Source organism: Balaenoptera ricei, chromosome 1, assembly GCF_028023285.1.
Source record: "Balaenoptera ricei isolate mBalRic1 chromosome 1, mBalRic1.hap2, whole genome shotgun sequence".
Classification (NCBI taxonomy): Eukaryota; Metazoa; Chordata; class Mammalia; order Artiodactyla; family Balaenopteridae; genus Balaenoptera; species Balaenoptera ricei.
The window spans coordinates 92,580,432-92,652,520 of record NC_082639.1 but is presented as its reverse complement, the minus strand read 5'-3'; positions in this window follow the sequence as shown (position 1 = coordinate 92,652,520).

Genomic DNA, 72,089 nt, shown 5'->3' with positions numbered 1-72,089 from the left:
CACCGCAATGGAGAGTGGCCCCCACTTGCCGCAACTAGAGAAAGCCCACACACAGAAATGAAGACCCAACACAGCCATAAATAAATAAATAAATAAATAAATAAATAAATAAATAAATAAATAAAATTGATATTTGTGAAATCTCCTACTAGGTAAAATTTATGTGTAACCCCAAAATCAATACTCACAGTCATGTAAAGAGCTGTGAAAAATTTTAATCTCGCAACATGCATGTTCCTTGGTGAAGACAAACAAAACAATACTCCGCTTACTTGTTTCATTTCTCATACTGTAAACAGTGTGGTGTCCATTACACAATCTATTTAGTGCTATGATTTTTTTCGTTTTTATGCTGTTTGATGATTTTGCTGTTTAAAATTCCACCAGCTGTAGTGCTGAAGTGCTGTCCTGTGTTACTAATTGCAAGAAGGCTGTGATATACCTTACAGAGAAAACACTTGTTGGGTAAGCTTCATTCATGCATGAATTCAAGTGCTGTTGGCTGCGAATTAAATGTGAGTGAAGGAACAATATATATTGTGTAGGCATCTTTAAACAGAAACACACATAAAACAAGGTTATTTATTAACTCAGTTTATGAAACTGTTGTGATTAAAGGCTCTCAGGAAACTAACTCTGTATTTCCAGTAGAAGCAATCATTCAATATTTTCTATTTCAACATTTCTGGAGATTTTACAGACCATAACTATCACAGTAGTGAAAATAAACTCTGTATTATGTGTGTGGGTATTCTTAGTGAGATGTCTATTCAAATATTTTGTTCAAATTTAAACGAGATAGTGTTTTTTCATATTTTAAAATTCTATATGTATTTTAAGTACTAAACCACTGTCAGATATACATATTGTGGATATTTTTACCTAGTATATGACTTTCCTTTTATTTTCATAACAATGATTATTGAAAAGCAAAATATTCCAATTTTGATGGTGCTCAGCTCATTTTTTTGGTCTCTTATAATTTTTGATTTTTGTGTTCTGATATGAAAATTTGTACCTATCATCGGTTTGTTTTTTAATTTAACAGGTAAAAGTGCTAATATGCATTAGAAAATGTTTTTAATTGACTTATGATGGTACGTTTATTGTGATATAGCTGAATCAGTTCTTAGAGGAACTATCATAGACCTATATATTAGACAAAAAAAAAAAATCTGAAATATCAATGCTTTAACCTTTCATCTTAATAGATTAAGGGAAAGAGCAGGAAATTACCTGAAGAAAAAAGAGGATGAAAATAATAAGCATAAAAACAGAGACCCATGAAATAGTAAATAAGCATACAATAGAAAAAGTGTCAGGCATAAAATTATATCTTTCAAAAGGTAAATTAAATGGATAATCCTCTACCATGTTTGATTAAGGAAAAAAGAAAAGTATAACTCAACAGTATCAAGAAGGAAATAGGGACATAACTAGAGTTTATATAAATATTAAAAACAATAATAGAACAATATAAAAATTTTATGCCAATGAAATTAAAAATATCGATGAATTTCAAAAAAGTTTAAAACACAAAATTTTCTAAATTAGATAAAAATAAATTAAATAAATTGAAAATAATGCAAGTTCTTTCTTTGCAAAATGTAATGTTCTAAGGATATTTATTGTATTTTTAAAATAGCCTATATCCTCAATGATATTTGTCTGTTTATGCTGTAAGCTATTGAGACAATTGTGTTAAACTTACTGGTTTTTTTTTAGTCATATTAATTAGCCTTTCCAATGTACCTACTAGGTCCTTTGCTCTTTCTTTGCACTTCTGCTAAAAGTACTATTCTTTTTTTTTTTCTGATTAGGGTGTAGTTGCTTTACAACGTTGTGTTAGTTTCTACTGTATAGCAAAGTGAATCAGCTATATGTATATATATATATATCCCCTCTTTTTTGGATTTCCTTCCCATTTAGGTCACCACAGAGTATTAAGTAGAGTGCCCTGTGCTATACAGCTGGTTCTCATTAGTTATCTATTTTATACTTAGTAGTGTATATATTTCAATCCCAACCTCCCAATTCACCCCACCCCCCCTTTCCCTCCTTGGTGTCCATATGTTTGTTCTCTACGTCTGTGTCTCTATTTCTGCTCTGCAAATAGGTTCATCTGTACCATTTTTCTAGATTCCACATATATGCGTTAATACACGATATTTGTTTTTCTCTTTCTGACTTACTTCACTCTGTATGACAGTCTCTAGGTCCATCCACGTCTCTACAAATGACCCAATTTCGTTCATTTTTATGGCTGAGTAATATTCCATTGTATACATGTACTACATCGTCTTTATCCATTCCTCTGTCAATGGACATTTAGGTTGCTTACATGTCCTGGCTCTTGTAAATAGTGCTGCAATGAACATTAGCATGCATGTGTCTTTTTGAATTACGGTTTTCTCAGGGTGTATGCCAAGTAGTGGGATGGCTAGGTCATATGGTAGTTCTATTTTTAGTTTTTTACGGAATCTCCATACTGTTCTCCTTGGTTTCTGTATCTAAAACTGTTTTTGATATTTCTTTTAGGGTAGATTTTGTAGCAACACATTCTCTGTTTTTGTCTGAAATCATTATTTCATACTGTTTTTGAGTTTGTTTCCTCTGAGAACAGAACTCTAGTTTACTAGTTTTCTTTCAACTCTTTAAAGACACTTCCATTTTTTTGTACTATCCATATTTTCTAGTTAGGTATCAATTATCAACTTTGTTTCTTTAAAGGTAACATGCCAACTTCTGCTTTCTAGGTCTGCATATAAGGAGCTTGGAAGTCATCACTCTACCCTAACAACAAGTAAAAAGCTGAGCAGAGTAAAAAAAATCAAAAACTGTTCTAGAATCCTTAAGAGAGGTGAGGAAACATGGCAAATCTCTACTTTCAATACTGGAGAGACAGACAGGTTAATACAGGGAATCATGGCTTACCAGAACAGAAACTTACAAGCTGAAATTGCCACAGGAAACAGTGATGGGATAGGAGAATCTGAACTGTAATTGACAAATTTCCAGTGGCTCAGTGTGGACAAGTCTGAGTGTTAAAAACTCAGGGAGACTAGTCATGGGGGATGAGGCAGAGTTTTCTGAGTTTTACCAGGTTCTCACAGTATATGTTGGAGAAAAATCCCTTCATGGTTCTGGCGGAGAAAAGGGAAAAGGAACCGTTTTTAAATATACCAGAACTCACTGTTCTTCTGAACAATGTTTGCCCTCAGGGAAGTTAATTTAAAAAGACCCTAAATTGCTGAGGTATTATCAGAGCCTAATTGACCTGGTGGAAGGGAAATACACAACTCCAGCCCACTCTAGCCACCCTTTCCCACCTATAGGGAAAGAAATAAACTGAGAAATTCTTGTGAAATTTACAGTCCAGAGGCACAGGCGCACTAAAGACTCAGACTTAATCATAAGACTATTGAATACTTCCCCTTCTCCCAAACCTCACCACCACATTACTAAAGTCTTATTTATAGTAATTCCTTCTATTCTTTATATCACATCCAGCTATCAAGAAAAAATTACAAGACATAACAAAATATAAAACACACACTCACACACACACACATTTTAAAAGCACAGAGTATGCAACAGAACCAGACATTACAGGGATGTTGGAATTATCAGACCAAGAATTTAAAACAATTATGATTATATATGAAGGGTTCTAATAGGTAAAGTAGACAGTATTAAAGAACAGATGAGCTATATAAACAGAACAGTAGAAATATTGATATTGAGAAAGAACCAAAAAGAAATGTTAGAGAATAAAAAAAAACAAAAACAAAACACTGTGACAGAAATGAAGAATGCCTTTGATGGGCTTACTAGTAGACTGGACACAGCTGAGGAAAGAAATTCTGTGCTACAGAATATAACAATAGACTCCTCAAAAACCAAAAAGCAAAAAGAACAAAGGAATGAAAAAGCAGAACAGAATATCCAAGGATTGTGGGACAACTACAAAGAGTGTAACAAACACATAATGAAAATACCAGAAGGAGAAAGAAACGAAAGAAATATTTGAAACAATAATGACAGAGAATTTCCCGAAATTAATGTCAGACACCAAACCATGGGTCCAAGAAGCTCAGAGAACACCAAGAAGGGTAAATATTTTAAAAAACCCTATACCTAGGCATATAATTTTCAAATGCTAATGAATTATTTTTTTAAATCCTGAAAGAAACTAGTGGGAAAAAAATCTTACCTATAGAAGAGCAAAGATAAAAATCTGACTTCTTTTTAGAAACAATGCAATGAAGAAAGGTGTAGAGTGAATTATTTTGTGTTGAGAGAAGAAAACCACCAACCTAGAATTCTGTGCCCTGAGAAATTTTCTTTCAAAAGTGAAGGCAAAATAAAGACTTTCTCAGACAAATGAAAATTGAGAGAATTTGTTGCCAGTAGACTTGCCTTGCAAGAAATGTTAAAAGAAATTCTTTAGAGAGAAGGAAAATAATTTAGGTCAGAAACTCAGATCTACATAAAAAAAAGAAGAACATCAAAGAAGGAATAAGTGCAGGAAAAATTAAAACTTTCATTTTTCTTATTCTTAACTGATCTAACAATATGTTTGTTCAAAATAATAATAGCCACAATGTATCCAATTTCATATGCTTATATATATACCTATGTTTATGTACATTTATATACAAGTGAAATGAATGACAATGACAATACAGGGGATGAGAGGGAGAAATTAGGCTTATTTTGTTATAAGGTACTCACACTACTCGTGAAATAGTATAGTGTTATTTGAAAATGGACTTGGATTAGTTATAAATGTATATTGCAAACTCCAGGGCAACTCCTAAAAAAAGGTAAGAAAAGAAGTATAATTGATGCGCTAAGAAAGTAGAGAAAATGGAATCATAAAAATATGATCAATTAAAGCCACGAAAGGCAGAAAAAGACTGGAGGACAAAAATAGGAATAGAGAACAAGGGCAATAAATAGAAAACAGTAATGGATATGGTAGATATTAGCCCAAATATATCAATAATCACTTTGGTAATACCAGTGGTCTAAATGAACCAACTGAAAGAAATTTTCAGAGTAGATAAGAAATAAACCCCAAATATGTGTCTACGAGAAACCTACTTTAAATATAAAGACATTATAAATATGTATATATATAAAGTAAATGGATAGAGAAAAATATACCATTCTAATTGAAAGAAAGAAGGAATAACTATATTAATTTCACACAGAGCCACCTTCAAAGCAAGTGAAGTCATCAAAGTAAAAAAGGGTATTACACAGGGACAAAGTGGTCACTTCTAGAAGATATAATGATCCTAAATGTGTGTGCACTGACAATATCAAACAATGTGACAAAAGCTAATAGAACTGCAGGGAGAAATAAATGAAGCCATGCTCACAGTTGGAGATTTCAACACCCTTTTCTCAGAAATGGACAGATCCAACAGGCAGATAATCAGTAAGGATAAGGCTGAAGTCAACAATAGCATCAATCAACTGGATATAATTAACATCTATAGGCTATTTAACAGCAGAATGCACATTCTTCTCAAGCTCAAATAGAGTGTTCACCAAGATAGACAATATTCTGGGCCATAAACACTCAACAAATTTAAAAGACTGAAAATCATATATTGTCTGCTCTTATACCACAATGAAATAAACTAGAAATCAATAACAGGAAGAAAAGTGGAAAATCCCAAAATATGTGGCAATTAATTTCTTAACACATGGATCAAAGAAGAAATCTCAAGGGAAATTAAAAAGTATTTTGAACTAAATGAAAAGGAAAACACAATTTATCAAAATTTGTGGGAATCAGTAAAAGCAGAGGTTAGAGGGAAATTTATAGCATTGAATACACATATTAGAAAAGAAGAAAGATCTAAAATAAGTAATCTAAGTTTCCACACTAGGAAACTAGAAAAAAAGAGAGCAAATTAAATCCAAAATAAGCAGAAGAGAAGAAACAATAAGAATGTGAACAGAAATCAATGAAATTGAAAACAGGAAATCAGTAGAGAAAATCAGTGAAATTAAAGGTAGTGTGCCTTTGTTCCTTTGGATTTTAAGATTTTCTTTTTGTCGTTAGTTTTCAGTAGTTAACTATAAGCTGCATAGGTATAATTTCCTTGTATTTATCTTCCTTTTTGTTTAGAATATCTTGAATATGTTGTTGATATTTTTCATCAGTTTTCAGACACTTGTAAACTTTATCTCTTCAAATATTACTTCACCTCCATTCTCTTTCTCTTTTCTTCTGGAATACCAAGTACATTTATGGTAAAAATTTTCAGTATATAAATGTCTATTATTCTATTTTCTCTATTTTTCATTATTATTTGTTCACTCCTTTCTTTACTCTGTATAACTCTCATGTGTCTTCCAATTTCTTTTTTTATTTCTTTATTTTTATTTTTTTAACATCTTTATTGGAGTATAATTGCTTTACAGTGTTGTGTTAGATTCTGCTGTATAACAATGTAAATCAGCTATATGAATATATATATCCCCATATGCCCTCCCTCTTGTGTCTCCCTCCCACCCTCCTTATCCCACCCCTCTAGGTGGTCGCAAAACACTGAGTTGATCTCCCTGTGCCATGCAGCTGCTTCCCACTAGCTATCTATTTTACACTTCATAGTGTATATATATCAGTGCTACTCTCTCACTTTGCCCCAGCTTACCCTTCCCCCTCCCCATGTCCTCAAGTGCATTCTCTAAGTCTGTGTCTTTACTCCTGTCCTGTCCCAGATACATCAGAACCAATTTTTTTTCTAGAATCCATATATATGTGTTAGCATATGGTATTTGCTTTTCTCTTTCTGACTTACTTCACTCTGTATGACAGACTCTAGGTCCATCCACCTCACTACAAATAACTCAATTTTGTTTATTTTTATGGCTGAGTAATATTCCATTGTATATATGTGCCACATCTTCTTTATCCATTCATCTGTCGATGGACACTTAGGTTGCTTCAATGTTATTGTAAATTGTGCTGCAATGAATGTTGCGGTACATGACTCTTTTTGAATTATGGTTTTCTCAGGGTACATGCCCAGTAGTGGGATTGCTGGGTCATATGGTAGTTCTATTTTTAGTTTTTTTAGGAATCTCCAAACTGTTCTCCATAGTGGCTGTATCAATTTACATTCCCACCAACAGTGCAAGAGGGTTCCCTTTTCTCCACACGCTCTCCAGCACTTACTGTTTGTAGATTTTTTGATGATGGCCATTCTGACTGGTGTGAGGTGATACCTTATTGTAGTTTTGGTTTGCATTTCTCTAATGATTAGTGATGTTAAGCATCTTTTCATGTGTTTGTTGGCAATCTGTATATCTTCTTTGGAGAAATGTCTATTGAGGTCTTCTGCCCATTTTTGGATTGGGTTGTTGTTTTTTTGATATTGAGCTTCATGATCTGCTTGTAAATTTTGAAAATTAATCCTTTGTCAGTTGTATCGTTTGCAACTATTTTCTCCCATTCTGAGGGTTGTCTTTTTGTCTTGTTTATGGTTTCCTTTGCTGTGCAAAAGCTTTTAAGTTTCATTAAGTCCCATTTGTTTATTTTTGTTTTTATTTCCATTTCTCTAGGAGGTGGGTCAAAAGGGATCTTGCTGTGATTTATGTCATAGAGTGTGCGGCCTATGTTTTCCTCTAAGATTTTTATACTGTCTGGCCTTACATTTAGGTTTGAAATCCATTTTGAGTTTATTTTTGTGTATGGTGTTAGGAAATGTTCTAATTTCATTCTTTAACATGTAGCTGCCCAGTTTCCCAGCACCACTTATTGAAGAGGCTGTCTTTTCTCTGTTGTATATTCTTGCCTCCTTTATCAAAGATAAGGTGACCATAGGTGTGTGGTTTATCTCTGGGCTTTCTATCCTGTTCCATTGATCTATATTTCTGTTTTTGTGCCAATACCATACTGTCTTGATTACTGTAGCTTTGTAGTATAGTCTGAAATCTGGGCGTCTGATTCCTCCAGCTCCGTTCTTCTTTCTCAAGATTGTTTTGGCTATTTGGGGTCTTTTGTGTTTCCACACAAATTGTGCAATTTTTTGTTCTACTTCTGTAAAAACTGCCATTGGTAGTGTGATAGGGATTGCATTGAACCTGTAGATTGCTTTGGGTAGTACAGTCATTTTCACAATGTTGATTCTTCCAGTCCAAGAACATAGTATATCTCTCCATCTGTTTGTATCATCTTTAATTTCTTTCATCAGTGTCTTATAGTTTTCTGCATACAGGTCTTTTGTCTCCTTAGGTAGGTTTATTCCTAGGTATTTTATTCTTTTTGTTGCAATGGTAAATGGGAGTGTTTCCTTAATTTCTATTTCAGATTTTTCATCATTAATGTATAGGAATGCAAGATATTTTTGTGCATTAATTTTGCATCCTGTTACTCTACCAAATTCATTGATTAGCTCTAGTAGTTTTCTGGTAACATCTTAGGATTCTCTATGTATGGTATCATGTCATCTGCAAACAGTGACAGTTTTACTTCTTCTTTTTTGATTTGGTTTTGTTTTATTTCTTTTTCTTCTCTGATTGTTGTGGCTAAACCTTCCAAAACTATGTTGAATGATAGTGGTGAGAGTGGGCAACCTTGTCTTGTTCCTGATCTTAGTGGAAATGGTTTCAGTTTTTCACTGTTGAGAACGATGTTGGCTGTGCCTTTGTCATATATTGCCTTTATTATGTTGAGGTAGGTTCCCTCTATGCCTACTTTCTGGAGAGGTTTTATCATAAATGGGTGTTGAATTTTGTCATAAGCTTTTTCTGCATCTATTGAGATTATCATATGGTTTTTATCCTTCAATTTGTTAATATGGTGTTTCACACTGATTGATTTGCATATATTGATATCTTCCAATTTCTTTTTCTAATCCTCTTTGCTACTCCTCTAATCCATTATGTCCATTCTGGTCTTAAACCTATTTGTTTTTTTAAATTTCAATTTATGATTTTATTGTTTCTAAAATTTCTATTTGATTATATTTCTAAATGTTTATTTCTATAGGAATATAGTACATCCTCAAAATCGTCATCATTTACATTACTTATAAGCATATTTTCTGTACCACATTTGTATAATGAAGACAAAAATAAATTGACAATATGCAAACACACATGTACACACACACACACACACACACACACACACAATTGTTTTCTTCTCCTCCTGAATAAATATATAATGTTTTATATATATATATACATACATATGTAAATATGTATATGAAAGGAAATGTAAGGTACACCCATAACATAAGCAGCAAGAAGTTAACATTTTGTTACTTATGGGTGTAGCTACATTTCCATTCCAGTTATATGTTTCTCAGAAATTAATCTATTGTAGTTTATAACATAAAATAACCTTTTTAGTAGTCCTCCCACCACTGATGATTTCAAATCATAGACAAATTAATTGAGTAACAATAAGTGATTTATACGATAGTTTGTCCATAAGTAATTTAAAAATAGAAACATCAAAGTTATAGGTGAATCAATATTAGCGTATTTAATAAGCATTGATTTTCTAAATCCACGATTCGATACAAAACAACAAATGAAAGAATTAAAACAAGTTTTGGTTAATCAAATGAAACCTATAATGAAAAATTTTATATTAAGAAAATTATAATTTTATGATGGCAGTTTTAGCAATAGGATTTCAGATAACCATTGCTTATATTTTATATTACCATATCACTTGCTATTTAGAAAAAAGAGACATTAAAGAAACACACCTCTAATCAGGTACTTTGAAATTATACTTATAAAATTATGAAACTTCAATTAAACATAATTAAAATATCAGCTTGGCCTTATAAGTTATAATTGTAAAGGACTTTGAGAAGTCATTTATACCAATCAAAAGACCAAAATGTAGTATAAAAATATTTGAAGACTCGGAAGAAACATAATTGCATATTACTTCCCTGTTTCCTGTTCCCAAAGCATCTCCAACTGTGCCTTAGAATCCCTCTATTTAAGACAAAATTATAGCTACTTACAATGTACTTTTTACCTTGGTACCTGAAAGATCAATCTGCCAAAGTTTAGCTGGTGGTGCAGAATCACTCTTGCTTCTATCCTCTGGCTTTAGTGCTAGAGTAACAAGAAAAAATTGCTTTGATAATTTTACTACTAGAAGTTATTTCTCTGTATCAGTTGTACAGATTCTTTATTTTCAGAAGTGATAGTTTCAAATTAGTGGCAAATATGTTAAAATATAGTATCCAATGTTATCAAATATCTTTGAGTTCTTATTTTGTATTCACAGGTATTCTTGGCACCATTATTACTTGTTATCATTTCTAAATGTATGAATTTCTTATAAACAAAAATATTTGTATTATCCCTATTTAATTAAGCATCTTTTATTTGTCCAGTTCTAGAAACTAATTTTAATGCATGTTTAATCAAACTGCATCTTACAAAAATTTTTAAACACTTTAAACAAGTACTAACCATGAAAATTATACCCTGAATGCATGTGTTTGTTTGGAATGATAGAATTTTTATATTAATATAGATCTTTTATATAATCTAACATAGAAAAATTATGCATATTAAAAATTGTGTGATTTTTCAAATTTCCTAGGCTATCAGAATTTTTCCCTTTCAACTTAATCAATCTGAATGTTTTCTGTTTCCATGTTAGTTAAAATGAAATTAATATTTCTATTTTTACAAAGAATTGGCATGTGGAACAATTTGACAATTTATCATTAGTAGATTTGGAGTTAAAGCGTATGTTTAGTAAATCAATGGAATTACAAGTTCTGTGCATGTTGGTGAACCATTTGTGTAGTTTTCTTTTTTGGCACAATGGTTATTCCCATCTGTGATTTCAAATAGCTTCAAGAAGAAAGCACTTTTAGGGCTTCAATTAATATTTCCTTTACAAACATACAGCAACTAAAAGGAAACTATGTGGGAAAGTGCCATGTAAAGATAGCAGATAGACAGATTAGATGGATAGATACATAGATGATAGATACATAGATAAGATGGATAGATAAATAAACAAATGTCATATATAATGTATATGAAATGTTACATGTATATATGAAGGTATTTAACCTATGTAATTAAATTTCATTCCAGTACTTTATTTTTAATCATTAAAATAGTGTACATGAAAAAAATGATGTAGAATGCAAGTGGCTTCCTAACCCATTCTAATTTACTGTCCCATAGTCCCTTAAACTTAACTTAGTCAATAAGGCCTTGGGTGATTCAACAGAAATTTTAATTTTTGATGTATATATATTTATAATTATTAAACACTGCATGTGAAATAGTAATAAAAAATTACTACAGTAACAATGAAAAGAGTTCCAGTGAAAAGACAGGTAATTAAAACTTAATTTAATTAAATTTTAAGGTATTTATTTGTATTAGTGTCTAACTGGAGTTTTATTTAAAAGAGTTTCTACTACCCCAGTTCTTTGCTTGGAATAATATTTAAAAGCATAAACGCTATTCTTTCTTGCTTGTGTTGAAATCCCCATTTGTCACTTAGTGATCAAGATAGAGTCTGCAACTGTCCACAAAATCTATTTCTTCTCATCTGACACAGCAAAATTACATTTCCCAGCCTCTGGTGTAGTTAAGTGTGGCCCTGTACCAATATCTGTATAATAAAATGTGAGTGAAAGTAATGTGTTTCTCTTCCATGGCAGGGTCTTTAAGAAAGTGCTTTCTTTGTCCCTTTTATTTTCCCACGGTAGACTGAAATTACAATGACCAGACTGACTTTAGAAGCCAGATGTTAGAGATAATTCATCCATCAGCCTGGATTTTAGAAATATTACATGAAATAGAATTGCCTGTGACCCCAAAACCATAACTTGAACAATTATGTGACAAGAAACTAAACCTTGATGGGTTTTGCCACGAAATTTTGAGGGTCTATAACCATTTATCCCACCCTACCTAATAAGCTAGCTTTGTAATGTCAGACAAATTATTTTACCTATGTGCCTCAGTTACCTCACCTAAAAATGCAGGTTGTTTTGATTGAAAGTGAAATATCGATTTCTGTAGATTCCAACTTTGTAACTTCCTTTGAATAACTTGCTTTTCCACCATTAGCAAATATAGTTCTATGTGTTCTCACCAATTTTTGTAACATTCTAAAATTTAATTACTAGGTATCTTTGCTTTTAGGTTATCCTTTGGTCATTACACTCAAGTATATTTTTTGCCCTCTGTGTCTGGCTTTTTTCACTTAGCATAATGTTCTTCAGGTTCATCCATGTTGCTGCAAATACTACATGATTCCACTTATATGAGAAATCTAAAATAGTGAACCTCACAGAGGCAGAGGGTAGAACGGTGGTTACCAGAGGCTGAAGAGAGGGGCAAATGAGGACGTATTAGTCAGAGGGTACAAGATTTAGTTATACAAAATGAATTTGTCCTAGGGATCTACTGTACAGCATAGAGTCTATAGCTAACAATCCTGTACAGTATACTTAAAAATTTGTCAGCAGGGTATATCTTATGTTAAGAGTTCCCATCACAATAATAATAATAAATAAAGAGGGCAGGAAGAGACTTTTGGAGGTGATAGGTATGTTTATAGCATAGACTGTGGTGATGGTTTCACAGGTATATACTTATCTCCAAACTCACCAAGTTGTAAACATTAAATATGTACAGCTTTTTATGTCAATCATATCTCTGTAAAGTAGATTAAGGGGAAAAAAAGAATATCTTTTACCATACTGTAACAAGATAAACTTCCATAGAGAAGCATTATAATGATGTCACTATTTTTTAAAATTGCAGTGGCATCCTTTTACTTAAAAATAAAATTTTAAATCCTTAGCTTTGCATTCATTGTCCTTTTAAAATCCAAATAAAAACTCCCTTTTCAGTCTTATTTTGTCACCAACCTATAAATATATTACACTCCATCCAAAATGTACTACTGTCTTTTCGCTAACTATCCCATACAATTTTTTGAATCGTTGTTTTCAACCACATTGTTTTCTATTTAAATATTCTTTTCCTTTACTGTATTTTTAAATTGCATTCATTTTACACTCATCTTGAAGACTTCCAATGATATTCCTAGATAGAAATTATCATTCTGTTTGAAGAATATACATGTTATTTTTTCTCTTGTTAATTTTATTAATTCTGCCTTAGCCATTTGTGAAAATCCAAAAGAGTACCTTACAGGGTATAAATACAAATGCAGAAAGTGCTCAGTAATACCTTATATTTTGATACTCCCTCATGATTCTGCCTGAAGAGCAGGCATACAGTGAGCAGGTAATACTTCATAGGTAACATTGTTGATATTTTTATTGATCAATATGATGTTGTCTTACATTCATCTAGAGCTCCTGTCATTTCTTAATTATAGAATTGGTAATATTAAAATTTTTTTCAACTTCCAAAAACTCTGCTTTTCTTTTAGATAAAAGCAGCGAAAAATAAAATTATTTAGCTCAATCATATAGCTAATTATGTGACTTGCATGAATATGTGCTGGATACTAAAATGATAAAATGGAAATAAATATAAAAATACAAAGGCAGATATTCATGTTAGATGGTGCAGGTTTTAATTAAGATACAGTTGTTAATATTATTCAATATATTTTGAGCAGCCTTGATAAATACAATAAGTTCTTCTAAATTCTGTATTATTTATTATTATCAATTCCTTCCTGCTAATATAAATTATCTAAATAGAGTATAGATCCACTGAAACCAGGACATGCAATTTATAGTTCTCTTCTTATTTCTCCTTATAAAGTATTAATTTACTTCCACATGTTTATCCCTTAGATTAAATGACAGGTAGCATTCTCTGATGAGATAGAAAAATTATTCAATAATAAACCTGAAATTCTTAGAAAATCACCCACAGACACTGAGATTTTTATCTTGATAATAAACGTTTGTAGAATATAATAGCCAGGAAAATCTTCTGTGACCTATGATAATTATTGGTCTTTCAAAGACAATCCCATTCACTTTTGTTAAATGAGAGTGGACATAAACATAGTAAAGTTTATCTTGACAAAAACCTCAATATAGTAAGATGTACTTTTAACTGAAAATGGGCAGTGGCATCTCAGGAGGAGTGAAAGGACAGCTGGCATGACAACACATGACATCCTGTGTGTAATTGGTTTTGAATGCTTGATAGATTTTTATAATGGTACAGAAGCACTCAGACTGGCAGGTAACTGTTGGGAATATATTGAGTGGTGGTTAGGCCACTTTCATTTAACTCTCCCATGAGAATCCTTTAGATGAACTTCACATCAAAGATATATTCTAAGTTCAAGAGCCTCCCTACTAGTATACCCCATTTCATCAAATTCAAGAAGGATCAAACAACTTAGCCTTCAATAATTATTTAATTGTTTCTTTTTTCCTTTCCTTCCACATTCATGGTGGAAGTCAGGTGTAGACTGGAAGGGAAATTGTATTATTGAGAAACGGGGAAGAAACACTTTTATGAGTCTAAATTCTATTTATTGACCAAATGTCAATAAATGGGTAGCTTAGTTTAAACCAGTGCCAGAAACATTTTATTCATCAAAATATTAAACCTTAAATAAGGAAGGTGGACTTATTGTTAGTGGAAATTTATAATGTAATCATCTTGAAAATACACAAGAAAATGATACTTAAATTATAACATAAACTGCGGTGTAGAAGAAAGAAACTTGTATATAGGGTCATAAACCCAAGATTTAAGCTTGAAGTTCACTATTTTCAGCATGACAAATTCAAATGTCTATTCTTTCATCTATAAAGTGGTAATGATGATAATACTTCCCAAGGTTGTATGAAAATTACATCGAGTATATATATAATCACTATATAAATATTTCTATTATTAAGCAAGCTATTCTCATCTTAAATATTCATTAAATTTTTTCACCAATTATTGCACAGCTTCCTATGTTTTGCTACTATTTTGTTTTGGTTTTTGAGGGAAAGTGAGATTTATAGTGATAAAATGATCAATATCTTAAAATTATCAATGGCTCACTAGTTTTTCCAGCCTGGAAACCTCAGTAATTTGTGGCCTCTCCCTCCACAATTAAAATGTCATTATGAACAGGTTAAATTTATTAACAGGTGGCTAAACTTCAAAAGAAAAAAACACTAAGTTTAAAAAGTTACTAATGTCAGTAAGATATAATTCTAGCATTACAGGGCTCACAATAAACATTTTATAAAAATAATAAAAATAATGACTATAGTATAAGGCAGACAATTTAGTGCTCTAAAAAGTATAAAAATAGTATTCCAGGCATTAAAAGGAATGAATATTTATCACTGACTATATAAAAATTGATAATTGTTCCATAGAAAATGAGATATTTTAGGTGAGACCTAAATGGACAGAATATAGTCAGAAATGAGAAAAGAATGCAGCAAAAGAAGCCTACTCACAGGAAAGCAAGGACTGCTTAGGAAAAATAAAATATCACTAAGGCATACAAAGATGAGTGATTAGCCAGTATGTTCTATCCGAAGTGTTTTTAACATCCATTCCCACTTACTTTCTATTTTCTCTGACACCACTGTAGCCTGAGCCCTCATTATCTCCTACTTTGATTATTAGTGAAGGCTCCTAATTGGTTTCCATTGCTCTTAGACACTGTTCACTTAAATGTCTTCAAAAGCAATTTTCAGATATATCTTCCAAAATGATAATATTAATATGTTTGTACCCGTTTAAACATAACATTTGCTCCTTATTTACTCAAAGTTTACCAAAGTTGAGTCAAATTATCTTCTCAGAGTTATTGGACAGTTATCTATTGTCCATTATTCCTCACCATTCCCAGAATAGTCCATTATGTCATGCTCTACCAGTCCCCAATCCCCCCAGCCATCCCATACATATACCTAGATCGCCTCCTGTATCCTTTCCTTAAAATCTAGATCAGTTTTCATCACCAGAATTAAACCATTCCTTATTACCTTAGCTGTCATTCATTCATTTAATCAGATTTAATGATATTTACTATTACATGAAAGGATTTGTGATATGCATAAAGGATTGAAATTTTTCCCAGCCCTCTTTATGCTTCTATTCACATTGGTAAGGACAAATTAAACAATGAACATATTTATGCCCTGTTCCTCTAAGTTTATAGTCTTTACTGTCTAGTCCATGCATTTGTACTTTTCTTACACATGAATTCTTTGGAATCTGGTATGCAACCAATATATAAACATTCTGTAATGCCTCCCAACTTTTAAAGAGAAAACTATCGCTAAAATTCACATCACCCTGCCACTACTGTTCATCTTCATGTTACTTTTAGAACTCTGCCACCGTAATCGAGACTAGTCTGCTGAAGAATAGGAAATGAGATTTCAATTAACCTCATCATCCAAACTGACAGTCATTCTAATTATACAAGACATGTGAGTGAGGCCATCTTAGGGTAGGAATTCCCCAGCTCACCTACCAGCAGAGCACAGATGTATAACCAAGTCCAACAAGGATCAACAGAGGGGAACTAAGGTTGGGCAAGGCCAGCAGAATACCCATATGACCCATAGATATGTGAATGATAAAAAAAAGTTGTTGTTTTAAGCAATTAATTTTGAATTTGGTTTGTTGCTCATCAAAAAAGGATATAAAAGAAGAATCACATTATCCTAAGTTTATGACATTTCTTCCTGGAACAACTTACAATTATATTCTGTGTTTAATAACAATAAATTATTTGAATCTATTAATATATGTATCACTCAGTGGTTATCTTAATGATAGTAAAAAATTTAATTTGATTAAAATTTGATAGATAGCTAGCCAACCATTTTACTATGTGAAGATTAATTCTGCAATTACTAGACATTTTATGGCCTGTAAATTCCAGTTGACCATATGATAGATATACATAAAATAAACAAATTAAAAAATAGCATAAAAATCCAATATGAGCTGAATAAAATATTATTCACATGTGTCACTAGCAAGCTTAAAAAACAGTGTTAGAGACATTTCTATGTCCTCAGTCTGATAAAGGTCACCTGCAAAATTCCCACAGCTAACATCCTTAATGGTGGAAGACTGAAAGTATCCCCTCCAAAATAAGGAAAAAGACAAGAATATTCACTCTAACTATTTCTCAACAACATACTGAAGTTCTAGAGAAGACAGCTAGGCAAGAAAAGACATCCATATTGGAACAGAAGATGTTAACTCTTTCCAGTTGAAAATGACATAATCTCATATGTTGAAATTAATAAAGAATGAAAAAAAAAAAAAACTAGATCTAACAAACATGCTCAGCAAGTTTACAGGATACAAGATTAATATATAAAAATCAACTATATTTCTATACACTAGCAATGACCAATCTAAAAATTAAATTAAAAAATAATTTCATCTACAATAACATCAAAAATAATTTAATAATTAGGAATAAATTTAGCAAAAGATGTATGAGATGTTTACACTGAAAACTACACATTAACAGTGAATAAATTGAAGATGTGGATAAATGGAAATGCATTGCATGTTCTTGAAAGGAAAGATATAATATTGTCTTAGCCCATTTGGGCTGTTATAACAAAATACCAGAGGCTGCATGGCTTATAAATGACAAAATATTATTTCTTATGATTCTGGAACCTGAGAAGTTCAAACTCAGGGTGCTGGCAGATTTTACTTTTGATGAGACCCTGCTTCCTAGAAGGCTGGCAGGCATTTCACTGTAACATCATGTGGTAAATTGGGCAAGAGAACTTTCTCCGGACTCTTTTATAAAGGCACTAATGCCATTCATGAGGGCTCCGCCCTCATGATCTAATTAACTCCCCAAAGCCCCACCTCCTAATACTGGTTTTAACATATGAATTTTGGAGGAACACAAACATTCAGACTATAGCAATTGTTAACAAGAAATTGCTATGTTAATTTTATTAAGAAGGTAATATTCCCCCAATTTATATAGAGATTCAATGCATTCTCCATCAAAATCTCATCTGCTTTTTTTTTTTTTTTTTTTTTTTGCAGAAGTTGACAAGCTGATCCTAAAATTCATATGGAAATACAAGGGTCCCATCATAACAAAAACAATCTTGAAAAAGAAGAACAAAGTTGGTGGACTCGAACTTTTCAATTTCAAAGTTTAATACAAAGCTACAATAATCAAAACACTCTGGTGCTGGCAAAAGGATAGGCATATAAATTAATAAAACATAACTGAGAATCCAGAAATAAACCCTTACATATATTGTCAATTGATTTTCAAGAAGCTATTCCAACAGGGAAAGAATAGTGTCTAATGTTGTTAATGGGATGACTGGACATTCTATCTCACACCATATACAAAATAAATGAAGTTAGACCTCTATCTCATACTATACAAAAAGTAACTCAAAATGGATCAAAGACTTAAATGCAAGAGCTAAAACTATAAAGATCTTAGAGAAGACATAAGGCAAAAATCTTTATGACCTTGTATTAAGCACTGGATTCTTAGATATGATACCAAAATCATAAGTAGCAAAAGAAATACATTTAACTTCATCAAAATTTAAAACTTTAGGCTTCAAAATTCACCAACAAAAAAGTGAAAGAAAAAAAACACAAATGGGAGAAAATCTTTGCAAATAACATAGATAAGGAACTAGTATCCAGAATATACAAAGACTTACATCTCAATAATAAAAAGACAGTAGCCCAAATAAAAAAAGGGCAAAGGATTTGGATAGACATTTCTCCAAAGAAGATAATCAAATGGCCAATAAGCATATGAAAAGCAGTTCAACCTCATTTGTTATTAGGAAAACACAAGCAATGATAAAAATAGCAATGAGATACCACTTCACACCCTCTAAGATGACAAAGATGGATAATAACAAGTGCTGGCAAGCATGTGCAGAAATAGAAACAATCATATATTGCTGATGGGAATGTAAAATGGTACACATGTTTCAGAAAACAGTGTGGAAGTTCCTCAAAAAGGCAAATAGAGAGGTATAACTATATAACCCAGAAACTCCACAGTTAGAAATATACTCCACAGAATTAAAACAAAAAAGTGGTACATGAATGTTTACAACAGCATTATTTATAATAGTCATAAATTAGAACACCCCAAATGCCCATCAACAGATGAATGTTTTAACAAAATGTGATATATCCATATAATGGAACATTATCCAGCTATTAAAAAAATGAAGAATTGATACAACCAAGGAAGCTTTTTAAAACATTAAGCTAAGTGAAAGAAACCAGACACAAAATGCCACATATTACAGGATTCCATTTATATGAAATTTTAGACTAGTCAAAACCATAGATATATAAAGTAGATTAGTGATTGCCAGGACCTGGAGGGAAGGGAGAATGGAGAGTGACTGCTAATGGGCATCGAATTTCTTTTGGAGGTAATGGAACTATTCTGGAATTGAGGCAGGAGATAGATGGGCTACAGGCTAAACAGCTGGAGTTCCATCCCCTGTGGACAGATACTCCAAAATAGCAGGAAGGAGGAGAAGTTAAGTCCTGCCCAGAAAAGAGATAAAAGACCACATATTCCTCATTCTCAAAGTCAAGGAGACATTCTGACTACACGTGCACAGAAAAGCTCCTTGAAGGTCAAAAAGGGAGGGGGCACCACCCCACAGTAGGTGATGTCAACCTACCCATAGGCCTTTTCACTAGAATCACTTGGCTAAGAGATGTGCGTGCACACATGGGAAGACCCCGAGTTATACCAAATATGGACTCAGAACCAAGCAAAGCAAGATGATTGCCCAAGGAAACCCAGAAGAAATGCCCCATAAAAGTGATTCAAACTACCACGAGGGCACGACTTCTCTCTCTGAGCCTGCCCCTGTGTCTATCCACACGTACTCTTTTTCCTCCTAATAAACACTTTACTTTGTTTCACTACTTTCTGTCTCTATGTCAAATTCATTTCTACACAGCTGATGGGCCAGTGCCTGTTACTGGCCACTGGTCCCTGGTGGTCTAGTGGCTAGGATTCAGCGCTCTCACTGCCGCGGCCTGACTTCAATCTCTGGCCGAGTACCAAAATTCTGTTTCAAGCTGCTGCAGGCCAAGGCCACCTGAGATCAGAATCAGTGGTAATGATCTCATACATTTTCAACATATTAGGGACACTGACTCTTACAGGGTGAAGTTTATGGTATGCAAATTATATCTCAATAAAAAATTTCTATGGCTGTATACAATGATGCTAAATATCACAGTTCGGTGGATAATTTAATCAAGTAAGTAACAATTCCATACTTAAAAAGTCTTTTATATGGAATAGACATTTGTTTGTATTAAATAGTCAATCAAATGACATGTTTTTGTGCAGATGGTAAGATTATCTTAGAACATTTTTAGCAAATTGTTGAACGTTGTTTGTAAATTATATAATCCACAGGAAAAGTAAGAATTTTGATAAGAAATCTAGATCAGATTTTACCAGTAATTGCCTTGAAGATTCATGTAATACATGAGAAGTTTGGCTGATGCAATTTTAATATCTATTCCATTTGCTAATAACTACGATATGCAATTGACTCGGGGGAAATACTGGCAGGTATTTTAAGCTTCATCCTGTAGATGGCTGTAATGCTGTAATTTCAAATACAAAGAATAGCTATATATGTTCATAGAAAAAATGTAGAGTGTTAATTCTGGTCTAAGAATAAAGCTTAAAATTTATCCTGAATCTGTATATAAATATATCTACATTCATATATTTATGAAAACAGAAAATAGGAACATAAACTTTAGCTAAAAAATACAATTAAGGAAAATAAAAATAGTAAAAATAAAACCAGACTTTTTTTCGGTTTTTAAGAGAAATTAAATACTAGCTGACCATTGTAATAATAACTTTCCATTTTTCTGTTTTTAAAATGTAAATATTAAACAAACAAAAATAGAGATAATTAAACAGGTTACATGATAAGCTGAATACCATTGTTCAGATTTATCAAATGTTAAACTTTTAAAATATTTGCCTAAGACTTTTTCTTAAACAAACTATTACGACTACAGCTGAGACACAATACACCATAGAAACCCTCATGACTTCTATTCCTTTCTCTCCTGACCAGAGGCAATCACTATTTAGAAGTTGGTGTAAAGCCTTCTCAACTACTCTTTTAAATATTTGTATTACATATATTAATAATCCTAAAATATTAATATACTTTTGTTAACAACATTAACTAAATGCATCATGTACAAATATATCTGTCTATTTTAACAGTATTTAAATTGTTTCTCCAATCCATGTATATAAGAGCTCATATCTTAAGAGTTTCTCTATTCTAGATAGAGAATATACCTACAACTGAAATTGCTGAGTCATGGCTACACAGAGGGGCTACTGTGTTCTGCTAAGGAGATTGTCTAATACACAATTCTGTATCACTGTTGTCTATGTGAAGGACTCCACTTTGTGATGTGAACAAAGCTGACAAACCTGTTTAGTCTACTTAGCTGGCCTACTCAGTTTCTAGACATTGCAAAATTGCTTTTCAAAATGTTTGCAGGTAAATATACCTCCACTAGCTGTATGAGCTCCCATGCTCCACATCCTCTGCTATTCCTAATGTTAACAGATGTAGAAAATGTTTTGCCAATCTAAAGGTTATAAAACAATATATGATTTCTTCAGTTTTTGCTTAATTCATAACAAATTAACTAAATGTATATTTCCTGTTTATTTGCATGCAGAGTTTCTCTGTTGAAGGTACCTAGTCCTATCCTTTTCACTATTTCAGTGGAGTTATATGTTCTTTCAAAATGTATTTTGGGAATCTTTGAATGTGTTGGATCCAAATCCTCTGCCTAATATATAAATTGTAAATATTCATTAATGTAATTATTTAATAAAATAAATACAATGATGTTAGAGTGGCAAACTAATTAATATTTAGCATTTATGTAGTTTTATCAAACATCACAGAATTTATTGATAATTTGATGATTTTCTCACATTGCATTAATTAGATTTTGGTTTGGATAAACTTTACATGTTTCTGACAAATATTTTACATTTTTTATATTTTCATATGTTTGAATACAAAAACATCCACTAGCTCATGTTTAAACATTATTGTTTGCCCTCTATAAAGGACTTCCAAATTCTTTATAGACCTGAGATTTTGAAAGAAGAAATAAACAATTCTGAAAGAAAGGCAGATGAGGTTGAGAACAAGTGACCTGCATCATTGCCTCTGGGTACTATAAACTGAAGCCCGATTATAAACAAAAGGTGTAGTATTTTGTGGTATATTGTAAATGAGAGTTCAAAAGAAAATGGCTGAATAAGAAGACTGTGTACTGAGCAAAAAGTTGGTATAGTTCCTAGCTAGCAGATTTTGCTCAAGAGCACTGCAACCTTGCTTGAAAAACATTTCTTTCATGTTTTTAAATGGATACTTTAAAATTTGGCTTCCATTCAGAGAGCATTTAAAATGGTTCAGTGTTATTCAGAGTGAAAACGAAATGAGCTATCAAGCCAAGAGAAGACACGAGGAACCTGAAATGTATATCTCTATGTGAAAGAAGCCAATTTAAAAAGGCTACAACACTATATGACATTCTGGAAAAAGGCAAAACTATGGAGACAGTAAAAAGATCAGTAGTTGCCAGGGTTTGGGGAGGGGAAGGGATTAATGATGGAGTACAGACGATTTTTTAGGGAAGTGAAAATACTCTGTACTATATAATACCATAATGATAGATACATGTCGTTATACATTTGTCCAAATCCACCCTGTATACCACACCGAGTGAACTGTAATATAAACTATGAAATTTGGTTGAGTTTGATGTGTCAATGTAGACTCATCAATTGTAACAAATATAACACTTTGGTGGGGAATGTTCATAATGAGGGAAGCTGTGTATGTGTGAGGACAGGGAGTATATGGGAAATAACTGCTCTACAAAAATAGAGTCTTTATTTTAAAAGAAGTTTCAAAGCTTACCAAAGGAGTTAAAATAATTATTTTTAATTGGATTTCTCTAGGCAAAATTTAGATTTATTCATGACCAATATTATCCATAGATAACACTCTATTTTTTTGATCCAAAATAAACAATAATTAATAATTAAGTCAATAAATAGCTCAGGTATATTTTGAGTCTGTGAATGCTTCATATATTAAGAACTAATACTAATAGCTAAGACTTTAATGCTTAAATACACACTAGGCAGTTTCTAAGTGCTTTATATTTTAACTAATTTGATGCTTGAAAGAACTCTTTGAGACAAGAATGATTATTCCACTATTATTATGACTATACACATTTTTCAGATATGGTTTGTGAGAAACAAAGAGATAAGTAACTTGAAAAAATAAACAGCAGTAGGTTGTAGAGCTGTGATTCAAACCCCCGCAGTTTTCCTCCAGAGTTAATTTCTTTTCTTTTTTTTACCTCTACAGACATGCTACTCAGTGTATTCAGTGAACTTGTATGATCCAAGAACTGTTTGGATCCATTTTGATAGTAAATAAGTACAGAGATTAAGGTTAAGCATTTATAAACATAATAGCTATTGACATTGATGTGTCATTTAAATGCATGATTGGTTTCTAGTAATACATTTTTATTACATGTGAGAAATTATTGGTCTGCATGAGTTGGAAACTAAACAAACAACCACATCTTTCACTCTAAATTAAGGATAGGCAAACTTTTCCTGTAAATGGTCAAATAGTAAATATCTCAGAATTTTGGGGTCATATTGTCTCCTTTGCAACTACACAACTCTGGTGTTATAGCATGAAAGCAGCTATATACAATAGTAAATAAGTGAATGTGATTCTGTTCCAATAAAATTTAATTTACAAAAGTAGATGCACTATTATATTTATTATATTATATTAATTATATTAATTATTATATTATATTATACTATAATTGTGGCAAAGAGTGAAACTGTGTTCTAGTGGAAAGCACTTTAAACTGGGAATTGATAATCCAGAGTTGTATCCCTTCCCTTGCCACTAAGTAGTTATGCAACCTTGGCATGCCAACCCACGTTTTCAAATTGTATCCTTCACCTTGAAAAATCAGGAAAGGAAACAGAGTAATGGGATGTTTTTGAACTCTAAAGTTACATGTAAATTTATTCTTTTGATTTTTATCAACTTATCAATGAACATGCATTTTCTGTTTTCCTGAAATGTATGATACAGTTGCATCATTCTTATATAAACTTAGATCCTCCCCATTCTCACCTAAGTAGTTTAACTTAAAACATAATGTATACAATAAGATTGTGATTAACTAGCCTTGCTTACTGATTTTCTACAGTATCTCTTGTAAGCTTATTGTACAACATCTGCTCTTAGACAGCTAACCTTTTATTGTGTTAAGGGGTTATCAAAAAATACTTAACACTGTTGCCTCTTTTAATGAGTTCGTGTACCAGCCACTGGTTCCATGGTCCATGCCATGAAGCAACAAAGTTGTCAGATGCTTGAATCGATGGGAAAATTGTTCATTATATGTTAGTTGAAATATGTGTGAGAAATAAAACTTAAATACAATATATAGATGGCAGTCTGAATACTCTAATTATTGGGACAGTAGTTTATATTAAAGTATAAGTCTATAATTATTTCTATTGTGCCAAATTCACAATATAATTTTTATCTTTCCCATCCATCATGGCAGCTATATGATGTCCTTGAACAAATGAAACAAAGTCTGCTGAAGAAATATTAGCATCTATCTCAAAAGAAATAAGTACTTTCAGAATATCCCCCCAAAGCATTTAAATCATGCAGCTAAAACAGGTGATTTATAGATCAAAAGAATATAAAATGGAATATAAAGAACTAAAAATCTTGATATAAACTCAAATTATATTTAAGACAAAGAAGAAATATAGAGAATTAAGATCTGAAGAATTGTCAGAAGAAATATTTTGAAAGAAGAATATAGATATACAAATACAGAAAAGAAGAGAAAGGACATAAGTAGGAAATATTTTAACCTTTAATGTAAGTACAAGTGGCATCCAAGAATGAAAGAAGACGGCAAAGATTAGAATGATACTTTTCTGAAACGATGAGAAGCACCATTCTAGGGATTCAAGAAGCCCTATGTGCACTAAAAGGGAAGCATTACATAAACATACACACACAACACCACCCACACACAACACATGCACACACAATCTATCAAAAGCTGCAGCTTTTACTCAATCCTCTATGTTACACTTCAGGCTTTATTTTTTTCCATAGCACTCACTCATTACATCTTTCTATATATTTTCTTATATATCTTGATTTCTGCCTTTTCCCATTCATGGAGTATAAGCTCCATGAAGAGCAGTTATTTATGTAATTATTTTATTTATTATCATATCTACAATAAATATTCATTGAATAGATGAATGGATGAGTGTTTTAGACGTTGCATTTCTCAATAGCCTCCCTGGGAATGTCATACCCATAAGTTATGTGTAACATATGGCTCGCTACATTTTGAATTGTGAATTCTTGTAATTTATAGCAAAATTTTATTATAGAATGTCCTACTTAAAGCAGGAGTTGTTAGTGCCACTAAGATAATTTAAATTTGTATTTTGAAATTTGTTCAGAATTGCTTAACTTTGGATCTTATCATCTGCAAATTCAGTAACTGCTTTACACATACAAAAATTGTTGCGTTTGACTTACCAAAATAAATTATTAAATTGTTATAAGATTGTAAATAGTTATATATTAAATCTCCATAGATCCACAAGGACTCTGGAAATGATCTGAGTGGATAACATATTCTTAAATTATAGTTTCTGCTTATAGACAGTGCTACCTCTAAGTGATTGATGTTCTCTCCTACTACATACATTGACAAGATAACAACTTCTAATAAGCAATTATCATTATTTTCTTAGGACTACAAGTTCATTTAGAAATGGTAGACATAAGAGACATGTGACAAAGAATGAAAGGGAACTACCATTGAAATTTGTTGGTAGTTTGCAAATTATTTCTATTATTATAATAAATACTTCATATACTGTAACTATTTTTTAAAAGTGTACTCATCATATCCTTTTGAATTGCTCTTCAATTTTTTTCCCATTAATTTTTACATATAGTCTGATTCGGAATGGTCTATATTTATACATGCATTTTAGTGTAATAATTTAAAACTAGCTAGAATATCTAGTTGAAAGGATTGTTTGTTTTGCAGTTAGAGTAGTATAAGTCATCCAAGTCCTTAACATTTGAACATAGTTTTTGGAGAAACACATGACTGAAGACATACAGGGTTCACTGGAGGCCACAGGGGTGGGAGATACATACCAACTGTGTAGTCCTCAGATAAGATATCACTGGAGGAAGATTTTGTAGTTGTATTAAACTTGTATAAACAAAGCAATTAAAAAACAATTAGTGAAGGGCTCTGGTCAGCCCAGGCTGGGAAAAATTCCCTGACCTTAGACTGATCACTGCAAACAACGACTGAAAATGTTGAAATAGTCCACTCTTGGGTCAGGAAGATAGGTTCTCTTGGGTCAATAGAAGTGGGAGAATTTGTAGCCTCAAAACATGAGAGAGTGGCAGTCTAGGATATTTATATCTTCTCCCATTACAGATTATGAGGCCCAGGTGAATTATATATATCTTTTCAAATGACTTTAATTATGAAATCACCACTTAATATCTGAAAACAAAAAGATGAATGTATTTCTTCCTTAAATAAAAGATTGCTATGCTGGTCAGGCATGACATCCTTGAGCAAAGCATACTGCTCTCTTATAAAGTATTTGGAAAGCCTTTGCTTTGAGGTTGTGTTGGTGTGAGTTGGCATCAGTCTTGAGAATGTGGCATGTAATAGCTCTTATTTTGGGTAGAGATACATGAGTTTGATGACACCACCTTTAGAATAATGTTCACTGAAGTGAATCCACTGAATAGGTGACTTTCAGAAAATGAGGTAGACAGTGATTGGCTAGCTTTCAGAGGTGGGTTCACTAAAGTGAGTGTCACTGTTTCTTTGAATAGATGGGTTTAAAAGCATGCTGTCATGGACAGAGAATTATAATGGCCATAGAGCTGATATAGATTGATTAAAAAGAGTTCTTTGGTTAATGACTTCATACCTACAAGACAATAGTCTTGTCCTAAATAAGTAGGGCCTTATTTAAAAATGTCTGAAAAATAATTCTGGATTTATAGAAAAGTTGCAAAGATATTACAGAGTTCACACATCCTTATCATTCAATTTTCTCTAATGTTAATATCTTAATAACCATGGTACATGTATCAAAACAAAATACATAAATTAAAAAAAATATTATTTGATCATTCTTGAACTGAAAAAAAGTTTAACTTAGGACAATTATTAATATTACATAATCTCAACAATAGAATAAATTTTGAAAATCTAGTCATTTCAATAATAAGCAATGACTTGGATTATAAGAATTAATACTGCTAAACTGGCTGTATTATCCAAAGCAATCTACAGATTTAATTCAACCCCTATCAAGTTATCTACATCATTTTTCACAGAACTAGAACAAATAATCTTATAATTTATATGGAACCATAAAAGACCCAGAATTGCCAAAGCAATCCTGAGGAAAAAGAACAAAGCTGGGAGGCATAACCCTCCCAGACTTCAGACAATACTACAAAGCTACAGTAATCAAAACAAGGTGGTATTGGCACAAAAACCAACATATGAATCAATGGAAAAGAATAGAGAGCCCAAAAATAAGCCCACACACCTGCAGTCAATTAACATTTGACAAAGGTGGCAAGAATATACAATAGAGAAAAGACAGTCTCTTCAACAAGGGGTGCTGGGAAAGATGGACAGCAGCATGTAAATCAATGAAGTTAGAACACACCATCACACCATATACAAAAATAAACTCAAAATGACTTAAAGACTTAAATATAAGACATGACTCCATAAAACTCCTAGAAGACAACACAGGCAAAACATTCTCTGACATAAGCTGTAGCAATGTTTTCTTAGGTCAGTCTCCCAAGGCAATAGAAATAAATGCAAAATAAACAAATGGGACCTAACCAAACTTATAAACTTTTGCACAGCAAAGGAAACCATAAACAAAATGAAAAGACAACCTACAGACTGGGAGAAAATATTTGCAAATGATGCAACCCACAAGAGTTTAATTTCCATAATATACAAACAGCTCATACAACTCAATAACAAACAAACAAACAATACAATCAAAATATGGGCAAAAGATCTAAATAGACATTTCTCCAAGGAAGACATACAGATGGCCAATAGGCACATGAAATGATGCTCAACATCACTAGTCATTAGAGAAATGCAAATCAAAAGTATAATGAGGTGTCACCTCACAATGGTCAGAATGGCCATCATTAAAACGTCTACAAATAATAAATGCTGGAGAGGGTGTGGAGAAAAGGCAACCCTCTTACACTGTTGGTGGGAATGTAAATTGGTACAGCCACTATGGAAAACAGTATAGAGGTTCCTTAAAAAAACTAAAAATATTGATAGAATTGCCATATGATCTAGCAATCCCACTCTTGGACATATATTCAGAGAAAACTCTAATTTGAAAAGATATATGCACCCCAATGTTCATAGGAGCACTATTTACAATAGCCAGAGACATGGAAGCAAACTAAATGTTTATTGACAGGTGAATGGATAAAGAAGATGTGGTATATATATACAATGGAATATTACTCAGCCAAAAAAAAATGAAATAATGCCATTTGCAGCAACATGGATGGACCTAGAGATTATCATACTAAGTGAAATAAGTCAGACAGGGGAAGACAAATACCATATGATATCACTTATACGTGGAATCTAAAATATGATACAAGTGAACTTATTTACAAAACAGAAACAGACTCACAGACATACAACATAAACTTATGGTTACAAAGGTGAAAGGGAGTGGGGAAAGGATAAATTAGTAGTTTGAGATTAGCGGATACAAACAACTATATACAAAATAGATAAACAACAAGGTCCTAATGAATAGCTCAGGGAACTATGTTCAATATCCTATAATAAAGCATAATGGAAAAGGATACAAGAAAGGAGATATATATATATGTATAGATATATATATATATAGATATAGATATAGATATATAACTGAATTATATATATGTATTATACATATATATAATTCAGTTATGTTATATAAAACTGAATCACTTTGCTGTACACCAGAAACTAACACAACATTGTGAATCAACTATACTTCTATTAAATAATAATAAGAAGAAGAATTTAGTAATATTGAGCACCCATTCCTAGGTTAAAAAAATCTTCAAAATCACAGAATAGAAGTATCCTTTTGCTACATGATAAAAACGCATATAGTAATACAACTTTAAACATCATTCTAAAGAGAGAGTTATCCCAAGATAACCAGTTAAAAAGCTAGAAATATATAGCTAACATAATACAATATATAATTAATAATAATTATATTAATGCTTCTGTATGAGTAGGGTAGCTATGTAAATCTTACATCCAATTTTTTTGAGACTTTTTATCAACGTCACTAATATTGTCCATGATATGAACATTTCATTAACTTCTATAATCACCAATTACAGCATCCAAAAAATTAGTCTACTTATACAAAGTTATTGTTGCCAGAAAGATGCAATGGTAGATATATATGATTACATAAAAATACTAGCATGATAGTAGATATAATAATGATTTCTGGGGAATATAATCATGGAGATTTAAATTGGAAATATAAGAAAAAAGTCACACTTTTGATCAAAAATGTTGTGTTTCTATAAATGAAAAAAATTGGGTCACAGCCATCAATTTACAAATGGCATTTTACTTATAATTAACACTTTTAGGCATAAATCAGAAGATGGTGGTCTTTATGAAATCATGTGTGAAAGAATGACTATTGAAAACACATAGCTCGGACTTCCCTGGTGGCGCAGTGGTTAAGAATCTGCCTGCCACTGCAGGGGACATGTTCAATCCCTGGTCCAGGAAGATCCCACATACTGCAGAGCAGCTAGGCCCCATGAGCCACAACTACTGAGCCTGCACTCTAGAGCCCGTGAACCACAACTACTGAAGCCCACGTGCCCAGAGCCCATGCTCTGCAAAAAGAGAAGCCACCGCAATGAGAAGCCCACGCACCGCAACGAAGAGTAGACCCCACTCTCCGCAACTAGAGAAAGCCTGTGTGCAGCAACAAAGACCCAACACAGCCAAAAATAAATAAATAAAATCAGTAAATATATTTTTTAAAAAAAGAAAACACACAGCTTTTCAACCATACCTATGTACGTGGTCAGACACATGACCACAAAAACATTATTCCAACAAATTCAGAATCAACTTATATTTATTGATGTTCTTCTCAGTTTCCTAAATTATAAAATTGAATAAAAATAGTACCTACCTCATTGTGTTGCTTTGAGGATTAAATTAATTTGCAAAGGGTTTAGAAGCATGTCTAGCACATAGTATGGTCTTGGTAAATATTAGATAGTATTACTCTATAACAAATATACCAAAGTTTTACATACTCAGTAAAATGCTGTGTAATTATTAAAAATATTATATTCATTGTACTATATCGTTAAAGTAGTATCCTGCAACTGATTTATGTAAACATGCAAGGGACTAGAAAATGAATGATATTATTCAGATAATTCATTAAAAAATCACATAAATGTTATGAAAAATTGAGAAAACTATTTTATTATCCAGAATTTTCCTGTATAATTTCTCACTTCTTATTTGTAATTTAGGCTTCACATGTGGTGTGATTTTTATCTTAAACATTTGGCTTTGAAGCAATTAAAAATTTTAAGTAGTACTAAAATAATACTTTCAGGGTATTAATGATACTTCACAAATTTATTCTGGCTTATAAGAAAAGTGTTTTTGAGTTAATACTTAAATAAAAGCTAAGACAGAAGATACCTTGGCATTTAGATCAATTAATGTAATTACTTTTATGCATAAATACTAACTACATGATTTCGAATTTTCAATTTATTGTTTGAGTTGCTGATGTATCATTTTAACATCAGCAGATGCTAATTTACTTTTTGAAAGAATAAGCAACACTTATAGTATCAATTTATTTTAGGTATGTAATAGAGGGAAAGAGGTAAAGTTTTTCAAAAATTAATTTACTTATTTGAATGTTGTATTAAAAATGCATACTATCAGGTAATGTGTCCATTTTAAGCTGTGTTGACCAGATTACCTAGAGAAAGCATATTGAAAAGAAATGCTAATGAGAACCTATTGTATAGAACAAGGAACTCTACTCGGTGCTCAGTGGTGACTTAAATGGGAAGGAAATCTAAAAAAGAGTGGATATATGTATATGTGTAACTGATTCACTTTGCTGTACAGCAGAAACTAACACAACATTGCAAAGCAACTATATTCCAATAAAAATTAATTAAATGGACTTCCCCGGTGGTGCAGTGGTTAAGAATCCACCTGCGAATGCAGGGGACACGGGTTCAACCCCTGGTCCAGGAAGATCCCACATGCCATGGAGCAACTAAGCCCATGCACAACAACTACTGAGCCTGCACTCTAGAGCCTGCAAGCCACAACTACTGAGCCCACATGCCACAACTACTGAAGCCCGCAAGCCTAAAGCCCATGCTCCACAACAAGAGAAGCCACTGCATGAGAAGCCCGCGCACCACAATGAAGAGTAGCCCCTGCTCGCCACAACTTGAGAAAGCCCATGCACAGCAACGAAGACCCAATGCAGCCAAAACTAATAAATAAATAAATAAATATTTAAAAATTAATTAAAAAAAGAAAGGAAATGCAAAATTGATGGGCAATGTCATAGTGAAAGATGTCCATTTATATTGTAATTTTAACTTCAATCTTTATTATTTTTTAATATTATTTGCTAGGGTATTGAAATTGTGGCATATTTTGCAGTGTTTCTGAATGAAGTTCTGAATGGAGACATCCATAACCATAAGTATGCTAGTAAGAATGTGTCAAATATGTGAATATCATCTAGTACATGTGTCACTGGTTTAGTTTGGCTGTTGTACTATCAAATAGAATTTTAAATTTTAATATCAGATAGGATTATAGGTTTAATGAGTAGCTATAAATATGTTAATTAAATTAGCATACCACAATATCAATTTATTCAGAAACCCTCCATGGTTCAAACTAAAGGTGTAAACAAATCAATGTTATTTCCTTAATGAATAATTATGATACATTTGATTATTATTAAACTGAAGATAGTTTACTGAACTATTTCACTGTGAACATACTTTTATAATGATAAATTTCTAATACAGAAACAGAGCAACATGTGCAAAATATCATATATCCTTCCTTTTAAATATCATGGTCAATTCTAGAGATTATCAAACAGGTCAGGAATTATTTTCGTCTGTAAACTAAAGGCTTATTTAGTCAACAAAGGGTCTACTGATTTCATAACTGGGATAAATTTAAATTCTTGCTGGTCCCCTTCCATTAGTTTCCCTTGCTGGCATCTCCTGAGTTGTAGATGATACTATCTGTTTCTTGGTTGTCATCACATTTTGCATTTGTTAAAATGTTTAGGCTATCATTTAATTTCTGGTCAAACAAGTCATGACATGATAGCAACTATACCTTCTCATCCCAGTCAAGAGTTCCTCCCAAGGTACTAATCAAGAGTAATGTATTAATGCCATATTTGACTCATGTAAACACTTATGATTCCTCCCTCACCATTCTATGCTATGTAAAGATCTTGATAGTTGTTTCAGGAAAATGTGCCTAAAATCCTATCATTGTAGACAGAAAAAATCAGAGGTTAAAGGAATGAGACATAAAATACTCCAGTATTTTAGTTCAGGAAATTACAGAAGATTCAGAAAATATGATGGAGTGGATTGTCAAATAAGGTATCAAAATTACAATGTTAGTGTGATGTCCAGGAAGGCATTAATGAAATTCTTTCAAACAGACTCACAGATATAGAAAACAAACTTGTGGAACTTCCATGGCAGTATAGTGGTTAAGACTCCGCGTTTCCAGGGAAGTAAGACCGCACAAGCCACATGGCTCTGCCAAAAATAAATAAATAAATAGAAAACAAACTAGTGGTTACCAAAGGGGAGAGGGAAGGTGGGGAGGGGAAAATTAGGAGTATGGGATTAATGGATACAACTACTATGTATAAAATAGATAAGCAACAAGGATATACTATATACCAAAAGGAATTATTCCCATTATCTTGTAAAAACCTATAATGGAATATAATCTGCAAAAATATTGAATCACTATGCTGCACACCTGAAACTAACACAATATTGTAAATAAACTATACTTCAATTAAAATAAAAAGTCTTTCTATTATGAGGGACTGATCAATTGCATAAACTATTTGTGATCAATCAAGTATGATAGAAGGGATTCAAGATGGTGGAAGAATAAGACGTGGAGATCAGCTTCCTCCCCACAAATACATCAGAAATACATCTACATGTGGAACAACCCCTACAGAACACCTACTGAACGCTGGCAGAAGACCTCAGACCTCCCAAAAGGCAAGAAAATCCCCATGTACCTGGGTACGGCAAAAGAAAAAAGAAAAAACAGAGACAAAAGAATAGGATGGGACCTGCACCATTGGGATGGAGCTGTGAAGGAGGAAAGGTTTCCACACACTAGGAAACCCCTTCCTGGGTGGAGACTGTGGATGGCAGAGGCGGGAAGCTTCAGAGCCACAGAGGAGAGCACAGCCACAGGGGTGCAGAGGGCAAAGCGGAGAGATTCCCACACAGAGGATCGGTGCTGACCAGCACTCACCAGCCCAAGAGGCTTGTCTGCTCACCCGCCGGGACGGGTGGGGATTGGGAGCTGAGGAGGCTTTGGTCAGATCCCAGGGAGAGGACTGGGGTTGGCGGTGTGAACACAGCCTGAAGGAGGCTAGTGCACCACAGCTAGCAGGGAGGGAGTCCGGGAAAAGGTCTGGAGCTGCCTAAGAGGCAAGAGACTTTTTCTTGCCTCTTTGTTTCATGGTACGCGAGGAGAGGGGATTAAGAGTGCCACTTAAAGGAGCTCCAGAGACGGGCGTGAGCTGCGGCTATCAGCGTGGACCCCAGGGACGGGCATGAGATGCTAAGGCTGCTGCTGCAGCAACAAAGAAGCCTGTGTGAGAGCACAGGTCACTCTCCACACCTCCTCTCCCGGGAGCGTGTGCAGCCCGCCACTGCCAGGGTCCCGTGATCCAGGGACAACTTCCCTGGGAGAACGCACGGCGCGCCTCAGGCTGCTGCAACGTCACGCAGGCCTCTGCCACCACAGGCTCGCTCCACATTCCATACCCCTCCACCCCCCAGCCTGAGTGAGCCAGAGCCCCCTAATCAGCCACTCCTTTAACCCCGTCCTGCCTGAGCTAAGAACAGATGCCCTCAGGCGACCTACATGCAGAGTCGGGGCCGAATCCAAAGCTGAACCCCAGGAGCTGTGCGAACAAAGAAGAGAAAGGGAAATCTCTCCCAGAAGCCTCAGGAGCAGCGGATTAAATCTCCACAATCAACATGATGTACCCTGGATCTGTGGAATACCTGAATAAACAACAAATTATCCCAAATAGAGGAGGTGGACTTTGGGAGCAATGATATATATATATTTTTTTCCTTTTCTCTTTTTCTGAGTGTGTATGTGTATGCTTCTGTGTGTGATTTTGTCTGTATAGCTTTGCTTTTACCATTTGTCCTAGGTTTCTATCTGTCCGTTTTTTTTTTTTTTCTTTTCTTTTTTTAGTATAGTTTTTAGCACTTGTTATCATTGGTGGATTTATTCTTTGGTTTGGTTGCTCTCTTCTTTCTTTCTTTTTTTTATTACTTTTTAAATTTTTTTAATAATTATTTTTCATTTTTATTTTAATAACTTTTTAATTTAATTTAATTTAATTTTAATTTATTTTATATTTTTCTTTCTTTCTTTCTTTTTTGTTCCCTTTTATTCTGAGCCATGGGGATAACAGGCTCTTTGTGCTCTGGCCAGGCATCAGGGCTGTGCCTCTGAGGTGGGAGAGCCAAGTTCAGGACATTGGTCCACCAGAGACCTCCCAGCTCCACACAATATCAAACGGTGAAAATCTCCTGGAGATCTTCAGCTCAACGTCAACACCCAGCTCCACTAAACGACCAGCAAGCTACAGTGCTGGACATCCTATGCCACACAACTAGCAAGACAGGAACACAACCCCACCCATTAGCAGAGAGGCTGCCTAAAATCAAAATAAGGTCACAGACACCCCAAAATACACCACCAGACGTGGACCTGCCCACCAGAAAGACAAGATCCAGCCTCATCCACCAGAACACAGGCACTAGTCCCCTCCACCAGGAAGTCTACACAACGCACTGAACCAACCTACCCACTGCGGGCAGACACCAAAAACAACGGGAACTAAGAACCTGCAGCCTGCGAAAAGGAGATCCCAAACACAGTAAGTTAAGCAAAATTAGAAGACAGAGAAAAACACAGCAGAAGAAGGAGCAAGGTAAAAACCCACCAGACCTAAAAAATGAAGAGGAAATAGGCAGTCTAGCTGAAAAAGAATTCAGAATAATGATTGTAAAGATGATCAAATATCTTGGAAACAGAATGCAGAAAATACAAGAAACGTTTAGCAAGGACCTAGAAGAACTAAAGAGAAAATAAACAATGATGAACAACACAATAAATAAAATTAAAAATTCTCTAAAGGGGATTAATAGCAGAATAACTGAGGCAGAAGAACGGATAAGTGACCTGGAAGATAAAATAGTGGAAATAACTACTGCAGAGCAGAATAAAGAAGAAAAAAATGAAAAGAATTGAGGACAGTCTCAGAGAACTCTGGATAACATTAAATGCACCAACATTCTAATTATTGGGGTCCCAGAAGAAGAAGAGAAAAAGAAAGGGACTGAGAAAATATTTGAAGAGATTATAGTTGAAAACTTACCTAATATGGGAAAGGAAATAGTTAATCAAGTCCAGGATGCACAGAGAGTCCCCTACAGGATAAATCGAAGGAGAAACAAACCAAGACACATATTAATCAAACTATCAAAAATTAAATACAAAGAAAGAATATTAAAAGCAGCAAGGGAAAAACAAAAAATAACATACAAGGGAATCCCCATAAGGTGAACAGCTGATCTTTCAGCAGAAACTCTGCAAGCCAGAAGGGAGTGGCAGGACATATTTAAAGTGATGAAAGGGAAAAAACCTACAACCAAGATTACTCTACCCAGCAAGGATCTCATTCAGAGTTGATGGAGAAATTAAAACCTTTACAGGCAAGCAAAAGTTAAGAGAATACAGCACTACCAAACTAGCTTTACAACAAACGCTAAAGGAACTTCTCTAGGCAGGAAACACAAGAGAACATAAAGACCTACAATAACACACCCAAAACAATTAAGAAAATGGTAATAGGAACATACATATCGATAATTACCTTAAATGTAAATGGATTAAATGCTGCAACCAAAAGACATAGACTGGCTGAATGTATACAAAAACAAGACCCATACATATGATGTGTACAGGAGACCCACTTCAGATCTAGGGACACATACAGAATGAAATTGAGGAGATGGAAAAAGATATTCCATGCAAATGGAAATCAAAAGAAAGCTGGAGTAGCAATTCTCATTACAGACAAAATAGACTATAAAACAAAGACTATTGCAAGAGACAAAGAAGGACACTACATAATGATCATGGGATCAATCCAAGAGGAAGATATAACAATTGTAAATATTTATGCACCCAAAATAGGAGCACCTCAATATATAAGGCAAATGCTAACAGCCATAAAAGGAGAAATTGACAGTAACACAATCATAGTAGGGGACTTTAACACCCCACTTTCACCAATGGACAGATCATCCAAAATGAAAATATATAAGGAAACACACGCTTTAAATGATACATTAAACAAGATGGACATAATTGATATTTATAGGACATTCCATCCAAAAACAACAGAATACACTTTCTTCTCAAGTGCTCATGGAACATTCTGCAGGATAGATCATATCTTGGGTCACGAATCAAGCCTTGGTAAATTTAAGAAAATTGAAATCGTATCAAGTATCTTTTCCGACCACAACACTATGAGACAAGATATCAATTACAGGAAAAAATCTGTAAAAACACATGGAGGCTAAACAGTACACTACTTAATAACCAAGAGATCACTGAAGAAATCAAAGAGGAAATCAAAAACTACCTAGAAACAAATGACAATGAAAACACGATGACCCAAAACCTATGGGATGCAGCAAAAGCAGTTCTAAAGGGAAGATTATAGCAATACAATCCTACCTTAAGAAACAAGAAACATATCAAATAAACAACCTAACCTTACACCTAAAACAATTAGAGAAAGAAGAACAAAAACCCCCCAAAGATCACAAAAGGAAAGGAATCATAAATATCAGATCAGAAATAAGTGAAAAAGAAATGAAGGAAAAAAATAGCAAAGATCAATAAAACTAAAAGCTGGTTCTTTGAGAAGATAAACAAAATTGCTAAACCATTAGCCAGACTCATCAAAAAGAAAGGGAGAAACCTCAAATCTATAGAATTAGAAATGAAAAAGGAGAAGTAACAACTGACACTGTAGAAATACAAAGGATCATGAGAGATTACTACAAGCAACTATATGCCAATAAAATGGACAACCTGGAAGAAATGGACACATTCTTAGAAACACACAACCTTCTGAGACTGAACCAGAAAGAAATGGAAAATATGAACAGACCAATAACAAGCACTGAAATTGAAACTGTGATTAAAAATCTTACAATAAACAAAAGCCTAGGACCAGATGGCTTCACAGGCGAATTCTAACAAATATTTAAAGAAGAGTTAACACCTACTCTTCTCAAACTCTTCCAAAATATAACAGAGGGAGGAACACTCCCAAAATCATTCTATGAAGCCACCATCACCCTGATACCAAAACTAGACAAAGATGTCACAAAGAAAGAAAACTATAGGCCAATATCACTGATGAACATAGATGCAAAAATCCTCAACAAAATACTAGCAAACAGAATCCAACAGCACATTAAAAGAATCATACACCATGATCAAGTGGGGTTTATCCCAGGAATGCAAGGATTCTTCAATATACGCAAATCAATCACTGTGATACACCATATTAATAAATTGAAGGAGACAAACCATATGATCATTTCAATAGATGCAGAGAAAGCCTTTGACAAAATTCAACACCCATTTATGATAAAAACCCTCCAGAAAATAGGCATAGAGGGAACTTATGTCACCATAATAAAGGCCATATATGACAAACCCATAGCCAACATCATCCTCAATGATGAAAAATGAAACCATTTCCACTAAAATCAGGAAAAAGACAAGGTTGTCCACTCTCATCACTATTATTCAACATAGTTTTGGAAGTATTAGACACAGCAATCAGAGAAGAAAAAGAAATAAAAGGAATTTAAATCAGAAAAGATCTAAAGCTGTCACTGTTTGCAGATGACATCACACTATACATAGAGAATCCTAAAGATGCTACCAGAAAGCTACTAGAGCTAATCAATGAATTTGGTAGAGTAACAGGATGCAAAATTAATGCACAAAAATATCTTGCATTCCTATACATTAATGATGAAAAATCTGAAAAAGAAATTAAGGAAACACTCCCATTTACCATTGCAACAAAAAGAATAAAATACCTAGGAATAAACCTACCTAAGGAGACAAAAGACCTGTATGCAGAAAATTATAAGACACTGATGAAAGAAATTAAAGATGATACAAATAGATGGAGAGATATACCATGTTCTTGGATTGGAAGAATGAACATTGTGAAAATGACTCTACTACCCAAAGCAATCTACAGATTCAATGCAATCCCTATCAAACTACCACTGGCATTTTTCACAGTACTAGAACAAAAAATTTAACAATTTGTATGGAAACACAAAAGATCCCGAATAGCCAAAGCAATCTTGAGAAAGAAAAATGGAGCTGGAGGAATCAGGCTCCCTGACTTCAGACTATACTACAAACCTACAGTAATCAAGACAGTATGGTACTGGCACAAGAATAGAAAAATAGATCAATGGAACAGGATAGAAAGCCCAGAGATAAACCCATGCACATACGGTCACCTTATCTTTGTTAAAGGAGGCAAGAATATACAATGGAGAAAAGACAGCCTTTCAATAAGTGGTGCTGGGAAAACTGGACAGCTACATGTTAAAGAATGAAATTAGAACACTCCCTAACAGCATACACAAAAATAAACTCAAAATGGATTAAAGACCTAAATGTAAGTTCAGACACTGTAAAGCTCTTAGAAGAAAACATAGGCAGAACCCTCTATGACATAAATCACAGCAAGATCCTTTGTGACCCAAATGCTAGAGAAATGGAAATAAAAACAAAAATAAACAAACGGGATCTAATGAAACTTAAAAGCTTTTGCACAGCAAAGGAAACCATAACCAAGATGAAAATACAACCCTCAGAATGGGAGAAAATATTTGCAAATGAAGCAACTAACCAAGGATTAATCTCCAAGATTTACAAGCAGTTCATGCAGCTCAATATCAAAAAAACAAACAACCCAATCCAAAAATGGGCAGAAGACCTAAATAGACATTTCTCCAAAGAAGATATACAGATTGCCAACAAACACACGAAAGAATGCTCAACATCATTAATCATTAGAGAAATGCACATCAAAACTACAATGAGATATCATCTCACACAGGTCAGAATGGCCATCATAAAAAAGTCTACAAACAATAAATGCTGGAGAGGGTGTGGTGAAAAGGGAACCCTCTTGAACTGTTGGTGGGAATGTAAATTGATATAGCCACTATGGAGAACAGTATGGAGGTTCCTCAAAAAAACAAAAATAAAACTACCATACGACCCAGCAATCCCACTACTGGGCGTATACCCTGAGAAAACCATAGTTCAAAAAGAGGCATGTACCTCAATGTTCATTGCAGCTCTATTTACAACAGGCAGGACATTGAAGCAACCTAAGTGTCCATTGACAGATGAATGGATAAAGAAGTTGTGACACATATATACAATGGAATATTACTCAGCCATAAAAAGAAACGAAATTGAGTTATTTGTAGTGAGGTTGATAGGCCTAGAGTTTGTCATACTGAGTGAAGTAAGTGAGAAAGAGAAAAAACATACTGTATGCTAAAATATATATATGGAATCTAAAAGAAAAAAAAAAAAAAAGGTCATGAAGAACCTAGGGGCAAGACGGGAATAAAGATGCACACCTCCTAGAGAATGGACTTGAGGACACGGGAAGGGGGAAGGGTAAGCTGGGACAAAGTGAGAGAGTGGCATGGCCCTATATACACTACCAAATGTAAAACAGATAGCTAGTGGGAAGCAGCCGCATAGCACAGGGAGATCAGCTCCGTGCTTTGCGACCACCTAGAGGGGCAAGATAGGGAGGGTGGAAGGGAGGGAAACACAAGAGGGAAGAGATATGGGGATATATGTATATGTATAACTGATTCACTTTGTTATAAAGCAGAAACTAACACACCATTTTAAGACATTATACTACAATAAAGATGTTAAAAAAATTCAAGTATGATAAATGATGAAAAGTAATGATTAAACTTAGCAAATTAAACTCAATGCTGACATACCTTGACAAAAGGAAATTGGGTTAGGTATTGAATGGGGAGCTCTATTAGGGTTATTTCAAAAAGAATGAAATGAGAGTATTTGGAGACAGGGAACGTAAGCACTTTTTATAGTTCCGCTGACAGGTGAAAGAGAAAATGAAAAGTTAGGATCAAGGAAAACATGATAGACATAAAGAACATGTTTCCATTGGAGAGACAGAGAAAAATAAACTGGAAGATACAGAAGATAGAAAGAAGAAATATTGCAGCAGTGCCCTGCGTCTGGGCAATGGGATAAGAACTGGTGCAGGCAAAGAGCGAGTGGCATACAAAAGAACATTAAGGTTCTTGGATAGCTGGAACATCTGGGTATGTTCTGGAGGTGGGAAGTTTTGGTGATGGAAATTATATAAAATTCATCTTTTTAAACAAATTATATTGGAATATAGTTGATTTACAATGTAGTATTAGTTTCAGGTATACAGCAAAGTGAATCAGCTATACATGTACATATATCCACTCTTTTTTTTTTTAGATTATTTTCAAATATAAGGAATCGTATTACATTTCCCCAGTGCATTCAATCATTCCCTTTCCCAAAAGCTCTCTTTTGACAAAATTTATTTTTTTCAGTGAAATAGGAAGCAAACAATTGAAAATGAGAAGAGAGGTTACTGGGGGTTTGAACAAGGGGAGAAATATGACCTATGTACCCAGAAGAATGGGAGAGGGAACAATTGAAAGCACTGGGGAAGTGTAATATGATTGGCAGTCAACATTAAAGGCCTACTGAAGGCTTCCCTTTAATTATTTATGGTAAGTCAGCATAGTTGTGAGGTTCCTCACTACACAGTTCCAGTGCAGAGGTAGAATGGAAATTACATTTAAATGAGGTTGAGATTTTGAAAGTAATTATACCAGAGCAAGAGAGAGAAGAGTAATTAACTATATGGACAAAGAAAGCTTCTGGAATTCACATGACTGGCATTCTTATGTTTATGGCAGAACCCACTTTACTCAGTTCTCTAATGTCCAAATATAAGAGAGACAAATATAATGGAGACTTCAATGTTTCTTTAATGGCCATATTAGCATGCTTTCAAATCATAGCTTCACAGAAAAATTGAGTAGGTCATGCTCATATCCATGAAATCCATGAAGGTATATTTTGCATTATTTATTTATTTACTTATTTATTGGCTGCATTGGGACTTTGTTGCTGTGTGCGGGTTTTCTCTAGTTGCAGCGATGGGGGGCTACCCTTTGTTGCGGTGTGCAGGCTTCTCATTGTGGTGGCTTCTCTTGTTGTGGAGCATGGGCTCTAGGCACGCGGTCTGCAGTAGTTGTGGCACGCGGGCTCAGTAGTTGTGGCTTGCAGGGTCTAGAGTCCTGGTTCAGTAGTTGTGGTACATGGGCTTAGTTGCTCCGTGGCTCATGGGATCTTCCTGGAGCAGGGCTCGAACCTGTGTTCCCTGAATTCGCAGGCGGATTCTTAACCACCGCACCACCAGGGAAGCCCCTGCATTTTCTATTCTACAAAATTACATGTGATTATTAGAAAATCTAGATAGTAAGTGGATTGATGCAATATTTTTCATGACCTTTGATAAATATAATTAGAAGCATATAAGTAAAACTAGAAATTCAAACAACATTTTGTATACTATCTTCAGTGTTTTAGAAAATAACATTAAATATTAATCAAAATGTTTGTTTTTAAATATAATTACATAAATACAAGCTTAGGATTACTTTATTTATTCCTTCCTGCTTGATATATTTAATTAACTAATTTGTAGTCCATTCCATTTCTCCAGTCAGCTCTCACGTTTTTTATATAGTCTTATTTAATCCTGTATGATGGAATTTATATTCCTATAGAGGTACTGAGTTTGACAGTTTTGAGCTATATAATAATAAATAAAATGTATCTTGACAACTGATTTATTTACAACCATGATGCTTATACAACTGCTTCTCTCAAACCATAACTAACTGGCTGCCACTTACTATGTAAAGCCTGGTGACTCTTTCCATTTATATTGATTTTTTGTCTGCTGGTCTTTCACTCTCTCACCTTAAGAGAACTATGTTTTTTAAGTTTGTCTATAATTCCTCCAAATTAAACTAAATATTGTAAATTTTAAAATGTGTCTCTGAAAAGAAATTTGATCCACTTTGAAATAGCTTTGGATATTTGTATTTGTGAGAAAAGGATTAGAAATTATATCCATATATTATTCTATCCAAGAGGACAAGATTTATATTACATTGAGAACTTTACTAATTAAAAAAATTAAATTTGCTTCTTAGTCAAGAACAAGGCATGACACCCTCACTACCCCAAACCCACCTTCAACATCTTAACCACCAAAAATCCCATAGAAAGAACCAGTAAATTTAAAATTAGAAATAGGGCTGGATCACGGGACCCTGGCAGCGGCGGGCTGCACCGGCTCCTGGGAGGGGAGGTGTGGAGAGTGACCTGTGCTCGTACACAGGCTTCTTGGTGGCGGCAGCAGCAGCCTTAGCGTCTCATGCCCGTCTCTGGGGTCCGCGCTGATAGCCGCAGCTCGCGCCCGTCTCTGGAGCTCGTTTAGGCGGCGCTCTTAATCCCCTCTCCTCGCGCATCAGGAAACAAAGAGGCAAGAAAAAGTCTTTTGCCTCTTCGGCAGCTCCAGACTTTCTCCTGGACTCCCTCCCGGCTAGCTGTGGCACACTAGCCCCCTTCAGGCTGTGTTCACGCCGCCAACCCCAGTCCTCTCTGTGGGATCCCAGCTCTGAAGCCTGAGCCTCAGCTCCCGGCCCCCACCCACCCCGGCGGGTGAGCAGACAAGCCTCTCGGGCTGTCAGCTCTACCCACCACCAGAGCCTCCCATCAAGCCTCTTAGATAGCCTCAACCACCAGAGGGCAGACAGCAGAAGCAAGAAAAATTACAATCCTGCAGCCTGTGGAAAAAAAAACCACAGTTACAGAAAGATAGAGAAGATGAAAAGGCAGACGGCTATGTACCAGATGAAGGAACAAGAAAAAACCCCAGAAAAACAACTAAATGAAGTGGAGATAGGCAACCTTCCAGAAAAAGAATTCAGAATAATGATAGTGAAGATGATCCAGGACCTCGGAATAAGAATGGAGGCAAAGATTGAGAAGATGCAAGAAATGATTAACAAAGACCTAGAAGAATTAAAGAACAAACAAACAGAGATGACCAATACAATAACTGAAATGAAAACTACACTAGAAGGAATCAATAGCAGAATAACTGAGGCAGAAGAACGGATAAGTGACCTGGAAGACAGAATGGTGGAATTCACTGCTGCGGAACAGACTAAAGAAAAAAGAATGAAAAGAAATGAAGACAGCCTAAGAGACCTCTGGGACAACATTAAACGCAACAACATTCGCATTATAGGGGTCCCAGAAGGAGAAGAGAGAGAGAAAGGACCAGAGAAAATATTTGAAGAGATTATAGTCGAAAACTTCCCTAACATGGGAAAGGAAATAGCCACCCAAGTCCAGGAAGCACAGAGAGTCCCATACAGAATAAACCCAAGGAGAAACACGCCGAGACACATAGTAATCAAAGTGGCAAAAATTAAAGACAAAGAAAAATTATTGAAAGCAGCAAGGGAAAAACGACAAATAACATACAAGGGAACTCCCATAAGGTTAACAGCTGATTTCTCAGCAGAAACTCTGCAAGCCAGAAGGGAGTGGCATGATATACTTAAAGTGATGAAAGGGAAGAACCTACAACCAAGATTACTCTACCCAGCAAGGATCTCATTTAGATTTGATGGAGAAATCAAAAGCTTTACAGACAAGCAAAAGCTAAGAGAATTCAGCACCACCAAACCAGCTCTACAACAAATGCTAAAGGAACTTCTCTAAGTGGGAAACACAAGAGAAGAAAAGGACCTACAAAAACAAACCCAAAACAATTAAGAAAATGGTCATAGGAACATACATATCGATAATTACCTTAAACGTGAATGGATTAAATGCCCCAACCAAAAGACATAGACTGGCCGAATGGATACAAAAACAAGACCCATATATATGCTGTCTACAAGAGACCCACTTTAGACCTAGGGACACATACAGACTGAAAGTGAGGGGATGGAAAAAGATATTCCATGCAAATGGAAATCAAAAGAAAGCTGGAGTAGCTATACTCATATCAGATAAAATAGACTTTAAAATAAAGAATGTTACAAGAGACAAGGAAGGACACTACATAATGATCCAGGGATCAATCCAAGAAGAAGATATAACAATTATAAATATATATGCACCCAACATAGGAGCACCTCAATACATAAGGCAACTGCTAACAGCTATAAAAGAGGAAATCGACAGTAACACAATCATAGTGGGGGACTTTAACACCTCACTTACACCAATGGACAGATCATCCAAAATGAAAATAAATAAGGAAACAGAAGCTTTAAATGACACAATAGACCAGATAGATTTAATTGATATATATAGGACATTCCATCCAAAAACAGCAGATTACACGTTCTTCTCAAGTGCACACGGAACATTCTCCAGGATAGATCACATCTTGGGTCACAAATCAAGCCTCAGTAAATTTAAGAAAATTTAAATCATATCAAGCATCTTTTCTGACCACAACGCTATGAGATTAGAAATGAATTACAGGGAAAAAAACATAAAAAAGACAAACACATGGAGGCTAAACAATACGTTACTAAATAACCAAGAGATCACTGAAGAAATCAAAGAGGAAATAAAAAAATACCTAGAGACAAATGACAATGAAAACACGACGACCCAAAACCTATGGGATGCAGCAAAAGCAGTTCTAAGAGGGAAGTTTATAGCTATACAAGCCTACCTAAAGAAACAAGAAAAATCTCAAGTAAAAAATCTAACCTTACACCTAAAGAAACTAGAGGAAGAAGAACAAACAAAACCCAAAGTTAGCAGAAGGAAAGAAATCATAATGATCAGAGCAGAAATAAATGAAATAGAAACAAAGAAAACAATAGCAAAGATCAATAAAACTAAAAGTTGGTTCTTTGAGAAGATAAACAAAATTGATAAACCATTAGCCAGACTCATCAAGAAAAAGAGGAAGAGGACTCAAATCAATAAAATCAGAAATGAAAAAGGAGACGTTACAACAGACACCGCAGAAATACAAAGCATCCTAAGAGACTACTACAAGCAACTTTATGCCAATAAAATGGACAACCTGGAAGAAATGGACAAATTCCTAGAAAGGTATAACCTTCCAAGACTGAACCAGGAAGAAATAGAAAATATGAACAGACCAATCACAAGTAATGAAATTGAAACTGTGATTAAAAATCTTCCAACAAACAAAAGTCCAGGACCAGATGGCTTCACAGGTGAATTCTATCAAACATTTAGAGAAGAGCTAACACCCATCCTTCTCAAACTCTTCCAAAAAATTGCAGAGGAAGGAACACTCCCAAACTCATTCTATGAGGCCACCATCACCCTGATACCAAAACCAGACAAAGACACTACAAAAAAAGAAAATTACAGACCAATATCACTGATGAATATAGATGCAAAAATCCTCAACAAAATACTAGCAAACAGAATCCAACAACACATTAAAAGGATCATACACCACGATCATGTGGGATTTATCCCAGGGATGCAAGGATTCTTCAATATACGCAAATCAATCAATGTGATACACCATATTAACAAATTGAAGAATAAAAACCATATGATCATCTCAATAGATGCAGAAAAAGCTTTTGACAAAATTCAACACCCATTTCTGATAAAAACTCTCCAGAAAGTGGGCATAGAGGGAACCTACCTCAACATAATAAAGGCCATATATGACACATCCACAGCAAACATCATTCTCAATGGTGAAAAACTGAAAGCATTTCCTCTAAGATCAGGAACAAGACAAGGATGTCCACTCTCACCACTATTATTCAACATAGTTTTGGAAGTCCTAGCCACGGCAATCAGAGAAGAAAAAGAAATAAAAGGAATACAAATTGGAAAAGAAGAAGTAAAACTGTCACTGTTTGCGGATGACATGATACTATACATAGAGAATCCTAAAACTGCCACCAGAAAACTGCTAGAGCTAATTAATGAATATGGTAAAGTTGCAGGATACAAAATTAATGCACAGAAATCGCTTGCATTCCTATACACTAATGATGAAAAATCTGAAAGAGAAATTAAGGAAACACTCCCATTTACCATTGCAACAAAAAGAATAAAATACCTAGGAATAAACCTACCTAGGGAGACAAAAGACCTGTATGCAGAAAACTATAAGACACTGATGAAAGAAATTAAAGATGATACCAACAGATGGAGAGATATACCATGTTCTTGGATTGGAAGAATCAACATTGTGAAAATGAGTATACTACCCAAAGCAATCTACAGATTCAATGCAATCCCTATCAAATTACCAATGGCATTTTTTACGGAGCTAGAACAAATCATCTTAAAATTTGTATGGAGACACAAAGACCCCGAATAGCCAAAGCAGTCTTGAGGGAAAAAAATGGAGCTGGAGGAATCAGACTCCCTGACTTCAGACTATACTACAAAGCTACAGTAATCAAGACAATATGGTACTGGCACAAAAACAGAAACATAGATCAATGGAACAAGATAGAAAGCCCAGAGATTAACCCACGCACCTATGGTCAACTAATCTATGACAAAGGAGGCAAAGATATACAATGGAGAAAAGACAGTCTCTGCAATAAGTGGTGCTGGGAAAACTGGACAGCTACATGTAAAAGAATGAAATTAGAATACTCCCTAACACCATACACAAAAATAAACTCAAAATGGATTAGAGACCTAAATATAAGACTGGACACTATAAAACTCTTAGAGGAAAACATAGGAAGAACACTCTTTGACATAAATCACAGCAAGATCTTTTTTGACCCACCTCCTAGAGTAATGGAAATAAAAACAAAAATAAACAAGTGGGACCTAATGAAACTTCAAAGTTTTGCACAGCAAAGGAAACCATAAACAAGACGAAAAGACAACCCTCAGAATGGGAGAAAATATTTGCAAATGAATCAACGGACAAAGGATTAATCTCCAAAATATATAAACAGCTCATTCAGCTCAATATTAAAGAAACAAACACCCCAATCCAAAAATGGGCAGAAGTCCTAAATAGACATTTCTCCAAAGAAGACATACAGACGGCCACGAAGCACATGAAAAGATGCTCAACATCACTAATTATTAGAGAAATGCAAATCAAAACTACAATGAGGTATCACCTCACTCCTGTTAGAATGGGCATCATCAGAAAATCTACAAACAACAAATGCTGGAGAGGGTGTGGAGAAAAGGGAATCCTCTTGCACTGTTGGTGGGAATGTAAATTGATACAGCCACTATGGAGAACAATATGGAGGTTCCTTAAAAAACTAAAAATAGAATTACCATATGACCCAGCAATCCCACTACTGGGCATATACCCAGAGAAAACCGTAATTCAAAAAGACACATGCACCCGAATGTTCATTGCAGCACTATTTACAATAGCCAGGTCATGGAAGCAACCTAAATGCCCATCAACAGACGAATGGATAAAGAAGAAGTGGTACATATATACAATGGAATATTACTCAGCCATAAAAAGGAACGAAATTGAGTCATTTGTTGAGACGTGGATGGATCTAGAGACTGTCATACAGAGTGAAGTGAGTCAGAAGGAGAAAAACAAATATCGTATATTAATGCATGTATGTGGAACCTAGAAAAATGGTACAGATGAGCCAGTTTGCAGGGCAGAAATAGAGACACAGATGTAGAGAATGGACATATGGACCCCAAGGGGGGAAAACTGTGGTGGGGTGGGGATGGTGGTGTGCTGAATTGGGCGATTGGGATTGACATGTATACACTGATGTGTATAAAATTGATGCCTAATAAGAACCTGCAGTATAAAAAAACAAACAAAACAACTAATACTAAACTTTCATTGGGTTATTTGTATGGAAATATGTTAATATAAATGTTTCAGACATTACATGAAATTTCTAAAAATCTTACATTTGTATGTGTATGGAAATATGTATGGAAATATGTTAATATAAATGTTTCAGACATTACATGAAATTTCTAAAAATCTTATATGTTCTGGTATAATGTTATATGTAATAATCCTAGTTATTACTTTAAAATGTATATCTCAGAAATAACAAAAAAATAAATAAATAAATAAATAAAATTAGAAATAGGGCAAAGAGACATAAATTATCAATAATTCCTGATTTTTTCAAATTGTGACATAGACCCCTATTTCCACTAGGGACTATGAAAATTTAGCAATACTACTGTGTTATTATGCCCTTCATGGACTATGATGTAGTAACATTATAAAATTAAGGCTTCCTAAACACTGTATATATGCAATCTGATAAAGAAATTTTAAAAAAAGAAAATGTTTTTATTTATTTATAGTTTTCATATTTTAGGCGTCTTTTTTCTTTGTACGTTACTTTTTTCTTTAAAATGAAAGATTTCAAAGTTAATCAGAATGTTTCATTAATTTTCAGTAGATTCGTATAGAGTTATGGACAGAAAAATGATGTAGATATAGAAGAGAAAAATGCTTCAATGGCTTGGTATTTAAAGAAAACAGAATGTTAAATACCATTTCTTACTAAAACTTTGAAATGTATACATCAAAAAAATGAGTCAATTTACAGTGAATAAAAACATATTCTAACAACTCTATCATATACAGCTTCAACTCTCATAACTTAACCTTCTTCACCTTCATAGAACTTAATATATTACCTTTCATCATGGTACATATGTATTGATCATCTCTGTATGATCTGCCATCCTGTCCCATTTCACCACTAAATTGTAACCTCACAAAAGTAGGTACTTGGCCTAGTTCAGAGCTTTATCTTTGTGTTGAAAATAGTGTCTGATACACTGAATGTACTTAACATTATTTTCAATTAACGGAAGGATTGAGAAGGAATAAATCATGATGTAATAGCAAATTATTTATTAAGCATTCCCTATCAGTTGTTATATGAATAACTTTACATACATAATCTCATTCAATTTTCACAGTAACTGAGAGGTAAGCACTATTATATTAGTGTTATCTCTATTCTACAAATGTGGAAACTGAGGTTAGTGAACAAGTGCCAGAATTGTGGAATTTCAAAGCTTTTAGTTGCATAACAGGTATTAATCTAACTTTTAACCACATCCTGAAATCAATAATTTATTGTTATTCAATTTGCCTGTCCAATTTATATAATATGCATACAAAAACTAATGTTATATTCTGTATCTTTTTTAATTTCTAGAGAAATTTAAATAAGCATGCAGACTCTATAAAATCATAAAACATTTATTATTTTTGGTCATACAACTAAGACACCCAAGTTCAAAATACTAAGCAGTATCAGAAAGATATTTAAAGTTTTCTCATACAAAAAAATTCCAGACTATTTTTGGAATAACTGGATTTTCCTTTGGTAATAATAATAATAATCTGTAGTGTATCAAAATTAAATATGCCTTTGATTTAACATAAAATATTTTTATATGAAAAATAAATCCATGTAGATAGTGCACGTGTGTGTATGTTTATATATGTAAGTATTCAGTGTTTATACAATAACATTTTGTTTTATATTTATATTTTATTCTTATATTTTTGTTGTTTGAACTGATGCCTCTAAATACCAGTTTTGCATAATGCATCATATATTTGAACTTAAAAGAACTAGTTGACAAAAGGCAACTTCCATAGCAAAAGTGGTAAATGTAAAACACCCATCACTTTGAAATCAAGTCAGATTTATCATCATTTATGATTCATTAGGACTCCTTTTAAACACTGTTTCAAGCATCTCCTAGGTATTTATATTGGAGAGAGATAAAATGCATAGATGCACATTGCTGCCTAATTAATCTCTTTCATGTTTTTTCACTTGTAATAACAGAATAACCTGACCTTGGAGGAGAGCTGCCATTTAGTGTCTTTATAGAGATGTGGGAGCAGCTTCAAAAAGCAAAGGATAAAACCTAGATGGTCTAGAGCTCTCTTACCATTGTTTCATCTTCCTAATATATTAAAGACAAATCCTTTTCTTCATTTTTATACTAACATATTTCAATTTTATCACATACTTTTTTAACTCTTAAATGGAGCTGTGAAGGATACGCAAAAATGCTAGGCAAGCACACTATTAATGGAGAAGTCCCTAGCCTAAAAACGCCATGGGAAAGCTGATTTTAAATCAACACAAAATTACAAGAGGAAAAGATTAGGGAGACAAGAACAAACCCATAAAACTATAAAAGACGAGGTAATAAAAGTAAAGAAAGTAAAGAAAAGTGAGATGAAAAGTAATGTTTATTAATTGCCTAGTGACTTTTCTTCCTATTGGGTCTCATCTCTTCTTTGAAAGGAGTCTAAATAAAAATCATAACATTCGCTTCTTTTTTCTTCTTCTTTTGCAGATGCATCTGTGGTGTCATATATTTGTAGTTGCCTTCTTGAATCATAAGTAATTGTGTATGTAGGTTCTTATTTTCAACAACAAGCACAGTCTTTGAAGAAAAAGAGAAATTTATGCATGGGTGCTTCTTATACGCAGAGCCATGATTTTTTAAACTAGGACTTAGCAAACGACTTAAAGACATTTAGCAGTTGTTCATTCCACCCAAAATATTCTCCAAGTATCATAGTCTCAGTGACAGATTATATTAATTACCTAAAATTCTGAATAGATTCCATGCTCATGCGAATATAACCAGAGGTTATATTAAAGAAATAACTCAATGTATTTTAAAACTTTGTCCACTAAGACTTTTACATGGTGTTTTAAATTTTTACTCTGTTTAATAGTTCCAAGAGATATCTTAAGGTTGCCTTATTGAATGACTGGTAGGGTAAAAAATCAGGGTACTTCCCCTGCCAAAGCACTTTGTTGTTTTCTGTTTTATGTAATGGGATCCTATGTAATAACACATTTTAGGAAGGACTTCCCTGCTAAGCAATTCAGAAATATAGTACTCAAAAGCTTTACATTTCAAGATGTATACTCATACACAGGTTCTGTTTATAATGTCTTTCTGTAATTCGCTGTCAAACTCTTGGCACCTTATCTACTTCATGACTGCTCCATGATTGCTTCAATACTATCATACATACTTTATTAAATTACTTGCTACTAAATAAAGAATAACCCACATGGGTTATTCCTTTCCCAGATGGAAGGAAGAAAATGGAAGGAGAATAAAATATTTAGATAATGATATTTCAGGTGGTATTATACAATCTAAATTATCTGACCAGAAGGAGGATATTTTATTCTTCACTATAAAAATAATGAAGACAACTAGTACATTCCCTTCTGTTTGGCTTTATTTTATGGGAACTATCACTTAGGAATAATTTCACCCGAAGAAAATGCAGATCTAAAGTTAAACAGGCTGAAACAAGACAAAAATATTTATATCTCATATAAAAATCTGGAAGAAGGCAGTCCATGGTTGGTACGATAGTACAATTTCTCAAAGTCCAAAGAATCCAGCCATCTTCCAGCGCTCAATCTGCTATCCTCAGAGTGTGTTCTTGTCCACAAGCCCAAGATAGTACCTAGAGGTACAGCCATCATATCTATATCCTTGGTAGCAACATAAAGGAGGGAAGAAAGAAAAAATGGGAAAAGGAGTTTGACATCTGGCTTGTAGGAGCTTCACTCAAGCTGTCGAATAAATTCCCATCTACTTAAATTCCTTTGGCCAGTATTTGTTCACATACTCACATCAAGCTAAAGGAAGATTTTATTCCAGGTGGCCATGTATCCAGCTGAAAATTTGTCTCCCTTTCCTGTTTCCTCTTCCGTTTGAAGTGCTCCATATTTGGACCTTGTTTCTTTTTTTTATCAACATGTGCAGCTTGGTTATCTCATGCTGTCTCAAGGCTCTACATATCAAATATATTGCAACAAATTCTGAATTTATAGCTCTTGAGCACCAGAATGCTATATTCATCTCCTACACCATATCTTCACTGGATTGTCTAATAAATGTCTTAAACTCCACATGATCATTTTTTCAAATCTTGACAATCTTGATCATTTTTTCAAATCATGGTTTATCCAATCTATATTTCACTAGCTCAGTTGAAAAACTGTGGAAATTTTCTTGACTCCTTCTTAATCCATGAGAAATTCCTCTTGGCCTTTCCTTGAAAATATATCCCAAATCTAATTACTGGTCATCATCTCCAGTGCTATACCAATGTCCAAGCCACAGACATCTCTTAAATGAACTATTGTAATAGTCTTCTATCAAGTGTCTCTGCTTTTAACTGTGTCCCTCTACAGACTGTTCCTAACAGCTACTGGAGTGGGCTTTCTAAATTGATACTCTGATAATTTTACTCTTCTACTCAAAACCCTGTTGTGTTGATTCTTCCAATCCAAGAATATGGTATATCTCTCCATCTGTTTGTATGGTCTTTAATTTCCTTCCTCAGTATTATTTGTAATGAGGTGGAGGGACCTAGAGTCTGTCATACAGAGTGAAGTAAGTCAAAAAGAGAAAAGCAAATACCATATGCTAACACATATATATGGAATCTAAAAAAAAAAAAAAAAGGTTCTGATGAACCTAGGGGCAGGACAGGAATAAAGACACAGAAGTAGAGAATGGACTTGAGAACACAGGGAGGGGGAAGGGTAAGCTGGGACAAAGTGAGAGAGTAACATTGACATATATACACTACCAAATGTAAATTAGCTAATGGGAAGCAGCTGCATAGCACAGGGAGATCAGCTTGGTTCTTTGTGACCACCTAGAGGGGTGGGATAGGGAGGGTGGGAGGGAGGTGCAAGAGGGAGGGGATATGGGGATATATGTATATGTAGAGTTGATTCACTTTGTTATACAGCAGAAACTAACACAACATTGTAAAGAAATTATACTCCAATAAAGATGTTAAAAAAAAATTCACCCTTCCAAAAAAAAAAAAAAACAAACCTTGCTGTGGTTCTTCATTGCACTCAGAATTAAAATCAAAGTCCCTATATAAGCTGCCCCCCCAGTATCTCTTTGACACATCCTCCTTTACTGCTCCTCTTGTGATTCCAAATGCAATAACCTGTTTGACGTTCTCTGAACAAGTCTGACGTGCCACCACTTTACATCATTTTCCCACCTGTCCCTCAGTTCAGAATGTTCTTGCCCTAGTAATCCACTTGGATCAAGTATTTGCTCAGATATCACCTTTTCTGTAAGACACTGACCACCCTATTTGGCACTGAAACCTCACTCCCACTTGATTTCATCACTTCCAATTCCTCTTACCAGACTTTAGTATTTTTTTCGTAACACTCATTCATTAATTTGAATATACTATTTGATTTCTTTTATATATATATGTGTTATACATCTATACATATATGTATAGATAGACAGGTAGATAGTTTACTGTAAGTCCCCTATCATAGAATGTAAGTCTTACAAGGCAAGGGAAGGGATCTTTTTACTATTTTTATCACTGCTTTATCTTAAGCCCTATAACAGTTCATGGTACATATTAGGTATGTAATAAATATTTGTTAACAGAATTCATTGAATTGGGGGTTTCATTAATATAGAAGAAGAGAATTACTGTTGGTGGTAACTAAACATCTCTGCCATAGGATCTAAGTGAAACTGCATGGTTTAAAAAAAAAAATCTTCTTTTTGGCAACACTTGATAGAATGGAAGTAGATTTTTATTACTAGATATCTAGCATGTTTCTACATGAGAAGTTTAACTTACCTTCACAAAAATTGATTAAAAAGTCTTTATTAGCTCCATTTTCCTGATTGAGACAGCTGCTATGGAAGGAACTTGGTCACCCGGTGAAATCATACTATCAGGATTTGACTTTCTTTGCAGGTATGGTTGGATTTGCATTTTTTTCTAGTTATATGTAATAAAAAGTATAACTGCATTTTTTGTTGTTTGACTGCTGTCTAATTTTAAGTCCCACTCTTCCATTTTTCCTTCTGCTCCACCTCTGCCCAAGATGATAAGAAAGTCTGAGTACTCCCTCCTTGGCGCCAACTGGAGATTATAACCACAATATCACCTTCCTGCGAGCAGAAACTCACACTCTCGCCCCTCTCCCTCTAACATAACAAATCCCAAAACTTTGCTCTCTTAAGTTATTTCAAGTAGTTAAGTTTACTTGCTTTGCTCTTGTTATTTCAGATCAGTTTGAGAAGCCTGCCATCATCTCCCCAGATTCTCAATTATGTAAGTACTAAATTTTTATTACTACTATTAAGACTACATTTTTAGAGCAGTTTTAGGTTCACAGAAAAATTGAGAGAAAAAGTAGAGAGATTTCCTATATGTCTCCTATCCTCACACATGTATAGACTCCCTCTTATCAACACTCTCAATAGAGTGGTGCATGTGTTTCAACTGACGGACCTATGCTGGCAAACCATAATCGCCCATAGTTTACATTGGGGTTCACTCTTGGTGTTGTACATTTTTGGGGTTTTAGATAAATGTATAATGATGAGTAAACATCATTATGGTATCATCCGTAGTATTTTTACTGCCCTAAAAATTCTCTGTGCTCCATCTATTCCTCCTCCTTTTCAATCCCTAACCCCTGGCAATGACTGATCTTTTTAATGTCTCCACAGTTTTTCCTTTTTCAAAATTTCACGTACATGGAATCATATATAGCCATGTCAGATTGGCTTCTTTCACTTAGTAATATACATTTATGTTTCCTCTGTCTGATAGTTCATTTTTTTTTAGTGCTGATAATATTCCATTCTGGATGTACCACAGGTTTTTCATCCTTTCACCTGCTGAAAGATATCTTGGTTTCATCCAAGTTGTGGTAATTATGTCTAAAGCTGATACATCCATGTGTAGGTTTTTGTGTGGACTTATATTTCCAGCTCCTTTGGATAAATACCAAGGAGTGCAACTGCTTGATCGTATGGTAAGAGTATGCTTAGTTTTGTAAGAAATTGCAAAACTGTCTGTCAAAGTGGCTGTACCATTTTGCATTCCCACCTGTAATGAATTTATATTCTCTGTTGCTCTATATTCTTGACATTTGATGTTGTCAGTGTTCCACATTTTGGCCATCCTAATAGGTATGTAGTGGTAATTCATTGTTTTAATTTGCATTTTCATGATGATATATGATGTGGAGTATCTTTTGATATCTCTATTGTTTATCTGCATATCTTCTTTGATGAGGTGTCTGTTAAGGTCTTTGATTCATTTCTTAATTGAACATTTGTTTTCCCATTGTTGAGTTTTAAGAGTTCCTTTGTATATTATGGATAACAGTCCTTTATCAGATGTGTCTTTTGGAAATATTTTCACCTAGTCTGTGATTTGTCTTCCAATTCTCTTGATTCTGTGTTTGCAGAGCAGAAGTTTTTAATTTTAATGGAGTACAGTTTATTAATTTTGTCTTTCTAGATCATGCATTTGGTATTGCCATACCCAAGATTATTTAGGCTTTTTCCTATGTTTTTTGGTTTTTTTTTTTTTGCATTTTACATTTAGGTCTATGATCCATTTTGAGTTAATTTTTATGATGGCTGTAAAGTCTATGTAAAGATTCACTTTTTTTGCACAAGAATGTCCAATTGTTCCAGCACTATTTGTTGAAAAGGCTATCTTTTCTTCACTGTCAAAGATCTGTCGACTATTTTTATGTGGGTCTATGCCTGGGCTCCCTATTTTGTTCCATCGATCTATTTGTCTCTTCTTTCACTGATACCACACTGTCCTGACCACTGTAGCTTTATAGTAGTAGTGCCAACCCTCCAACTTTGTTTTTCTCCTTCAATATTATGTTGGCTGTTCCAAGTCTTTCACCCTTCCTGATTTATTTTTTCCATAGAATATCACTTTCTCACATCCAGTACAATTTTACTTATTGCTATTGTTTCTTATCTATCTTACCTGACTAGAATGCAAGGTCGATAAGGTCAGAGATTTTTGTCTCATTGGGTTTTGGTTTTTGTTTTTTTTGCCTTTGTATTCTTAGTAGTAAGAATAATGTTAGGCACATAATAGACCCCTAATAATATTTGTTGAATAATGCATAAAGTACATAGTAAATACTCAATAAATGTTAACTAATACAATTTTTAAATGCCCAGAGTTAAGATTTCAATCTACATATTGAAATGGCACTCTGTGTTCCCGAGGTAAAAAAATACAAACCAAAAATATTTGGACTAGACAATCTGTCCTTAAAATATGAAAGCTATACATAAACTCAGGAAATATTTCCCATGACTCTCTTTGATGGCACTATGAGAAGATGAATTTCAGCCAACCAGTGATGACTGGGGAAAACTACAGCAAAAAGATATAGCACAAGTCTGTATTTTTATTTTTTTGAAAATGCAAGAGTACATTTGTGTAAATAAACTCTTTGTGGAAATTTCAAGTTCTGCAGAGGTAATATGGACATGGGTCTCTTAATACCTGCTTCAGAATCAAGAACAAGTTGATGCAACATTTTTTAAAGTGTATTCATGATTTTCTATGAAATTGTGTTTGAGATATCAGGTAAATTAGTTTATTCAATATTTTATCATCAAAGGAAGCCACATTACTATAACATTAGTACTGACTTGGTAAACATTTTCAGAATGTAAAAGATGGTACATAATAGCTACACTACAACTATGAATTCCCAAAACAATCAAACCAAACAAACAAAAACATAATCTATGAAGAAAATGTATATAAAATAAAAATATAAGCACAGTATCACTTAAATAATTATTCAAAGAAATTAGGACTTTTTCAGGAAGAAAAATGACTAATAAATACAGCTATCATAAAGTGGCTACCCTACAAAGAAAAAGAGGAAGAACATACAAGGTAGAGTAGATTCTTCAGCCTACACCTAGATCTAAGACCACTGGTGGGTGTCACAAAATAAATAATACTTTTATTATTACAAATAGTAAATAAATATTATTAGTAATAATAAATTAAATAAAATCATAAAGAAGAAAACAATGCTAAATTATATAAGTAATATCCAGCCTACGATGGACTTGCAAATAATTTTATTTGATCCTCAACAATCCTGCTATTTTGGTAACACTGGTAAATTTAGAACAGAGAAGTTATATGATCCCTCAAGTATATAAATCTAGGAAATGTTGGGGACTAGACTCTAACTCACTTCCTTTTATGTCTGGTTAATGTTATTGCTCTAATGAGAGTCCAGTCACTCTTAATACTACCTACTGCTGGGGCATTCAAACAAAGGCTTTATTTTAGGGAATGTAGTGTTTCTGGATTATGATGTAGATTGCACTACATGTTAATTTAGTTTTGGGCTTATATATTATTAAATGATTCAATAGTTGAATTAATCATTTCACCTAAAATACAATGCTTTTTAAACTTTAATTTTATATGTATGCAATATATGTACTTTAGGTATATCATAATACTAAATATTAATTAAATAATATTCAATATATATAATCACATATAACTATGAAAAATATATCCCCAAATTACAGGCATTATCTCTAATATAAGTTACAATTTTGTAAGCCAACTGTTAACCATATGTTCTATAATTAATAAATAAAAATAAAATGAGGAAACTTTACTTCAAGAAATTCAACTTATTTCATTTTTAAAAGGAAATTTTAAAATTGTATTATGTTCTCTTATTTAAACTATTCTTGAGCATGTTTACAAATTAATATACCAATGCAAATGTGTATAGAAAATTGCCTGGCTTACTCATCATGATTAATATAGTTTAATTTCATTGGACATACTATTCCTTATGATGATATAAACATCTTGAATATATTGTGTCAAAAAAAGATAAAATGGAGATTTAAAAATTTCAAATGAGGGCAATGAATTTTGCTGAGATTATTTGGAAATCAGAATGTAATAGTACTTTATAGCTGATATTGCTTTATAGCTTAATTAATTTATATGGATTAAATTTATCCATTGAACCTCTTTCCTGTTGCATATACAAAGCTTTTGGCAGAAGTGTAAAAAGGAGAATATGGAATCAATGAAACAATTGAAAGAGATCTTGTGAAAAATGAGGTTGTAATCAAACTTTAATATTTAAAAATATTAAGTTTTAGATTTTTTTTCTGAAATAGCACAGTAAATCTAGCATGAAAAGTATAACCTTAAAAAAACTTTTAAGACTTTCTAAATGCCCGTTACATCAAAGCTAAGAATAATCTGGTCAAATAGATTTATTGTATATCTGACAACAACCTAATGGCCAATTTCCATTATTATTAAGGAATAGTTCCTTTTCAAACTACATGTATTTGAGTAGACCATCTCAAAGCTTGGGACTACTTTTCTATTTTCACTTATATGTCAGGAGGTTAATTGATTTGTCTAACTTAAGAAACTAATAAATGTTGAAGACTAGACTAAAATTTAAAGATTATCCAAGTCCTGATCTGCTATACGCAGGGCTAATAATTAGTACACGTGCACCAGAACAGCCATATCCATTTCTTACATCTGGTGTTTCCTTTGATTAATTTACCATTACTGTTCTGCAATAAAAAGTTTACAAAGATCAACCATTGCTCACCCAATGCTCTTAGCTAGATGAACAAAATCTCCTGTTTTCAATCTGCCAACTTTAGTTGTCTCATTAATATGCATATGGGTGACACAGAGTATTATGAAAGGAAAAAGTGTTTACAGTTGAAAGCACCAGTCACGTTCAATCATTAGTCTAAGGTAGCCTTCTGTAAAATAATCATAACATTCATCATATGGACACTGTTGAACTGAAACCAGATGCAGACAATATACTTAGTGTCAGCATTATGTTATATGCACTTTCACAGCTGAGTTATGGAGAACCAGTTGCTAAGCGTAGCATATATGCTTTTAAGAAAATATTTGCAGATATAACTTTTTAATCTTAAAAAGAAAAATATGGGGCTTCCCTGGTGGCGCAGTGGTTGAGAATCTGCCTGCCAATGCAGGGGACATGGGTTCGAGCCCTGGTCTGGGAAGATCCCACATGTGGTGGAGCAACTAAGCCCGTGTGCCACAACTACTGAGCCTGCGCTTCTGGAGCCTGTGCTCAGCAACAAGAGAGGCCGCGATAGTGAGAGGCCTGCGCAAAGCGATGAAGAGTGGCCCCCGCTCGCCGCAACTAGAGAAAGCCCTCGAGCAGAAACGAAGACCCAACACAGACAGAAAGAAAGAAAGAAAGAAAGAAAGAAAGAAAGAAAGAAAGAAAGAAAGAAAGAAAGAAAGAAAGAGAAAGAAAGAGAAAGAAAGAAATGAAAAAAATTTTAATTACATGAATAACTAACAAGCCATAAGGAAAACACCCAATTCTCTGTTTTACAGTGTAATATATGATTTGCCAACGGATATTTATTTTAAACTTTGTCACCAATGAGCATTCTTCAAATTGTCTCATTTCCAAATGATCATCACTAGCAATAAATATGTAGCCTAATTTGATACTATTGATTATTACCTTCTATTGGTGACATTTTTGTTTGTTTCCAGGATATTGCACTCTTCTGTAACTCTTTCTACTACATTAGTTTGCATATTTCAATCTCGCTATCTCTATGACCTCTAAACATCAGAAAGCCTAGATTTCATCCCTTCGACCTCTTCTTTTTGTGTTCTACACTTACTACCTGGAACATTTAATAGGCATATAAATAAATATGCCCCAAACTAAATTTTTTTATATTTACCCACAATGCTGTCCCTTCCACAAATTTCTCCACCTTAGTAAATAGTAAATTTGAGGTCGTCCTTGACTTTTTCCTTTTCTCATATCCTGCATCTAGTCTGTCAGCAAATCCTATTGACTCTAACTTCAAATTATACCTGAATTTGACCAGTCTTAAAACCTTCAGTATTACCACATTGGACCAAGTCACAATCATCTCTCACTTGAATTATTAAAAGGCCCTTCAAAAAAATCCCTCTACATATTTCCAAAAAGGTAGTCAGAATAATACTCTTAAAATGAAAGTTGTATAATACTACTACTATTAACTTTTAGTCTGACGAGAGGTTCCAATATTACTCAGATTAAAAGCAAAAGTCCTTGGTTTCTGCTTTGGTTGATAGCAGACTAGTTTATTGCAGATAGACCATTCAATTAAGAAGAGAGAGAAAAACTGGAAAGATACTTAAGAAAGCTTGAAGGCATTGGAGAGCTCCCAGTGAGGGAGTTGACTGTTCAAGATCCCAGAAATAAGGGAAGTGCAGAGATTTTAGCACAACATGTTTTCCCCTTGTGGACTTAACGGAATGAAAAACATTTTTCTAGGGGTTCAGAGGCTGAACAGAACTCTCCCCAATTTTATGGAGCATGGTGGAAACTGGAGTGATTAGGGATGAGTGGGAAGTGGATGGGAGGATGGTATAGGGAAAAATTTAAATTTCAGAGTCATGGTAAACACTCTAGACTTCTAGTACAGACCCCTGAAAGATTATACCTTAGATATGGGCAATGAAAACACTCTGTTTGATACCATAATGATAGATTCCCATCATTATACATTTTTTCAAATCCATAAAATGTAGAACACCAAAAGTAAACCCTAATGTAAACTATGCCCTTTATGTGATTATGATGTGTCTGTCAACGTGAGTTCATCAATTGTAACAATGTACCACTGTGCTGGGAAGTAGAGATAATCTATACATGTGAGGGTAGGAGATATGGGGTGAATCTCTGCAGCTTCCCCTCAATTCTGCTGTGAACCTAAAACTGCTCTAAAAATTAAAGTATTAAGAAAAAAATCAGGCGGTGAAGCAATACTGGATAAATTGATAGACTGATCATGGCTGCTTTTTCTATTTTACTTAAAGTTGTCAGAGAAGGGAAAGAGAAAACAAGCCATATAATACCTAAAGACATAGTTCTAAGAAAGGAGACTATCCCATGAAAATTCCATGGGACATGCTGATCTTTGAGCAGGAACAAGGAGAGCAGTGTTGCTTGAACACAAGGAACAAGGAAGAAGAGAGATAGTAGGAGGCATATCATGTAGGAACTTAGAAGCCATGGTAAGGTCATCAGCTTTTTGTCCTTTATGTGAGATGAGTATACTGTATTTCCATTAAGAGAGTGAGATAATGCTGTGTTTAATGTATGACCCTCTTTGGCTTATGGAGACAGGGTTTTAGAGAGCCAGCATGGTAGAAGAATTCCTGTGAGACATCCACTAAATTAATACACATGGAAATGACAGTGATTAGGTCTAGGGTGGTAGTCATGGAAGTGGAAGTAGTTAAGCCTCAGGGTATACTTCTTTTTTTTTTAACATCTTTATTGGAGTATAATTGCTTTACAATGGTGTGTTAGTTTCTGCTTTATAACAAAGTGAATCAGCTATACATATACATATATCCCCATATCCCCTCTCTCTTGCGTTTCCCTCCCACCCTTCTTATCCCACCCCTCTAGGTGGTCACAAAGTACTGATGGGAGAAAATATTTGCAAATGAAGCAACTGACAAAGGATTGATCTCCAAAATTTACAAGCAGCTCATGCAGCTCAATATCAAAAAAACAAACAACCCAATCCAAAAATGGGCAGAAGACCTAAATAGACATTTCTCCAAAGAAGATTTACAGGTTGCCAACAAACACATGAAAGAATGCTCAACATCATTAATCATTAGAGAAATGCAAATCAAAACTACAATGAGATATCATCTCACACAGGTCAGAATGGCCATCATCAATAAATCTAGAAACAATAAATGCTGGAGAGGGTGTGGAGAAAAGGGAACCCTCTTGCCCTGTTGGTGGGAATGTAAATTGATACAGCCACTATGGAGAACAGTATGGAGGTTCCTTAAAAAACTAAAAATAGAACTACCATATGACCCAGCAATCCCACTGCTGGGCATATACCCCGAGAAAACCATAATTCAAAAAGAGTCATGTACCACAATGTTCATTGCAGCTCTATTTACAATAGCCAGGACATGGAAGCAACCTAAATGTCCATCAACAGATGAATGTATAAAGAAGATTTGGCACATATATACAATGGAATATTACTCAGCCATAAAAGGAAACGAAATTGAGTTATTTGTAGTGAGGTGGATGGACCTAGAGTCTGTCACACAGAGTGAAGTAAGTCAGAAAGAGAAAAACAAATACCATATGCTAACACATATATATGGAATCTAAAAAGAAAAAAAAAAAAAGGTCATGAAGAACCCAGGGGCAAGACAGGAATAAAGACACAGACCTACTAGAGAATGGACTTGAGGATATGGGGAGGGGGAAGGGTAAGCTGGGACAAAGTGAGAGAGTGGCATGGACATATATACACTACCAAACGTAAAATAGATAGCTAGTGGGAAGCAGCCGCATAGCACAGGGAGATCAGCTCGGTGCTTTGTGACCACCTAGAGGGGTGGGATAGGGAGGGTGGGAGGGAGGGAGATGCAAGAGGGAAGAGATATGGGAACATATGTATATGTATAACTGATTCACTTTGTTATAAAGCAGAAACTAACACACCATTGTAAAGCAATTATACTCCAATAAAGATGTTAAAAAAATAAATAAATAAAATAAAATAATTTTTTAAAAAATTTAAAAAAGCAACTATAAATATCATTTCATTTATTTTTCTTTTAAAAGCATCTTTTCTTCTTCAACTTAAGATCCCCCTTTCTTGTGCTATATTAGCAAAGCACACACACACAAACACACACGTACACACAACTATTTTGAAGCAATGTTTTGTGTGTGTATGTTTTGTAGCAATGAGAGCCATTTAGTTGTCCACAATAATTGATGTATATTTTTTAATTCTTATAAAATTGTATTAATTACAAAGGCAAAAAGGAAGCCCTTTTCCCTCACATTATAACTTTTTGACACAGATAATGTCATTTAACCATTATTACTTAAGCATATTAGTCATTTATCCTTTGACTTTTAAATTATATTAATAAAATAATTATTAATTTATCAAAAATGTTTTGAGTACCATAAATTTCAAATAATATAGTTTTACTGGAAAGGACACACATTTTTAAGACAAAATCCCAATCTAAAGAGGTATTTTGATATTTCATATATAATCAATAGCAAATAAAGTTACCTGGATGTTTAAAATTTTTTAAATAATATTTTCAGTGATAATATCACACAAACTTGCAGAAGCATTTTTCTTATTCTTTATTTTAAGAATTTTGAAATTTTGCTATCTAGAGATGGATGCTCAATTACTGATTATTATTCAATCAATACATTCTTTATACAACCTCACAAAAATTTAATTTTCCTATTTCCTATCATATGAACCCCAGGTTTGAATTTCTTTAGCTGGAAATATTTTATAAAGCACAAGGAAATTGTTTAAGATCCTTTAGTGTTACATAAGATTGGACAACATATCTAAATAAGATGCTGATGGAAAATGATTTGATCCAGTTTTACATGTTGCTAATTAAGTAGATAAAGCACCATAGCAGTCTTATATATTGTGTATTGTTGTCTATTGTGCTGTACAAAATTTCAGTTGTGGATTCAGTCCACTTTCTTTTATTCTTTAAAACTTCAAGAATGTCATAAAAATAAGTATGCCATTCTTCCTAATTAAAAATGATGCATATTTCACTAAGATATTCTTATGATTTAATCTCTGGCGTTCTTTTAATTGAAAAGGAAAGGCCATGCAGATGACACAGCACACTTAAACACTATTCATTGTGGATTTGCTCATTAATCATGTCCTTTATGAACCAAGAAGATATTCTATAACATTAATTATTATGGCATTTGAGAATACTATAAAAATAGAAGTTATTGGCCTGTCTTCAGAGAAAAACTGTTTTATTCCAATAAGAAGCATAAACACAAAATGATACTGACTTTCCTATCTGCAGTAACCCCACCCCCACCATCTTAGCAGGGCCTCCCTATTGGTGAAGGATTAAATTATCTTATTAGTACACTTATTATTATCTTTTCCATATTCAATTCATCAACCAATGAAAAGTTGTTCACTGAAACTAACTACACTTAAAAAACACAAATAGACATCTGTTATAGTTAATCTGTCTATCTACCCACCTATCTATTTTCCTCCCTCTTTCATCTTTTCCTTCTCATCTCTCTCTCTCTCTCTCTCTCTCACACACACACACACACAGTTGCCTGGGGGCAGCTCCATATCCTTCTCCTCTGGTACTCTGTAATCATGGTTGTCCCATTTAGCTAGTCTCTTTAACATTATCCATTCTTCTTCTATCTGTGAAATCTATTCTCTGTTCTCTTGTCTTTTACTTAAGGGCACCAAAAATCCCTCTTCTCAGGTATATAGATCTTATCTATTTCTGTGTTGAACAACAAAAGGAATCTAAAATATTAAAAGTCACATAACACCTAGAGCAAAAGAAACGTCTTAAGACAGGAAAAATATGAATAAACCATTTATGAGTATGGGATTTTGGAAACTTGAAAGTTGAGAGGTTAGAGACCTGTATAGCTAACAATGTTGTGATAGATTTCATGTCAATAGGGTAAAGATTAAATGATTTTATGATTAATTTTTACTCTGGAAATGGTTAATAGAACTGTGTAAACAAAACAGAAAAACTGTAAGTTTAACTCATTAGCATAATAGGGCAAGTTATTCTGATATTCAATAATTCAAAGAGTAGAGAACATAGTTGATGATGATTAAAATATTATACTACAGGATTTCAGTATATTAATTAAATGTGGTGGTAAGTTTATGGCAAAAATACTCCTACAACAATATCTTGATGGCTTCCAAAATAATACTTCTTTTTTTGTCCTAACTTTCCATGTTTGCCGCTTTAGATCTCTTCTCACAGACAGGCAGACTGTATTTGCATGGAGCTTCATGACTTGCAAAAAGCTTTTTTTTTTTTTTTTTTAAATCAAGTTCTTGTTAGTCTTTAAAGAAAATGATTTAATTTGGTCCTTTTCATGTTCAGGTGAATGTGAATAGGACTGGCTTACATTCAATTAATTTACATGAGAACTGTAAAAATCTGTGGAAGAGGGGAACTGTTTTCCAAGCAAGAAAAATTAGAACATATTTATGATATCTGGCAGCTTTTTTTCATCTAAGTTTGTAGGCCTAGATCTGAGTACTAGGCAGACTTTCATTCATTTCATATGCAGATATGCTACATAGATTTGGAACCCATTCATTAAGTGCAGATCTGAAGGAAAAAATGATCCCTGAGATATAAGACACAGCAACGGCAGTCAATTAGATTTATAAAAGGAACAGAACAATAATCATCACAAAATACCATCATGTAAAACTGATAATTTTTGCTACTTTTTGAAACAGAAAAAATTTACATAGAGTTAAATTGAGGATATACAAACAAACTAAAATATATCAGAAATTTTTGACATATGAGCTGGTGACTGTGATATTAATAATTTGCATATGGATAATTAAGAAATTGACTGTTTGGAAAATTGTATAAAATAGTGGAAAATTGGGGTTTCCGTGGCGGTCCAATGGTTAAGACTCCACGCTTTCCAATGCAGGGGTCGTGGGTTCGATCCCTAGCCGGGGAACTAATATCCCACATGAAACATGGTGCAGCCAAAAAATAAATAATATAAAATAGTGGAAAATCACAAGATTTAGAGCCTTAAAGAGAACTGTATTTTATTTTATTTTATTATTTTAATTAATTTTATTTATTTAGTTAACATCTTCATTGCAGTATAATTGCTTTACAATGGTGTGTTAGTTTCTGCTTTATAACAAAGTGAATCAGCTATACATATACATATCCCCATATCTCCTCCCTCTTGCAGCTCCCTCCCACCCTCCCTATCCCACCCTTCTAGGTGGTCACAAAGCACCGAGCTGATCTCCCTGTGCTATGTGGCTGCTTCCCACTAGCTATCTATTTTACATTTGGTAGTGTATATATGTCCATGCCACTCTCTCACTTTGTCCCAGCTTACCATTCCCCATCCCGGTGTCCTCAAGTCCATTCTCTACGTCTGGGTCTTTATTCCTGTCCTGCCCCTAGGTTCTTCAGAACCTTTTTATTTTTTTTTTTAGATTCCATAAATATGTGTTAGCCTACGGTATTTGTTTTTCTCTTTCTGACTTACTTCACTCTCTATGACAGACTCTAGGTCCATCCATCTCCCTACAAATAAGTCAATTTCATTTCATTTTATGGCTGAGTAATATTCCATTGTATATATGTGCCACATCTTCTTTATCCATTCATCTGCTTATGGACACTTAGGTTGCTTCCATGTCCTGGCTATTGTAAATACAGCTGCAATGAATATTGTGGTACATGACTCTTTTTGAATTATGGTTTTTCTCAGCGTATATGCCCAGTAGTAGGAATGGTGGGTCGTATGGCAGCTCTATTTTTAGTTTTTTAAGGAACTGCCACACTGTTCTCCATAGTGGCTGTATCACTTTACATTCCCACCAACAGTGCAAGAGGGTTCCCTTTTCTCCACACCCTCTCCCGCATTTATTGTTTGTAGATTTTTTGATGATGGCCATTCTGACTGGTGTGACGTGATACCTCATTGTAGTTTGGATTTGAATTTCTCTAATGATTAGTGAAGTTGAGCATCTGTATATCATGTGTTTGTTGGCAATCTGTATATCTTCTTTGAAGAAATGTCTGTTTAGGTCTTCTGCCCACTTTTGGATTGGGTTGTTTGTTTTTTTGATATTGAGCTGCATGAGCTGCTTGTAAATTTTGGAGATTAATCCTTTGTCAGTTGTTTCATTTGCAAATATTTTCTCCCATTTGAGGGTTGACTTTTCATCTTGTTTATGGTTTCCTTTGCTGTGCAAAAGCTTTTACGTTTCATTAGGTCCCATTTGTTTATTTATGTTTTTATTTCCATTTCTCTAGGAGGTGGGTCAAATACGATCTTGCTGTGATTTATGTCATAGAGCACTCTGCCTGTCTTTTCCTCTAAGAGTTTTATAGTGTCTGGCATTACATTTAGGTCTTTAATCCATTTTGAGTTTATATTTGTGTATGGTGTTAGGGAGTGTTCTAATTTCATTCTTTTACATGTAGCTGTCCAGTTTTCCCAGCACTACTTATTGGAGAGGCTGTCTTTTCTCCATGTATATTCTTGCCTCCTTTATCAAATATAAGGTGAGCATATGTGTGTCGGTTTATCTCTTGGCTTTCTATCCTGTTCCATTGATCTATATTTCTGTTTTTGTGACAGTACCATATTGTCTTGATTACTGTAGCTTTGTAGTATAATCTGAAGTTCGGGAGCCTGATTCCTCAAGCTCCATTTTTCTTTCTCAAGATTGCTTTGGCTATTTGGGGTCTTTTGGGTTTCCATACAAATTGTGCAATTTTTTGTACTACTTCTGTGAAAACTGCCATTGGTAGTTTGATAGGGTTTGTATTGAATCTGTAGATTGCTTTGGGTAGTATAGTCATTTTCACAATGTTGATTCTTCCAATCAAAGAACGTAGTATATCTCTCCATCTGTTTGTATCATCTTTAATTTCTTTCATCAGTGTCTTATAGTTTTCTGCATACAGGTTTTTGTCTCCTTAGGTAGGTTTATTCCAATGTATTTTATTCTTTTTGTTGCAATGGTAAAGGGGGTGTTTCCTTAATTTCTCTTTCAGATTTTTCATCATTAGTTTACAGGAATGCAAGAGATTTCCGTGCATTAATTTTGTATCCTGCTACTTTATCAAATTCATTGATTAGCTCTAGTAGTTTTCTGGTAGCATCTTTAGGATTCTCTACGTATAGTATCATGTCATCTGCAAACAGTGACAGCTTTACTTCTTCTTTTCTGATTTGGATTCCTTTTATTTCTTTTTCTTCTCTGATTGCTGTAGTTAGAACTTCCAACACTATGTTGAATAACAGTGGTGAGAGTGGACAACCTTGTCTTGTTCCTGATCTTAGAGGAAATGGTTTCAGTTTTTCACCACTGAGAACGATGTTGGCTGTGGGTTTGTCATATATGGCCATAATTATGTGGAGGTAAGTTCCCTCTATGCCTACTTTCTGGAGAGTTTTTATCATAAATGGGTGCTGAATTTTGTCGAAAGCTTTTTCTGCATCCATTGATATGAGCATATGGTTTTTCTCCTTCAATTTGTTAATATGGTTTATCACACTGATGGATTTGCGTATATTGAAGAATCCTTGCAATACTGGGATAACCCCCACTTGATCATGGTGTATGATCCTTTTAATGTTCTGTTATCTGTTTGCTAGTATTTTGTTGAGGATTTTTGCATCTATGTTCATCAGTGATACTGGCTTGTAGTTTTCTTTCTTTGTGACATCTTTGTCTGGTATTGGTATCAGGGTGATGGTGGCCTTGTAGAATTAATTTGGGAGTGTTCCTCCATTTGCTATATTTTGAAGAGTTTGAGAAGGATAGATGTTAGCTCTTCTCTAAATGTTTGATAGAATTCACCTGTGAAGCCATCTGGTCCTGGGCTGTTGTTTGTTGGAAGATTTTTAATCACAGTCTCCATTTCAGTGCTTGTGATTGGTCTGTTTATATTTTCTGCTTCATCCTGGTTCAGTCTCAGAAGGTTGTGCTTTTCTAAAAATTTGTCCAGTTCTTCCACGTTGTCCATTTTATTGGCATATAGTTGCTTGTAGTAATCTCTCCTGATCCTTTGTATTTCTGCAGTGTCAGTTGTTACTTCTCCTTTTCATTTCTAATTCTATTGAGTCTTCTCCCTTTTTTCTTGATGAGTCTGGCTAATGGTTTATCAATTTCGTTTATCTTCTCAAAGAACCAGCTTTTAGTTTTATTGATCTTTGCTATTGTTTTCTTTGTTTCAATTTCATTTATTTCTGCTCTGATATTTATGATTTCTTTCCTTCTGCTAACTTTGGGGTTTTTTTGTTCTACTTTCTCTAATTGCTTTAGCTGTAAGTTCAGGTTGTTTATTTGAGATGTTTCCTATTTATTGAGGTAGGATTGTATTCCTATAAACTTCCCTCTTCGAACTGCTTTTGCTGCATCCCATAGGTTTTGGGTCGTCGTGTTTTCATTGTCATTTGTTTCTAGGTATTTTTAATTTCCTCTTTGATTTCTTCAGTGATCTCTTGGTTATTAAGTAGTGTATTGTTTAGCCTCCATGTGTTTGCATTTTTTACCGATTTTTTCCTGTAATTGATATCTAGTCTCATAGCATTGTGGTCAGAAAAGATACTTGATACGATTTCAATGTTCTTCAATTTACCATGGCTTGATTTATGACCCAAGATATCATCTATCCTGGAGAATGTTCCATGAGCAGTTGAGAAGAAAGTGTATTCTGTTGTTTTTGGATGGAATGTCCTATAAATATCAATTAAGTCCATCTTGTTTAATGTATCATTTAAAGCTTGTGTTTCCTTATTTATTTTCATTTTGGATGATCTGTCCATTGGAGAAAGTAGGGTGTTAAAGTCCCCTACTATGATTGTGTTAATGTCAAGTTCCCCTTTTATGGCTGTTAGCATTTGCCTTATGTATTGAGGTGCTCCTATGCTGGGCTCATAAATATTTACAATTGTTATATCTTCTTCTTGGATTGATCCCATGATCATTATGTAGCGTCCTTCTTTGTCTCTTGTAATAGTCTTTACTTTAAAGTCTATTTTTTCTGATATGAGAATTGTTATTCCAGCTTTCTTTTGATTCCCATTTGCATGGAATATCTTTTTCCATCCCCTCACTTTCAGTCTGTATGTGTCCCTAGGTCTGAAGTGGGTCTCTTGTAGATAGCATATATATGGGTCTTGTTTTTGTATCCATTCAGCCAGTCTATGTCTTTTGGTTGGAGCATTTAATCCATTTACATTTAAGGTAATTATCGATATGTATGTTCCTATTACCATTTTCTTAATGTTTTGGGTTTCTGTAGGTCTTTTCCTTCTCTTGTGTTTCCTGCTTAGAGAAGTTCCTTTAGCATTTGTTGTAAAGCTCGTTTGGTGGTGCTGAATTATCTTAATTTTTGCTTTTCTGTAAAGGTTTTAATTTCTTCATCGAATCTGAATGAGATCCTTGCTGGGTAGAGTATATTGGTTGTAGGTGGTTCCCTTTCATCACTTTAAATTTGTTCTGCCACTCCCTTGTGGCTTGCAGATTTTCTGCTGTAAGATCAGCTGTTAACCTTATGGGGATTCCCTTGTATGTTATTTGTTGCTTTTCCTTTCCTCCTTTTAATATTTTTTGTTTGTATTTCATTTTTGATAGTTTGATTAATATGTGTCTTGGTGTGTTTCTCCTTCGATTTATCCTGTGTGGGACTCTCTGTGCTTCCTGAACTTGATTGACTATCTCCTTTCCAATGTTAGAGAAGTTTTCAACTATAATCTCTCAAATATTTTCTCAATCCCTGTCTTTTTCTCTTTTTCCGGGACCCCTATAATTCAAATGTTGGTGCATATAATGCTGTCCCAGAAATCTCTGAGACTGTCCTCAATTCTTTTCATTCTTTTTTCTTTATTCTGCTCCCTGGCACTTATTTCCACCATTTTATCTTCCTGCTCACTTATCAGTTCTTCTGCCTCAGTTATTCTTCTATTGATTCCTTGTAGAGAATTTTTAATTTCATTTATTGTGTTGTTCATCATTGTTTGTTTGCTCTTTAGTTCTTCTAAGTCCTTGTTAAATGTTTCTTTTGTTTTCTCCATTCTATTTCTAAGATTTAGGATCATCTTTACTATCATTACTCTGAATTCTTTTTCAGATAGACTGCCTATTTCCTCTTCATTTCTTTGGTCTTGTGGGTTTTTACCTTGCTCCTTCATCTGCTGTGTGTTTCTCTGTGTTCTCATTTTGCTTACCTTACTGTCTTTGGGGTCTCCTTTTCACAGGCTGCAGGTTTATAGTTCCCGTTGTTTTTGGTGTCTGCCCGCAATGGGTAAGGTTGGTTCAGTGGGTTGTGTAGGCTTCCTGATGGAGAGTACTGATGACTGTGTTGGTGGATAAGGCTGGATCTTGTCTTTCTTGTGGGCAGGACCGAATCCACTGGTGGGTTTTGGGGTGTCTGTGACCTTATTATGCTTATAGGCAGCCTCTCTGCTGATTGGTGGGGTTGTGTTCCTGTGTTGCTAGTTGTTTGCCATAGGGTGTCCAGCACTGTAGCTTGCTGGTTGTTGAGTGGAGCTGGGTCTTAGCGTTGAGATGGAGATCTCTGGGAGAGCTTTTGCTGTTTGATATTACATGAAGCCAGGAGGTCTCTGGTGGACCAATGTCTTGAACTCAGCTCTCCCACCTCAGAGGCACAGGCCTGACACACGGCCAGAGCACCAACAACCTGTCAGCCACACGGCTCAGAAGAAAAGGGAGAAAAAAGAAAGAAAAGAAGAAAGAAAGAAAGAAGG